The sequence below is a fragment of the Haliotis rufescens genome, unplaced genomic scaffold (genome assembly GCF_023055435.1).
Source record: "Haliotis rufescens isolate VD_foot unplaced genomic scaffold, xgHalRufe1.0.p SCAF_18, whole genome shotgun sequence".
NCBI classification, from domain to species: Eukaryota; Metazoa; Mollusca; class Gastropoda; order Lepetellida; family Haliotidae; genus Haliotis; species Haliotis rufescens.
The window spans coordinates 6486190-6558278 of NW_025963868.1; the positions used below are offsets into that span (position 1 = coordinate 6486190).

Sequence of the window (72089 nt, forward strand, 5' to 3'; positions counted from 1 at the left end):
ATATCCTTAGTTCCACACACTATCCCACCTCGTTGTTGCTGTTGCTGTTGTTTTTTTCTGCAAGGTTAAGTTTAAGCAGTTGTATAGCAGCCATTATTGTAATTAAAATTCACATCAGCAGTTTCGTCCTAAACTGCATATTAATATAGATAGCCTCATTGCTTATGGTATTAAAGTTATCACTTTCGTTTCTTGGAACATTTGCATATTCTCAAGGCCAATTTTAATTTGGTGAGAACTACATCTAACTTCAGCTTAAGGTGCATTTATCAATTGAAATGTTCTTAATTTAATACTCTTGAAACACTAGAGATTTATACACAGAGTAATTGAATGTTTTAGCACCAGGAGAAGGATGCATGTCAGTCTTGCTGATAAATACGTTTTGCTCTTACCATAACTCTGATGAAAATGATTGAAAACCACCAATAGACTGATTATACAAAACAAAGCCAAATCCCATTTTAAATAGTACATTTATTAACTTTGATTTGTTTGTTTACATGTTGTTTAAAGCCGCACTCGGCAATATTCCAGCTATATGACGGCGGTCTGTAAATAATCGAGTCTGGACCAGACAATCCAGTGATTGACATTATGAACATCGATCTACGCAATTGGGATACGATGACATGCATCAACCAAATCACCACCCGATCCCGTCAGTCGCCTCTTACGATAAGCATGTGCTGCTAAAAACCTAGTCTACCACGGATCTTCACGGGTGTCTTAAATTTGAAGCCATATTGCTTTTACCATGACTCATATCTAACAATATCATGTTATGGTGTTTCGTTGGTAGTCGTGAGTCAATGTCGTATACAACGCTTATAGGCATAGATATATGAAGGCTATCTCCCAAACACACACCACGAATATAATGATTTGAAGTTGACCTTTTCACATCAAGAACATATGTACATGCCTGAACATGAACGCCTTCAATAACTCTGCTAAACTTACAACCTGAGTCAATATCTAGTCCCCGTATTTCAGCACCATACAATAAAAATGACATCACTTTACTCTCTAAAACTTTAAAGAAAGCATCGTTTGGCAAGGGTCTTAGTTTCGACACATATTTTAATTATGAGACACCAAATAATCATTTTCTAGATTGCAAAGAAGAATTCGTAAAGTGCTTATTCCAGGTTAGTGTGAGTGAGTTGGGTTTAACGCCGCTTCTAACAGTATTCCAGTTATATCAAGGCGTGTCAGCTTAATGTAAGAGGAAATCCCTAAGGGACGTCTCAGACGTTTACCACTTCGGTGAAACCCACGAGCACGGGTATGGTGTTGACAAGACTAGAAACATAATCATGGCGAACCGGGATTCGAACCCACAATTATAGGTTTCTGGCGTGCCCAAGGGACGCCACTGCACAGAGAATCGTGGCGCCTTAGACGACTGGGCCATCTGGGCCCCCTATTCCAGGTTAAGTTCCTGGAAAATATTATTCACAAATACTTGTTAGATGAAAGACATTCAATGATTGTGCCCTCAAAATACTTTTTCTCACGCCTAAAATGATACCACCGTTCGTAAAGACCACAACTTTAGCTTTATCTAGATTTACGATCATTTTGATGACTTTTCTTTAGTAAATCTCCAATTGTGTCTTATAATAGAACAACGTCATCCGCAAACAAAAGTGAAAATAAATGAATCAAGTCTAGATGCAACTGGATGCCAGGAATCATGACTTTTCGACTTCATAAACAGGATCATTAACAAACAATGAAAACAGCAAGGGGCATTCAAAACTGAAATATAAATTTTACTGAAAACACTCAAAATTGTTATACTTTTTTTGTTAGATGAAGAATAACGATCTTCCTTGTTATGTAATGGCACCATCACTACTATCGACCACGATTCTCGGGAAAACGCAACCCTCAAAAAGTCCATTTAATAAAACAGAAGGAAGCAGTGATAAGATATAACATTTAGCATTTAGCTAAAAGGAGATCGGCAATAATAGTATCATACCCGGGATATTTTGGGATTGTCCAAAGCATCTGTCACCTCATCTTGAGTAATTGGTGAAACAAAAATGTCGGCAGTAAATGCATCAAAATGTCTTGTAATATCCTCAAGATCAATATTGACATTGACGATAATTATTATCAAAACCAATATACATATTTCGAAAATAGGAATACCATTGCTGCTTTAAATACACGGAAGAACAGAACGGGAAGCGCCTGATAAAGTCTTAAGTGTAAATCCGAAAGTGTGACAGCTATTGAGATCATACGTCAATCTATTTCCAGTTCTATTCGAATACGAGATTTATGTGCAAAACCTTTCCCATTGAGTTTCATAAGTCTGAAGCCTTGGTATTGCATCTGTAAACTTTCCTGTGGTAGCATTCATACGTTTAGACATAGATTGTAAACATTCCTCAAACAAGGACATGGCACCATCTGCAAGCAGGTTGTCCCTAAACAGTTCAGCTTTGTTTGCGTCTCTCGATTAACGGTAGGTATCCCCTGACTGGTTCACATGCCGCATCATCCTGCACGTTTGAGAGTCCAGCGTCCAAGGTTTGAAATGGTCAAATTACTGGTAAATGATCGGATTTCGACCTATATATGATATTAATATCAACACAAACCGTAAACAGTATGGGTGAACATGCCACGGAATCAGCAATTACCAAATTTATAAATGAAAGCAAAATAAGTGGTGCACACATCAGCTCCACAGCAACCTTTCATTATAAACAGGTTGTGCGCAGAACACCACTCAAGTAAAACCTTTCCTGAATGATTAACAACCTTATCCCATGAGTGTCTATCCGTGTCCACCTTGTCGAATGATACATCGATGCCATCATGTCCTGACATATGAACAATGCTATCTTCAACAATGTTATGGTCCTCACCGATTCTGGCGTATAGATCTCCTCCAATCATAATGTACACGTCATTACAATCTTGCGAAAATGTCATCAAAATATTCAAACAATATAGAAATTGCGCACTTTTCGGTTTTCCACCATACCAAGTTGAACCACTTGATGCACATACACAGATGCTATTACTAAATCTTTATCCAAATTTAAAAGCTTATCAAACAATGTGAAAATAACATTGTCACAAAGTTTCCTTCTTTTACGAATTTATCAAAGGAGTGTTTCCTTAACAAAACAACAAGACCACCTTTCAAGGACGTGTTTGCAGCATAAATAGTTATGCAATTATAGTCCTGGAAATTTTGGGTAAAATCAAAATCATCACATATGATTTCATTCTCTGTTTCACCAAAACTATAGTGTTTTGCCAAATTCTTATGTTCTGTCACATATTCATCTACACTTTCATTTTGTTGTGTTTTGTTTCGTTGCTCAAATTTGGCAAACAACACATCAACTGTGTCGCATTCATCTTCAGTCAAAGCCCACGTATTGAATATATCCCTTCTCATCTGTCCAATGTGAACAGAAATTAAAATACTTTTGCGTGACAGTATGGCCTTATTGTGGACCTGGCAACAACAAATGCATCGTCTCATTCCGTCTCATGCGATTTTTCATCGGAGTTCTGAAACATCTCATGACATTATTTCATAACCGTAAGTCTTCGCCTTCTGACACCATGTTTTGTACTGACCTAGAAGAGGGCATCAAAGACAACAGGATAACTCAGAACCATCGAGGGAGATTTTGCCCTTCACATCAAATGGAATTTGTTTTGACAGATAATCGAAACAGGTTAATCCAAGGCGTTGACGTGTTCTATTGTTTTCTTGGTCTTTCCACAGCGCATGGCATGAAGTACCCCACATCACATGCATGACATATACTAAGCTTATACAGACCTGTTACAACAAACCGTTATACATAACTTGGATCGTCCCACGTAAGGAATATCTTACAAGAACAAGAATCGATACTTATGGTTGGTTGGTTTGTTGTTTAACGCTGCACTCAGCAATATTCCAGTTATATGACGGCGGTCTGTAAATAATCGAGTCTGGACCAGACAATCCACTGCAAAAAAAATCAATATATACAAGCTTGTATATCCTTTGGAAAGATGATATTTCCAAAGGATATACAAGATTGGAATGATGATATATACAAAAATATACAAATTTGTATATATGGTGTATCCAAATTTGTTTTGTTTGTATATATTGGTAAAGGGAGATAAACATTATGTATTTGTGTATAATTATTATATATGTGCAAATTGAAGTGTTGAGCACTGTGTTTCTTTGTATATGTTGGTAAAGGAGGATAATTGCTATGTATTGCTCTATAATTGTTTTGTATGTGCAAAATAGTATCAGAAGTTACAAAAAAATGATATAGTGGCGGGAAACATTACTGGAATGTTTAATTAGTACTCCACACTGTTAGCGGGAGTACATACTGTCCTTGCAATGATATTGACGGGTGGGCGGTTGAGGCGTCTGGTACTTTTCCTGGCGCGGTGCTTGGTATGTGAGTAGACTTTATGGTCAAATGCACAGAGAGGATTAGCTGTCGGGGGCGATTGCATTGGCGGTAAGTTCTGTAATGAAAGTGTTTGAGCTTGGATTCGTTTTACGGGGAGGCCGCGATGTGTTTTGTAACATGCTCTCGTGCACATATGCCAACAGAGTGGATTGCATAGAGGATGAAAACTATTTTATCACTACTTAAAAGTGTTGAATTTTGTTTGTTCTGAGCTGTCGGTTTCATTGTAGATATACATTGTTATAATGTTAAATCTCGGCGGAAACGCGGAAAATCGCGTTTTGTAAAACGGTAGTTCTTGGGGAAAATTGTATTATGAGCAACCGGATGCGTAAATAACGTGTGTAATATATTCCCGTATTATATTTTATAATACTTGTTCTTTTAATATTGTTATCAATGCGAGAACGAAGATTACCTTGAAAAAACACAACAACATGCATATGTTCTAGCCAAAGGAAACTTGATATATATTCATTTGGCTTAATTTCTACTTTGGAAAACTTAGTTGGCGCTCTAAAAGCTTGACGCTGTATAATTTGGCACGCGCATGGTTGGGTGCAAACCATATGTACATCAATAATAATAATAAAAATAAAAATAATAATAATACATCATGATGGCAGTTTCAATGTAAAGATTAAGTATTTCTAAAGATATGGAAAATAAATCTTGATAACTGCTTTAATCTTTGATCTTTGGGAAAATAATAATGGAATTGGTTGAGTGACTAACGTATTCTACTTTAAAAGTGACAGGAACGTGATTTACATAATCAAAATATAGAATAATATACAAATTATAAGAGAGGGTTCGTGATTTATTTTGGGATGAAGTCAGTATTTAACTTGCGCTTTCCGACATTATGCGTATTTCGCACACGGTTAAGAAAAAAAATGCAATTCATTTATTTAGAAAAAGTACGAATGCATCAATCCTACATCACAGGACCATGTACATAATTTGTTGAATGTTATTTCGTGAATACACAAATTGCATAACACATTCCCTGAGGACAAAGCCAAATTGCCCGACCCTTTGTGTTAATTAGAGAATGTATTGCCACCATATTATGTCCCGGCACTTTTATGACATGTAATGAACCTAGTCAATCCCTGGGTCTGTAACAACAACATGGGTCTAATAAAATCAAAGTAACATAAATGTTACGTAATTCGAATTAAAAAAGAGACTGAAAAAATGTAACATGAATATAATTGCCCTTTTGAGGGTAATATAATTTTGGGAAAATATACGTTTTCTTGTATTTATGGACGACTTCACACAAGCTGAAAAATTAAACATATGTTTATATAGCTATATTTACATACATGGCATTAACATGTAATAATAATATTGATCATGTTTGTTAATTTGTACATTTCGTTGTTATTGGTATCCTGAGTATGTTGTAATAATGCATGTGTTCTGATCTTATTTGACGTAGATTATATGAACTAGTAGAGTGACTTTCTTTCATCAGCGTGGAAGGATTACCCACACCTATACCCTTAATCCTTTGTCAAACAGAAAGAAGTCATATAGATATCATATCTAACTGGTACTAAAAGTTCACTATCAATCTCCTCTGATAACAAACTTACATTTAATATCCCCAAGCTACAATACCAAGCATGCTCATGGAGTAATTATGAGAAACCCGAATGATATCCTGTCTACGTGGTCACACCCGGTGATTGTTAAGACATTCAGACAATATGGCAGTCTGTATTCATTTCTTATATCCAAAAAGTCCCCACCAAGCTTCCTTTTATTAACATTGGGATGAGGGGAGATATACATATTGTATTAAATAATACATCAATACATCAAAACAGAACAAAAAAGATAGGTCAACAGTGCGGTTGATGGAAAGGGGTTTCCTAAGAAAAGCTATTTAACTGTTTAATACTTAATTCGTGTCTCAAAGTAAGTATTAAGTCTTACTACTAGTTATTATATATGTGCAAATCCACCCGAACGTCGGATGTACATGGCCGATTTCAAAATAGCTAAATTAGGCACTGTTCAAATTGTTTCCAATAAACCACTGATTAGAAACTCACTTAACCTTAAGAATAGAATCGTTTCTAAATATATTGTAGTTGGGGAATGTGTAAAAATTAATGCAGTGTACCATTGTGACAGCCACAAGAGCATGCATGATGTGTTATCTGAGATGTGTTTTTTAAGCCGATGGAAGTTAAAAGTGACAAAGTCTGGTATCATGGCTTAACTGAATATAACATTGTCCAAGTTTAATAATCCTCTTTTTCCGGTGACTATTCCAATTAGTAATGGTATCAGGTAGGAATGACTTGGCATAGCATTCAGTTCTACAACGTATAGCCTGTGAATTGGTTAGATTTCTTTATATGTAATCACTAACAGCAAAGATGTTTTCCATCTTGTAAAAAGGTGTAATGGCTACGTTGGTCTCACTCTACATTTTCACGTGGCTTGTACCTCTTATCGCCCCACAAATAGTCCGTAATCAGTGAGTGGGCGAGGTAAAAATTAACGTCTCATCGGCATTATTTCAGCGTCCGTAATGAATTTATGTGTAGACATTCTAGGATTAATTCTTGTTCTTTGGTACAATTATCCAAAACATGGGAGCAAAATATTGGCAATATATATATGCTTGTTCATGACTTATGTAAAAGGGGTTATTTATCTGAGTGAGTGAGTATGGTTCACGGCGGTGGACACCAGAAAGGTATTTAAGACAATTAATCATATGGCTTACCTCGTTAACTCGCCAATATCAGAATCTGACTGAAATATTAATACCAAAGTCCTTTCATTTTAAGATTAGGTTTTGCACTTGGGCACACTTTGACGTGATATTGAACAGTTTTCTTTTTCCCTGGATTACGTTTTACTTGCATTCATTCATTTGGTAATTTTCTCCAAATCGGCATTAATATTTTACGCAGTAGTATTTGGAACTGTCCATTTTGGGAATAGGGTGGACCCCACCGCAAGCACAGTAAACAGAAATTCCAAGGTGAATAATATGTACTATAGTTTGTTTGCTCGACATGCAAGACTCCATAATTTTAGCTATAAATTCATAGTAATATTAAATTAATTTTGTTTATAAATAATTCATTGATGTATTTGACATGAGACGTAGCGACACTCATGTATTTTATAATAATGTACAATTTCAATGCCTTAAATCTGTTGCATTAAACAAATTCTTTGATTTGATGTTGTCATATTGTGACTCAATTTGTGTCTAGTCTTCCAAATGTTCTATTGCGAATACATATAGTGTCAGCGCTCATGATCGCCATATCTATGAATGAATGAAAATATCATCATTAATAAACTTACCTGAGCTCAATATGTGTTCTGAAGACAAATCGCTGTAAAGCATCTTGCACGGCTTCGTTGACGTTCACCCTCAAACGTACGAAAGGAAAATCTGCGACTGTGCGTGTTCAATGTTCGTTTGCATTTTTGCGACAGGCGGTCGTTTATTTATCAAGATTCCACAAATTCATAAATCACAACTGATGTAGCTGCCTTGGTTAACTGGAGTCAGGATATAACTAATTACAAACTCTGTTCTAATTATGCTAATCGAGGAAGTGCATTATACTGGATGACAAACTTAGAAATCCTTTCACACTAATCTTTGTTTACAATGAACGCATGTCAAATGACTAAATAAACATCCTTTTTTATTTTCTTAAGTAGAAGTATCACAATGGGCGGTGAACACAACTGTTTGTAGAATGATAGTTTCAGAAAGGAATACAAATACAAATATACAGAAAGGGGTTTAAAATGGTTTCTTTCTTTGCATCCACGCATTGTTGTTGTGGATGCGGTTATTTGCTGTCGGAATTGTTTTTGCAATTCAATTAGTTAATTACATGTCACATGACAACTGCATGTCACGGGGGCCTGGACATTAATCACGTGGTGCACTATTAGGCCTATAATAACCCCCAACCTTGATTCTGCATCAATTCAAAAACTCCTGAATCCTCATCGACTCCTCAATACTACGATCTTGACGTTGTCATCTTGATCATCAGAGCCATCAAAGGCGGCAAAATACAGTAAGCAACTTTTCTCCCACTTTTCAATTAAGATGTAGACAACAACAACACGTTTAGTAATGATTTAAAAAATTGTACGAGTTTTTTAGTGTTCATAATTAGTAAAACAGACATACGAATGGACACGTTATCGACAACAATCCTATATATTTTAGTAACAATGATTAGTTGGAGTGACTAGTATATATTTGCAAAAAATAGATTTATAAAAGTCCAGCTTATTAAGTACAATACACCCATCAAATAGAGCTGCATGTGTCAGGGACCCAATCTAGATAGCGCCAACATCTAGAACCGCTGCGCCGGAAGTAGGTAACGTTTCTAGCTCTTACGTCGAGTAAAATCAGAAATGATTCGCGTGATACATATATGATGTACATATATGTGAACAGCCTCTCGTTATTAATGCCCTTTAATTGTAGTCATCTTACTATTTGATCGTTTATGCCACACAAAGCTATAAGTTCCGTAATAAAAATACGGAAAAATGAACAGATGAATCTCATGGACATATATTCAAAAATGGTAGCATAACGAATGAAGTAATGTTTTAATTTCCGTTCCCATAATACTGTTTAGATGAAACACCGTTTGCAACTTGAATGGGAATAAACAGTGGTAGCTGTCACTAGCCAAAGGATACTAGACTATACAAGAACAGTTTTAGCATCTCACACCGTCCCGACAGGCGCCAACCTCTCAAATATTGCACAACATATATTGATGGCGTAATATGATATTAATATTACATTGTTTCTTGAATACTGTGCGAAGAATATTTTGTACGATGGCAAGATTCAAAACAAGTATCATTATCTTCTTTGCGAGGAATTTAGAAGTTGGAGTATTGAGAGAGGATAAGATCTGTGGATGAACAACATCACTTGCTTGATAATGGTGTTACAACATACACCTAAGCGTCGCTCCTAACTGTAATAAAGACGTTGTTCATCAATATATCTTATCTCTACTGAGTTTTCATTATCGCTAAAATTAGACAAAACTGTAAAAATGGTTTAACATTCAATGTTATCAATATTAATTAACACAAGTTTTGTGGTAGCACAGCTAGTCCCTGTAAAATTTTCATTTAAAAAAAATAAATAACAAATCACAGCGCACAGGGAAATTGAGCGAGGCTCAATTCGAACGGTATTCCCATGTTATGTTCTGTTTTCTGAAAATGTACATGAAGCGGATTGGTCAAGAAGTTTATATGAAGACCACTCCGGAATACAATGATTCAAAAATGCATACATGATATTGTAAATATATCTAGATTTTTAGACAGGATAATGCATAGATAATATTCCAACAGTCATTACAAGATATCAATAAAATCGACCTGATGTCAAGCACATGTTATTTGACAAGATTGCAGTAGTCGTGAATTATAGGTGGATATGTTTGAATTTCCCCTTAGGACTGTGGTGAATGAATTATGGCTCAATTCGGAGTAGCTAGTTCAAGAAATGGATGGGATAAATGATAAACATGTAAGGTTCACTCCCAGACATCCCATTAGTCTTTAGTCTTTAGACTTAAGAATGGAAAGGCTCCAGGTGTGGATGATATTCCTGCAGAAGTGTTAAAAAAATGTAAGTTCAGTTGATTTGTCGCACAGAATTATTAACTATTGCTTTGTAAATGGAACTGTACCAGCTATGTGGAACAGCGATATATCCATCCTATTCCTAAGAGCGGTTTGAAGGATTTTAGAAACCCTTTGGTATCATTGTAACATCTATTCCTAATGTATGCTTATGTACTCAGTTAAAGACTAAGTGGCTTGAAAAGGACAATATCATAGCTGATAAGCAAAATGATTTTAGATCCAAATGAGACTGTATTGATCATTTATAGGTTTAAACGTCTTTAGTTCAGTATAGAAAAAAACAAAACAATCAACCTTTGTTACATTTGTTGATGTAATAAAAACCTTCGACACCGTTTATAGCGAAGCTGAGGAATATTGGAGTTCGAGGAAAGATATTGAATGCTATCCAGTCGATTGTATGTCGATGTCAATTCTACTGCACATGTAGGAGAATTTCTTACAGTACGTTTTACTGTTTAACATGGTGTAAAGCAAGGCTGTAAATTATCCCCAGCTATATTTTCTGTGTATGTTAACGACCTGGCTATTAACAATCTCAATTGTGGCGTACTTGTTGAAGAGACTATGCTCTCCATTTTAATGTATGCTGCCGATATTGCATTAACTGCCCCCAATGAATGTTGATTACATTCCATGCTTAATGTACTGCATGAATGGTCAACACGTTGGCAACTGTCAGTGAATATGAATAAGACAAACGTAATTCATTTTAGAAATCACAACCGAGATCATCGGTTTCATTCCTCTACGCTGGGCAAACACTGGTCTATGTAGAATCATATCGTTTTCTGGGACTACGGGTTGACGAGCATCGAGATATGTGAAACTGTGAAAGAGTTGTACAATCCTGTCAGCCATGCTTTGTCTTTGTTTTATTCTGTTGGGTGTATGTCTTATGATGTTTTTATGAAACTGTATGAAAGTCTTGTTGAGCCGGTAATGTTCTATGGCTCTGGTATATGAGGATAAAACGTTAATCTAATCCAAAATAGAGCCTGTAAATTATTTCTTGGTGTTAGTAACGTTACATCCAGTACAGCCACTAATGGAGACATGGGTCTCTCCTCCCCGTTTGTTACATGACATGCTAATGTTTTTAGACTACCCCAAGATTTAATAACAGTACTTGTAACGCTTTGATGAAGAAAACGGTTACTATGTAAAAGTTCATGGAGTACTAAAGTTGTTAAAATTGCCTGTAATCTTAATATTTATGATGTTATGAATATTATGACTGCTCCAATGTCCCTAAAGAAGAAAATTGCCCATATTAAAAACGTTCTCGTAAACAAAGATGAACTGAGCTGGAGAACGGCTTTGGAACGATAAACATAACGTTGAGGGCAATACATTAAGAACTTTCCTGATCGTAACGTTGTTGCTCCTTATGTTTTAAATACAGGGACCGCCGTCGCATTTTAGCTAGTTTTAGATCTGGATCGAAACAGGACGATTTACAACCCCCCAAACCTTTTAGAAAATAGAATCTGCCCGCACTGTTTTAAATTTGTTCATAAAAGTTTGTCGAAAATGAATTTCACTTTATTAAATGTTATGTCCTCTATGATCTTAGAAGTATTTTACTTAGATAATGGTCATCTCTTTTGAAACACGTGACGCATTCATAAAATAACTTCCTCTGTAAGGTTCACACCCAATTGTCAGACATCCCATTTGGCAGGTGACCGAATCATCAGACAGACCAGTCAAGTGTGACCAGTGTATTCGCCTGGTCTAAACTACTAATTACTGTGCTGCTCTCGACTGTGGGCAGAGTAAGCTATTCAAACTCGTTAAGTGATACAGATTAACCAGATTCCTCTACGCTGGGCAAACACTGGTCTATGTAGAATCATATCGTTATCTGGGACTACGGGTTGACGAGCATCTAGATATGTGAAACTGTGAAAGAGTTGTACAATTCTGTCAGCCATGCTTTGTCTTATTCTGTCTGGTGTATGTCTTATGATGTTTTTATGAAACTGTATGAAAGTCTTGTTGAGCCGGTAATGTTCTATGGCTCTGGTATATGAGGATAAAGCGTTAATCTAATCCAAAATAGAGCCTGTAAATTATTTCTTGGTGTTAGTAACGGTACCTCCAGTATAGCCACTAATGGAGACATGGGTCTCTCCTCCCCGTTTGTTACATTACATGCTAATGTTTTTAGACTACCCCAAGATTTAATAACAGTACTTGTAACGCTTTGATGAAGAAAATGGTTACTATGTAAAAGTTCATGGAGTACTAAAGTTGTTAAAATTGCCTGTAATCTTAATATTTATGATGTTATGAATATTATGAAGGCTCCAATGTCCCGAAAGAAGAAAATTGCCCATATTAAAAACGTTCTCGTAAACAAAGATGAACTGAGCTGGAGAACAGAGCTTTGGAACGATAAACATCAATGTTTAAAACTACTTTCAACTACTTGTTGCTTGCATACGCATTTTATATTGATCAAACTGTTATTAAGATCTGTAAAATGTTCTATTTCTTATGTAAAACATAACGAAATACAAATTATTTCATAACATCATATAGTTGTCACTAGAAAATAGTATTAAATCATTATTGTCACATGCAATAATAATACTGTTCGGTATCATTAGTAAACTTTGCAACCACATATTATGTGAAACCTTCTATAAGGGGTAATGAAATTGAATGAAGCAATGGTAAAATCTAACCATATATACAAAATTGTATAGTTTTGGAAATACCAACTATACAAAATTGTATATTTTGGAAATACCAACTATACAAAATTGTAGATTTTGTATATATGGGTATTTTTTCTTGTGATCCAGTGATTGACATCATGATCATCGATCCCCGCAATTGGGATCGATGAGATGTATCAACCCAAGTCAGCGAGCCTGACCACCCGATCCCGATAGTCGCCTTTTACGGCAAGCATGGGTTGCTGAAGACCTATTCTACCCCGGAATCTTCACGTGTCAGAATCGATACAGCTGAAAAATCACAGACAGTAGCGGAAAACATCAATGCAAAGTATATATCAGTGGGATAATTATTGATGAGAGGGACAGCAAGAAAGGGGCAGATATATATGGAAAGAGAGATGTATGTAATGTGACTAGAGTAAAAGAGCACGTGAGATGAATAGATAGAAAGCTAGTTATGATCGTGATGGGTAGAGCAATAGATTGTGAAAACGAAAAAGAGGAAGCAAAATGATAACCCTGTGTTTTCGAAATGTATTCATACTCACAGTCTCGTTCTTGTTTTGATGTTATCACTTTGCTAACATTGGTCAAAGGCTTGAAACTCACACCAAATCTATAAATATACATTAAGCAAATTCCTTACTTACTTTACGTAGGTACTGGTAGGAGATGGGTAATATATAAACGAAACAAACAGCCTTGTAGGTGTCTGAAGGCAGAAAATGACCAAGGCCAGTGAAGATAATACAAACTGTTTAATGATATATTTTGCTAACTGCTACCTTGACAGATATATGTGCCAAGTTCTGTGTAGCCATCATTCACTCACTTACCAGCATGAAGAATCTAACATTCATAATTATCTAATTAATGAATCACAGCAGTTACAGCTAGATTTGAGCAGTCCCTTTAGAATTATATCTAAAATTTTCAGAATACTTATATTTATTTTATCCATTGAACATAAGATGTGTATTGTCAAAACGTAATTGATGCTGCAGGACAATCGTTACGTTGTAGTTTCAGTTATGTTTCCTAATGTGATACTCACTGTTTACAATGTAGCACATATACAATAAATCTCACTGCCAGCCTTGGTCGACTACGCCATCAATGCGATGGTTATGACCAACGTGTATGATAAACTGTCATTCCTCACAACTAATGCCAATAATGTTTCAGTTGTTTACTTGGATAAGCAGTTAAATGTAATGGTGTATTCAAAAAAATAGTATAAGAAGTTGTCCTTGATGCCATTATATACACTTCCGACGTTATTGATTGACATAGTAGCAAAAAATATACCAGAAAATATGTCAAAGTTGCAATTCTACATGAGCACGTTCTAGATTTAGCTCTGTTCTGATAGTCAGGTACTGACAAGAAGTGAGCAGAGTTCAGCAATAAAACTAATCTAACATATATTTAGAATATCATATGAGGAGCCCAGAAAATGTGTCAATGTTTAAACTTGAATCTTAAAAAAACATTTTCTTTAATTGTCTTCTGAAATATAATAGAACTGGATCCCATAAATGTTATGTAATGTTCATTTACAGCAGAAACAGGAAAAGATTAAAGAAAAAAAGAAACCAAAGAACCAAAGAAAATATATTTTATAAAAGATAACCAAATAAGTATGCAGTGATGATGAGCCAAAACTACGCATTTATACAGCAAATAACAAGAACACATTTAGCATTAAGCATGCCATCAACCACGGACCAAAATTAGAATTGGGTCCAGGATGTAGTCACAGCAACAATAATATTATTTGCATGTCAGAAGTTTGAAATTTGCTGATGATAGAGCTGATATATCGAAATATAATTTAGGCGTTGATGGAGTGTGTATTGGTGTCGGTGCAGTGTGTTTTGGCGTTGGTGTAGTGTGTTTTGGTGTTTGTGCAGTGTGCATTGGCGTTGGTGCAGTGTGTTCTGGCGTTTGGGCAGTGTGTTTTGGTGTTGATTGTGTTCTGGCGTCAAGATGGCCTCATCTGTCCACTCTGGGCGCTAAGATGTTATCTGATGGCGACATAGCCACACAGGAGATACAGGAAGACACTCTTCATCTCCTGCAAGATTCATTCTGACAAAGACAGTACCAAACCCACAGTAGCTGGCTGGCTCAAATCTATTATTGCGGGAGGTTATCAACAAACCCAAGACTCCATGCCAATATTCTCATCGTGCTTGGCCCATGAAATCAGAGCTTTACCAACAAATAGTATCCAGTGGTCAGTAGGGTCCACACAACACCTTCACTAACTTTGATATGCCACCCTTGCACACAGGAGAGTTGCTGCGGTGGTGAAAACTAATTTATGTGTTGTTTGGCTGTGAAGTAGACTTCTGTCGAAATCTGAAGGTTTAGTTCAGTGTGATTACTGCCCAAAATACAGGCTTCCTGTAAGTTGAGCTGTCATGGCCTCTCCCGCCTCATGCAAGTTGTCTTGACGCCTGAGATACCTGTTCAAATAGAATTGACCCCTGTCTCCTACTGGAACAACAGGTCAGCAAGGGGATCCCTCAACGATTTCCATCTATCAGCTCTAGAGGTAGAACGTTTGAAGCACTGTCAGGATGATCAGACTAAGAAGCGTTCCCCAGCCAAGAGACCGCTTTGTGAACAGGCTCACGAGCCTAGATAGTCTTCTGCATCTTTCACCTGACTGCATGGTCACCAGACAGAGTACATGATGACTCAATGACAACTAGTCATCTGGGTAGAAGCTGTAAATCTTTACCCTGAGCATATCGAATCCGACCATTGGATTATCAACATCCTATCACGGGGATACAAGATACACTTCCAACCTCATCTAGAGGGGACCAAATTAGTCGCAGCAGAACTGGCCATTGGGGCATTATTAGAAGTATTAGAAGTCCATTCGGAGATTTCAAGACACCAACAACAGCAAAGGTTTTTTACTCTTCCGTTTTCTGTGTCCCAAAGAAGACATGAGGATGAGCATCGACCTCAAGATCCCCAACAAATCTTTTCTAGTTTCTCCTTCCAAGTTTCAGATGGAATCAACACGGAAACTCTGTTCAAGGTTCGGAACAGGAGATTGGCTCATTCGACCTCGCTCACGGATATGACATACAGAGGAAGGTAAAGACTACGTCTGTTCCAGAACTCATTGAGACCTCAGACCCTGGACTCACTCGTACAAATACCACACAACTTGATTCAGGATCTTGATTGGTGACTCACAGAGAGTTGTTATGGACGGCATTCTGCTAGTATTTCCGACACCTGAACATTATTTCTTCATGGACGCATACATATCTGGTTAGGGTGCCCATGTGAACGATCTCAAAAGGATCATTGACATGTATTAATATGTATATACACTTTTTTTTGACACGAAGGGATTAATTTCATAACATTTAGGTCAATAATTTGCGATAGTGTAGCGTGACATCGACTTTTATTGCGATTTGCTAACTCGTCATCGATGTAGTGACGATGGGCTGTTGTGATACATCAGTGGTTACACCCCTAGAAGATGGATCGGTAGTGCTGTGTACAATGACCCTGCATCTTCATGCTGAGGTGTCTACATGCTCTTCTTACTCAAGTTATGAATAGGTTCTTCTCAGATAGTTCTGTGTCACTACCACATTGAAAACTTAAATGTAGGAAGGATCCAGCTGTGTTCAGTTGCTGGCTGGTTCAAATCTATTATTGAGGGAGGTTATCGACAAGGCCAAGATTCCATGCCAATTCCCTCTCCCTATCGGCATTCACCAAATAATCAGAAGCTTTTAAGAAGGAAAAATGTAAAGCGCCTACCAAGAAAGCAGTAAACACCTTAATGGCTCTTCCAGTCATCCCTGACCATACTCCCATTGAGTTGTCTCGCAAAGGCAAGACGACGGAGATGCCTGCTCGACCAGAATTGACCCCTGTCTTCTCCATAAGTTTGCTGGAACAACAAGTCAGCAAGGGGATCCCTCAACAATTCCCATCTATGAGCTCTAGAGGTAGAACGTTTGAAGCACTGTCAGGATGATCAGACTAAGGAGAGTTCCCCAGCCACGAGGCCACTTTGGGTACAGGCTCAGGAGCCTTCTGCATCTATCACCTGACCGCATGATCACCAGACAGAATACAAAAGGATCATAGACATGTACTGATATGTATATGACAATTTTCCCAAAACAAAAGGATGTTCTTGAAATAACGTAGGCACTGACGGACTACTTCCACGTTCCTGGGGAATCCCCTGGGAATTTATTGAGCACGAATACGTACAGAAGCGTTCTTTCTTATCATTTAGACCCTTTAGTCTGGAACTTAGCGTTTTAGTATACATTGAGAAACGTCAGAGGTTGACTTACGATCGTTAACGAATATCCTCGTTACGACCCATCCCAGTGAACAAAACCAAGAAATGCACATCCAAACTATGGTAGTATCGACTCGACCCCTGTCTAGGTTGGCAGTGACTGTCTACAGCAATCTGTGACTTTATAGACGTACATACAGTTTGGCCCTCACTCTATGAAGTTTCATACTCCACTGAACTCAAACAAAGCGAAAGCCAATTCTTTAAAAAAAAACGTGCAGCCTTTTCTCATTCTTTATTTATTCTGATTTAATCGTATATGTGTTTCCTAAGTGATTAGGCTATCAACGTGTATTGGTTGTAGATGGTGAGTGATTCTCAGCAAAAATACAAAAAATGCAAATTTAGGCCCCTATCCTTCAATTTGTTAACTTTAAGGTACTGTGATACCAGCATGCTTGGCAGTAGCCAACATTATCTAATTTTGCAGACAGGTGTCCGATCACTTTCTCAAATGTCTTGATATGCTTAGCAAAAATGTTTTGTCGACTACCAGTTCACGGCTTTCCAGACTGTTATACAGACCCTAAAGCACAACTATCTACAAGATCCAATTCAAGTCAATAATAATTCTGTAATACCAGATTTCTTTAGTCTGAAAATGAGGATTTTTTTCACCTGTAAGTGGGCATCAAAGTTTTTTTCTGGAACTTTCCATAGCACATGTCTTGACGCAACCCACAGCACATGCGTCGGTTACAAAATGTATATAGGTCCATTACAACAAACAGATATATACTGTACAGCAACAGGAACACATGTGTTTGACCAAAAGAAAAACCCAATGGTGTCAATTCACATATTTATATAGACATCTGTCAGTTTAAGAGCTGAAGGTGGTTGTTACACTGGCATTACAGAGGTTAACAAAGGATCACAGAATGTGAAAGACAGTAGGTCTCCTCAGTAGCGAGTATGGCTACCTTGGGCTACCACAGTACGTGTCTGAAAGAATGTCTGAGGCAAGTGGCCCCACTGAGGACAAGATCTTGGGCTTGCGGAGAACTCATCAGGGCTATAATTTCTCAAAGGCTTGGACACAAGGCTTGCTGTTAATAAGGGTAGATATGTTTTCGGACTGAATATGAGATTTATGTGAGTGTGGAATGTGCTTAATTGCCACAGTGATTAAAAGTGTCTCATTCTCATAAGGTAACCAGGCTTGTCACTGCTGGTAACATTGAACGTGGCCACTATTCATTGGCGTTTGACTGAGCCATCAGTGATAATCCATAGTTGATCACTGGGACAAGGAAGGGTGATCGTGTTGGTGGATGTAAGAGTGCATTGGACACATCTTAAGTCTTCCTTGAGGCGATACATCCACTCTTGTCAGGGGCATGGGTGGCCCAGTGGTGTTAGGTGCCACAATTCCCTGTGCATAGTTGCGTCCCTTGGGCATGCCAGAAACCAATGATTGTGTGTTCGAATCTCGGTTTGCTCCGATTATGTTTCTAGGTTTGTCAGCAGCATTCTCGTGGTTGAGGGTATCATCGAAGGGGTAAACGTCTGAGACCTGCATCACTTTGAGCATTCTTCCCACATTAAGCTGACACGCTGCGATATAACCTGAATACTGTTAAAAGCAGTGTCAGTCCCAACTCACTGCACTCTTGTCCTGTGACTGTTGGCCAGTCTAAATACTATCAAGAGAAGCAATGTTGGAAGCACAATTAAGCAAAGCATGAGCCACAACCTTGTACGCACTGATGGAGGACCTCAGTTCGCTCACTCACTCAGGAGAAGGGCATGTAGATAATGTAGCTATCCTATGCAGTGCACCTCTGATTCTGCCTTGTCGTCATATCCATCCAAGAACAGTAACTGAGAACAGATCGTTGCATGTCGTTGGCTGAGAGTCGATGGTTGTTGATGTATAGTGCATCTAGGACACGTCACCTGTTCACCATTAGCTCTGAAAGAGAAACGGGTCCACGATAGAGGTCATCTGCAAGTTTAGTAATGATCGTCTAATGCTGGAGAAAACCTAACACACGATACATGAGCTCCTCAGGTGCTGTTTCAGACCCTGACATGCCCGTGGCTCTTCTTGTATAAACACTGACTCCCTGGAAGGGGTTTACCATGTCACAATATTTCAAAGTGGAGGTTGAACTGGGCCCATAGTGACAACAGCATGAAAAGGCATAAAGATATATCTCTGGATAGACGGGTCAAAAACATTGTCTACAAGCAATGTAACTTGTCCCTTGCCCATGAATAACATTGTGTTTGCCTGTCCGAGCGAAGACATTGTGTTCCATAATTGAGATAACGGCAATTTTGTCAACTTGCAAGGCCTAGATTCCCGAGTTCTCAAACAAAAACTCTCTGCCATAACTGTGAACCTTGTCAACTCCAAGCATTTTAGCTGAAGCAAGATGAATCATGTTTTCTGTTGCGACACTGCCCAGGATAAAGTTAGCAATGATGTCCGTAGAAGGCAAGTGATTGTATCACTTGGAAGTGGACCCTGAATTCACATTAAGGGTGGCTAAGGTCTCTGTGGGCTTACGATGCCCTTGGTCAGATAGACAAGTATCAGTAAAGCCGCTAGTATCATTGCCTGTACGCAAATCGTCAAGAATGTTTACAATATCTGAAGCAGGTAAGTAGGTACACTGCCTTTGAATGTGATTAAGGTGATACATATGGACACACCTTTGTTGAAGCTGAGGTTCTATTCTGGTTAGACGACTGATGGGGAGTAACGTTACAATGAATTCCACATCTTGAAGTGGCAGCCGTCATGAGCTTAATTTCCTCAGATGTGCTTACTTTGTTTGGAAGTGATGTTCACGTGCCTGTGATATCTTCGGTTGAACAGAGGAGGGCGTTTTTTAACATACATCTATGTCATAATGCTGTTTCACCAATCGTGGTTTAACAATTATCGCCATGTGAGGACAATGAAATTCTCAAGCAACGGAGTCAGCTTCTCATATTCCTCAATATTATTGGCTTGGTGTGTAAATAAAGTGTTAGTCTTGATGTTTAAATTGTATATCTTAGAGGTTATGGTATGGCCGATTTCATATCATACCCAATATCAAACCTCGAACCCCATATCAGACTTCTGTGCTTTGGCACTCAGGCTGTTATGTGGTCTTGGGTTGATATGGGGTAAGATAGGAAACAAATTGCCAACATCACTTTTTCTTCTAATTAATAAGAAAAATAATATACATTCTAATTTTCAATATCGATAAAGTTGATGGTATCGACTAGTTGTAAACCGCAAATGATTTACATTTCACTGACTTACAGTGTATCCATCCAGTTTGCTCTGACAATGATCGATAAGTACAATAGATAAAGCTCATTTTAAATTCACAAGGCCTTAGCTTTTTATGTTTCAATGTTCTATAATGATGAGTTTACAAATATTATTAATATATATTTTTTATTATCATTATTATTATTATTATTATTATTATTATTATTATTATTCAATAGCTATCAAATAATATCAAATAAAATAATGTTCTTTGATGTCTTTTTATAAATGTGCATGTATATTGCATTACACATGCAAGTCTTTTGAGCAATCATTAACAGTTTTATCTGTAATATTGAAAATAATAGATATAGTAAATATAGCATTTAGACATATCCACAAGAAATATGTCCGGGGTTGCACTTGCATTCAAATGTAAAAATATTTTATCATAAACAACTTTCTGAATCAGATTTGCTATATTATGTGTGGTAAATAGACTTAATTCTTCAGTTGTAGGGGAACTAACCAGTCAACATGTGATACCCAAAAAAGACGTTGCACATATCATATACATATGGAGAAATCAGTATGGATTTATGTTTATTGGGACAAAGCTCTGTAATCTACTACCATTTCTAAGAGCATGAGGATCAGAATGATGTAAAAAAATAGATGACACTTAACAATAAATGATGGACACATTTTATGAGGAACACAAACTATGATGATGAACATGTTTTGCTGCTGAGTAATTGATTGGTTGATAAATACATAGTAGATTTGCATTTGGTATATTTCTAATAATTGTCAAAATAACAGGAAAACAAAACATAAAACCAGATTGTAGAGGAAATGTTGACATTATAGTTACTTTAATCAGTTGTTTTAATAGGCACATTATTTATTTTTCAATTAGTAGTAAAGGCACGGTTGAATACTAATTATTGAACTGAAGGCCGGTCATTATTTATTTTTCAATTAGTTGTAAAGGCACGGTTGAATACTAATTATTGATCTGAAGGCCGGTCAATGCACGTCCATGTGCTGCATTTGTATCTCCAACTTCATTTTATTGCTGCAACAGTTTTGGACTTGTCATATATAATAACACAAAAGTCTGATGAATGGAGTTTGCATTATTTCAATGACGCGATGTTACCCCAGACTGACTGAATGCCCCAACTCTCCCTGTTTCTTGCGTAGAAAAAAGCTCTAGACAATACTAGTATATAGATTTTCATGGCGTTTTGCCCATAACCCTCCATCATGTCAGTTCGTGTTTTAGTTGCAGATTGAAGAAATGTTTTAAGTCCTAACTAACAATCACTGCAGAACGTGCTAGTTGTGTTTTGGGTGGCTTGGGGCATAGGCAGACAAGACAATCCAGTGATCAATGTTGCGAGCAGCCATCCACGCCGTCAGGTTACGACGACAGGCAATCAACCAAGACTGACCACCAAACCATTTTGTGACCTCTTACTACCAACTAAGGCTGATTGGGAGCAACTCCAACCCTATATCCCCATAGTGGTGTCCATGGTTCTTTTTTCTGGTGGGGAAGGTTTGGTGCTTTTAGAAAAAAAGATGGTGATGGAGTTGCTTCTTCAAATGACCTTTTTGGGCATTCCATGAAAGGTCAAAGTTTAAGGTCACATCTTAGAAAAAAAAGAATTTGGGGGTTACACTTTCTCAAAAGTATAGCTTAAGTGCATTTATACCTTCTGTAAGATGGGAATCTGTTTTGGGAAGATGTTGGCCAAGATTAGTCAAAGATCAAGGTCAGCATTCAGGTTTTTTTGGTAAACGTGGATATAGCATCAAAAATAATTGATCAAGTGCTTTTATCTTTAGTGCGTTTTAACTTTTTGGCTATACCTTCTCTACGCGTGGACCCCGCTTTGAAAAAATTGGTGAAGTCCAGGTCATTATTCATAGTTTCGTTGTCAAACAGGGTCATAATATCAATGTCAGTTTATAAGGCTTGGTTGCCTCCTCAGGCACGGTACACTACACCGCAAAAGCCTTTAACTTTATTTAGCAAAAATTGCCACGGAGCCTCCGAAGAAAGTCCACAGGAATTATGCAAAATGTTTGTGTACCAACACAGGGTCTACGCAGAACTACTGTTGGATCCAGGAACATATGATATATGACTAACTGTTCAATGTGTTTTGTTTTTCATAGTTGAATTGTATTCGTAATACCACACCGTTGTCCTTGACTCTTTTTACTGATACTTTAAGTACAGTAGATTGAACTGGGATGAATTATGAATTACCTATAGATTATACATTGGGACATGACTGTAAGTGTTATCAACCATTTTTGTATTTTTGCATTGTCCAAAGAATTATTTTGTCAGTCATCTTGCAAGTTTAGACTTGACACCAAATACGTTCTCGTCCAATTTAGGAATGACAATTATATTGATGATGATGCATGCATTTTGTGCCGATAAAAGTTATACATGTACACTGTTATGTGTTTCCCTTCACATATGCAGATAGAGTAGATACATGTCTTCACGTTAAAGTCACACGTACGAGGGTGATGACCGTTTATCCGATATAAGGATAGTGGTTTTTTCCAGTTAGCTATTTACTGTCGGTAAAATCCATTTTTTATCAGTTAAGAGGACTTATAATAAAAAATATACGATATACATCAATCTGTTGATATATTTTTTACAGTCAATTTTTGGCACAAAAGAGAGTTAGACAGCAGTTGCGACATTGATGAGAGTAGCAGTAGCACGCAGGTCGACGGCCGTTGTGGACAAGTTACGTGCGTCACCATATTTTTTCAAGTGCACTACTCTCTTGAGACGGACATAATTCAAACTCCTTCAGCACTGACAGCACATCAAACCCTGCGGTAGAAGGGACACAGTTATTTGTGTACCGATTAGATAACTTTCACTGACAGGGCGGGGAAGTGAGGTGATGGTTCACGCAAAACGGACAACACTGTTGTCTAATTAATGATTGGCGTGCTTTGAACCATACATGTTATAGAATTAACCGTAAAACGGTGATATACATCAGGATTGCGAGGAAATGAACACGTTATGATTTTGTCATCAGGGATTATAGACATTCCTGTATAATAGGCTGACTTTGTAATTAGACACAACTTGCTCTGAGACGAGTGACAGTGTATATTCAGCTGACCAAATAAGAAGCGACTTTACTGAATATATTAGTCACTCTAGATATAGCTAGATGCAGTTACAATTATTAACATCATGTAAGTGTATTCTTTACAAAAATATAAATTCGTTATAATAGAATTAAAAAAAATACATAGAATATTGACTTAAAAATATCTTACCGAACAGATTTCTATATTTCATAATAGCAACAGGGCATATACTTGGATTATACATTATACAACATAGATAAAATATGGGACGTAATAAAATCTGTCTATGCTTCTCGATTTTAATCTAAAAGGGGAATGCATTAAAATATTACTTTCGTGTCATAATATTTACTCAAGTTTTGATATATGGATGGAGTGTCATATCACACATTAGCTATGGAATTTGGAGCATCCCCGCACCCAAATATGTCCAGTGCACATGGGATAATACCTTGAATGTAGTACATCAGAACACACCTACAGACTCCAGTGTAGTTTGAGTTTGTTATCGCCCTCGTCTTCGACACTGATTGCTTTAAATTGCTCTTGTGTAGGTTTGAGCACGTGGACCTGGTGTCTAATCGTTGAAATGGTCGTCTAACCAGGCGACAGAGTCCAAGTGCTCTAACCTTGTTAAACCATGGCCAACAATCAAAGGACCTTAGCACTTAAAATGTTGAAACAACATAATTTGATAATCTTATTTAAAAAAAAAGATGTTCAAGAACTCGATGCTTAAAGGTTAGAACATTAGGTGAGTCTCCCCTGCACGATGCTCGTGTTATATTTTCTCCGTGCATTTGGCACGTGTATCTCGCTCTTTGCCGACTCGGGTTATGAAATGCACGTCACGGGGCAGGTATACAAGTCAGATTTGATCAACTTGAGCACATTTATCAATAAAATTAACAGTTGTTGTCATATTGATGGGACTATTATGAGCAAACATGGCTCTGATTATGAAAAAAGAATAAATCCACAAATATACCTGTTCATAAATGGATAAGTTATTAGCCTTGATATTAGTAAGTATGTCATTGTTAATTCCATATGATTTCTTCCATTACGATTGTAAGCCTTCAGTACAGACTTTTTTTCCGTAAAATTAGTCTGTCATCAAGGTAAGGTAAAGGGAAAAGAAAGTTTCGTCATTACCAAATGGTGTTTAACTCAAAAATCTGTTATTTAATACAAGGTCATTGAAACAGAAGCCATGGTCTAAATATCATTAGTGAACAACTTGCTGCAACACGATGAAACATGGATGGAATTCAAATTTCAGTATGAGGGAGGTGATGAAAAGTGAAACTAACACGTCTATAGACTGGATTATTGAAAATTTGAAAGGCATTATTATGTTGAGTTATGTTTTTTATAATGACTTAACCAATGCTGCCATTTGGTCCGCCTTAGCATCATCTTGCAAAAGGTTATTCATTCCGTTTATGATACGTGTAGACCTCAAATCTATTTATCGCATGCGTACACTAGTCGCTAATCGTTCGATGAGAAGCATTAATTTTTATCATCACATTGCGCATTAACCTGAAAATGTATCTTCATATAAAGGATAAATGAAAGGTTGTAAAAACAGAGCTAAAACAGAGAATGGAGACCTACACATCGAAATTTACATATTCCGTCAGTACCGATATAGTAAAGCTCAAGTTCGATAACTGGGAATTAAGTGATAATGAACCTCAATTAGTGTCAGTCGCATCAATGGCTCAGACGCATCGTCTGCAATTTTACAGCTTAATTCACTGAGAAATAGATACACACATCAATGGTATTAAAAGTGTTTTTTTAATGTGATCAAACTTTACCCCTGACGAACAGATAAACGATGATTCATGTACTATTTAATGTATTGTAACTGCTAAAAGTTGTTTAGAAAAATCAGTCACTTCATCATATCACTGTGAATGGTCCTCTTAATAAAGACCCTGTTGTCTCATGGATTTCAACATCTATATTCATCCCATGAGACGTTGCTGTACAGAGGATAGAACCTTTATCGAGCAAGTGATACATTTCACATTATACGTTCGCATGTACATATTAGGCTATGACTAAACACAATTCAACTTATGCAACAAGTATTCAGTAACAGCAATTACTCTTTGTTCAACTATTATATCTCAGTTTCCTCTTACGTGTGACTTATCCCCTTTAACACTGAAATACACATTGTCATCATCACTTGGTTTACAATCAATTCGTCCATCACATTTGCTTATTTCTTTCTTTAATGTTGCGGTATAATTGTCCAATGATTACAAACGTCCACCCCATATGAATTAACTGCATGAGCAGTCAGGACATACCAGTTGCAGTCAAAGTAGGATTAAAAAGCATAGTCTATCTGATCACGGTAAAAGAATCAAGGTAATGATGCGTTCAGGGACCTGTCGCCAATATTGAAAGAACGTTAAATTAAAGCCCAACTTACTGGGAATTCAAATATCCTAAAACCAAGAATTTTGCTACGAAATTGATTTGAGCGAACCTACCGTCAATCACGCGAGCAAACATTTGAACTCCCTTTCTTTCAATTGGACTTTTGTGACAGGCGTTCGAGTTCCCTTCAATCCCTGACATTGTTTTGTTATCAATGTATACGCAATATGCAATACTCATTTATTCGGAATTTCAAGATCTGAATAGTCATTCTCCCTACCACACCTTGTCATGGAAATCAGTTTCGTAATTATTGTTTACATTTGCAATGTTGTAATGCACATGATTTTTTGTTAATAATGAAATTCATTTCAGGTGAGGCATTGGTATAGGCTATTTGCATTCCGCTTCCAAATACTGTTTTATTCCGCATAGCACCGTCTGCATTAATGTAATTCATACTTTAGGTAAACATATTTTTTATACATGTAGTCTAGAACGGAAGTGACTGTTCATATGGTGTTATGGCCGTTACATAGCTGATGAGAATGGCATGGCTCATATTGATGCCAATATCAAATGTATTATTCAGCAGGCATATACGTCTCCTTAGTCACCTGTTCAGTTTCCTCTGAAGTGTACTTAACCATAGACAGGGACCACATATCAGAAACAGCAGAAATAGCCTCAGCAAAAATGAGTGCACCCAAACCCTTCTCCCTCTTCTTTTTCCATTTCCTTACGGAATATATTTACTTTCCCTTCTCGGGGAATTAGAGCTTTAGTACCTGTTACAAGGATGATGTTCAAGTATCCAGATGTAAACGTTTATACATATTTGGAAAAAAAATTGCTAAATGGTGTGAAAATATGGTGTACATATAAAAGAGTGAGTTAAATGTAACGTCGCATATAGCGACGAGACCAAGCTAATACATACACAGTTTAGTTATTTATGCAATGTCATGTTAAAAACAATTTACGAAACATATTTGAGCATACTATATTTAAAAGCAGTTCATGAAACATATTTGAGCATAACAATATAGTTTAAAACATGGGCTATAGGTCACCAGTAACCAAAGCTAGGCCACCTCGCTGGGGATCAAGGGAACTTACAGTACATCTGCTTCCTGCATGATACCCCAGCAGGATTTACGTCATCACTTTAGCCACTTGTGGTTGTGCGCAATGCTAGCCAATATTAAAAAAATACTCAGCAATGAGTTGGCTTAAAATCACTGGTTGATGATAGTTACATGGATTATGATAGGATTACGTGTCACACAGGGGGACAATTACTTTACAGTACTTTAACCCCCTGGACAGAGCCTTCAATAAAGTCAGTTGATCATAACATCACACCAAATTTAAAAACAAGCTTTTATTTATTTACATACATATTTAAAATTTACTATACAGACCAATTTCTTTCAAATAGCTGATGATAAGATGCCCGCTGACACGGGAAAAGAGATCTTTCAGATTTACGCTTTGATAATGTGAATCCCTTGCGATTGCAAAGTCCACATAGTCAAGCAATATATGCTTGACGGTGAACCTTTATTCACAAGTGATAAACTTAGGAGGTTCGTCCTCATCTGTCTTAAGCAGATATTCGTGTGTAAACCGACTGTGGCCAATACGACATCGTCGTAAAACGACCTCGTTATGTCTTGACAGACAACCCAAGGAGGTATAGCCGATTGTTGGTTTTAATTCGTCAAGTTTATTGCTTCCTACTTGCACCTCTTTTGCATGAGATCCCGAGTATAACATTTAATGGTTGGTTTGAAATCACTGTACGGGATAAGTAATGGAGATGACGGTTTGTCATGAGCTGCTTTAGCTCCAGCATCAGCTTTGGAGTTACCTATTATGCCTACATGACTTGGTAACCAGCAAAAGACGATGTCACATTGGCCAGAAGAAAGATCATTGAAAAGTTCTTAAATGTCTAGAATAATAGGGTGATATGATGAGGCATTTTGAAGTGCCAATGAATCAGAGAAGATGATGAAAATTTTAGATTGGTTTTGTTGTTGAATATAGGTCAAAGCTGTTAGGATAGCTTTGGCCTCAGCAGTAAAGATAGAAATAGAATCTGGGATTCTTGAGGAGACTGTTCTGGATCCAATGACGATGGCACTAGCAACTTTGCCACCATCCTTGAACCCGTCTGTAAAAATCGACCTGTTAGAATTATATTGAGTTCACAATTGGTTGTAAGCTTGTTGATAAACCAAAGGATATGTTTCGGATTTGTTTAGTTGGGCTTGAGTGAGGTTTACCTCTGGCTTCACCATCTGCCAGGGAGGAGAAGACGGTAAGGTGATATTATATTTAGATCTATTTTAGCTGCAGTGATGTGAGATTGAAATCAGATTCTAAAGGGAGGAATCAAGTTGGACAAATTTTAAAACAAGTTTTCATATTGAGGGTAGGAAACGCACTTGTATGTTGGATTTGATTTATTGGAATGCAATTAAGCAATGTATTGCAGTGAAAGTTTAATGCAGCGCTGTTCCATTGAAGGTTCATCAGCCTCCATAGCCTCGTAATTGCTTTTGCAGGCTCCACCATAGACAATGGAACCATAGTCTAGTTTAGAGCGTATTAATGTATTAACGATCTGTACAAGTGGAAGAGGGTGGTCTGATCCCTTCCCCACTCGGAACTTGAAACGACTTTTAACAAATCTAGAGCTTTCAGGCACTTTGCCTTTAGATATTTGATGTGTGGTAAGAATGTGAGATGATGGTCAAATATGAGGCCCAGGAATTTGACCTCCTCTACTACCTTGATAGGATTACCATATACAACTGAATCTGGATGCTTGTGAGGTTTGTATTTACGACAAAAGTGAATACAGTTTGTTTTGGATTTAGTAAATGTGAAACCTTTCTCGTTCGCCCATTTCAGAATTTTAGAGCTGTAGCTGTCTATTGTATTCATATTTTTACCACAAGAAGAAATGTTGAAATCGTCCACAAAAAGTGAACCATCAATGCTATTGTTTAATACTTTAGTGAGACTATTAACTTTGATGCTGAAAAGCGTGATTGATAGTATGCTGCCTTGAGGGACACCCTGATCTTGATCGAAATTATCAGACAGGGTAGATCCCACTCGTACTTGAAATTGACTGTTGTATGAAAATTGAGATATGAACTGAAGTAATCTGCCCCTCAATCCAAATTCATGCAAATCTTTTAAATTACCATGTTTCCACGTTGAATCATATGCCTTCTCTAGATCGAAAAAGATTGATACAGTATGTTGTTTGTTGACAATGGAATTTTTAATGAACGATTCTAAACGCACCAAATGGTCAATGGTACATTTCTTTTTTCGGAAACCTCACTGGATGTCACTCAGGAAGTTATTGGTCTCCAGGTACCAGACTAATCGATCGCCCCATGGTTTTACAAACACAGCTAGTTAATTATATTGGACGGTAATTGGATGGATCCGTATGATCCCGTCCAGGCTTTGGAATAGGAATAATAATAGCATTGTGCCACAAAGGAGGAAAATTTCCGGTTGTCCATATTTCATCAAATAGTCCTCACCATTATCAGAGTTAAAATTGACTTTTTTCTTTTCCTGCAGTTTTGAAACCTCTCAAATTGAGGATTATAGTTAGATTATGAGGAATGTTTTGCTAAAGTGTCACCAAGTTTGATGGCAATTTCGGATTTAGTAGTTAAAAAAGTATTACCATCTTTGAGATGGTGAACTCCAGATTTGGATCCTTTGCCCTTAATCTTCAACTATATTCCACACCTTGGACATTGGTGTGCGGGAATTGATTTTGGATACAAAGTTCCTCCAGGATTGACGTTTATTCTGCTTAAAGGTACGTCTCGCTTTGGCGCCCGTGATTTTAACGTTATTCAAGTTGTGGACAGTTGGATGTGGGCGGAAATATTTCTCATCTTTCTTCCTATTTTTTCAAGCTTGTTTACAATAATGTTCAAACCATGGTTTAGGGCTAAGGATTATGCCCTGCTTCACCAGGATAGAAGAACCTCCTGTGGCTTTATCACCAGGATGGGAAAAAGAGTTGTAAGAACTGTACTGACGGATATCAAATAGATCTGTGTGTTTTAGATATGTTTCATGGAGACAAAAAGCTGATGGTTTAAAATCTTTAAAAGTTGTATTTCATTAAAATTCTTCTTAAGACCTCTACAATTCCGTTGTATTATGTTTTGTGGATTAATGGTTGTGCTTTCACAGGTGAAATGTTAGGGGAACGTGAGGAAGACTTCGTGGTATCAGTTTAGTGTGGATATGGAGTTACCTCCGTGTCCAGAGGACCAAAGGAGTTATGGACCTCTACTGGGACCTCTAAAGGAGAGGTGGCCTTTTGTGTTTGCAGCTTTTCTCTCAGCTGCTTCTTTTTCAATAATTTCTGTTCCCCGTTTAACAGTTTAACTGGTTCTTGTTCTTGTTCTGATTCTGATTTTGGTTTAGGACATTTTTTTACAGTTTTCTTCTGTTTTGGAGGAGTCACAGACGAAGATGTCACAGCTGGTTTAACGAGTGAAACAGTAGGAAGTGGCTGGACAGATTTTACCCATGTCAGATCAGTACAGTAGTGACAGGAGTATGAGATACAGTAGCAGTGTAAGAGAGAGAGGAAGTGGTTGTGGGAAGACCAACAACCCTCTTCTTAGCTTCGAAACATTTTGTTCTTTTGACTTTAATAATTATGGGACTTGCGTTTCCCCACAGGACAGGATTTTGCGGAAGCCATATGGTTCCCACCACAGTTTGCACACTTCACATCCTTCCTGAAGTCAGTAGCCTCGTGTTTGTCACCACAGCGGTAACAAACAGCAGAGGCATGGCAGGACTTGGATCCATGTCCAAACGCTTGGCAGGTGTAGCACCGGAGTGGATCGGGGATATACACCTCCACTCCGATGTTACAAGAACCAGCTTTGATCGATGGAGGGATAGTTGTTCGGGCGAAAGTGAAGAGGTAGGTGTTGGTCAGTCGGACCACACCATCCCTCTTTACAGTGAATCGTTTGACAGCTGTCAGGTACCGATATTACAGTTACAACAAACTGAAAGACCACCTTTGTTTTGTTTAGAACATTGTGTCTCAGTTCGTCACTCGCTTGGGGCAAATCTATGAAGTGGCAGTAAAATGTTCCCTTTTTCTCACATGAGTATTTATGAATGACAGCTTGAAATGTCAGCATTTCATCTGTTGATGAATAGTTTGCTAAAAAGCCATCTTAGGTCTCACTTATTATATTGTAAATTTTGCACCATTTTTGAAGCCATTCACAGAAGTGAATATTTTGCACAATGTATCCCTAAGTGATGTACCCATGTTATTGTTTCTATCATGTTTATAGCCAGCTGAAGGAATGAAGGAAAACTGATATTTTTACCCCAGCTGCAAATGATTCACAAAATCGGAGTATGTAAAAGTTTGCAAGAAAACGCTTTATACTTCAATGGGGATTATTATGTCTATTCAAACCTTCAATGTTCCACGACAGTATTGATAGTTTCTTGGGATCACCATTTTCCGAGCCACTGCCTTCCCATCAGTCGCCAGTGTTCGGGAACTTTGGATCGCCCTCCACTGCTGTCTTGTTGCCTCATGTGTCACTAACGTTGCATCTGTGTTTGTTGACACTGGCTTCTTGGCAGAGTCTGACCTGTGGGCCCTGACCTTTGGGTTCCGATCTAGGGAATTTTGAGTGTTTACGATATATCATTCCTGTCCTGATCGTTTTCACAGGCAGCGCCTTCAACGATAAGTCTGTTTTGACGCATCTTGACCAGAGCTAGCTGAAACCATTTTGAACGCCTGTCCTCGCGTACCCTGTGTGTGTAAACCTTCAGTGACACACTGACACAGTGATAACTGAAGTAATTGATAAACTTTCCCTTTTGGCAGGATACGCTTACTTTTTCATCACTATTTGATACTAATTCATAAACAATTCATAATTCATAATAATGATGAAGTCAGAATCGTACAATCGACTTCGCTTTTAGCAGATATTTCTTGGGAATATGGAAAGGGTTTTGTCGCTTTTATTGACACAAAAACAGTACTTTATGCACTTGATGGCATGACGTTAACAATGATAAGTGATTCATATTGCTGATGATTTAGTAGTGTACATATCGATAATAGCTTTAGAAATAGGGTTGGTACTTACTTTTCTGTGCGTATAGTCGCTGTGACTGAACAGGCATTGAAAATGCATCTTACCCCATGTTTCCCCAGTACCCTTGGCGTGAGGCTGTCGTACACACGAATATATCTGCAGTTGAATGTCTGCAAAACGTGAACTGGCGTATTCGGGTGTCTGTTTGGGTGAACATTCTCAGCCAGCTGTGACGTCATAATTATATGAACACGTACTTTGGAATTGTCTTCAAGCTTTTCGGAAATTATATTGCTAGCTGTCAACTCGGTAGTCATTCTTTTAAAGTGTTTGTTGTCTCCTTTCTATCACAGAAAATTTGGACGTAAATATAAGTTGCATGCCCATATTTTCGGTGATGCACGAAGAATGGAGAGCAATCGCAATTATTTTAGGTGGGCGATTTCACCTGGAACTGTCAAAACAAATGTTTCGAGACTGTATTCGCGCATCAGTTGTTAAAAGACTGTATTTTTGCGTTGGTGGTAAAATGTACGTTCTGAGTCTCTTCTGTTTGAGAGATCCGATAAAAATTAATTGCGAAAATATGTTTGTTTCCTTGGACATGAAGTAGCAAAACAAATACCGGAATATATGCCAATCTCAGTTGCAATCTCACTGCCTTTTACCATATTACAATTTCATGGAGCATTTAAACAGAAAGAGAAAAAGTCAAACAGTTCAAGTCAAGGTCAGTGTTTCATGTAATGCTAGATAGTGGTATGTCACTGGAAATGCATTGTTGTATGTAATGATTTCTAGGGAGGATCCAGGTGCTTCTGTTTTAGCAAGTGCTTAAAAGCACAATTTCTGGTTGTTGGCAGAATATGTTAACTGTTAACTTAAAGAATGTTTGTAAAATTCGTTCTTATCGATTTTATAGAGGGCACATACATACTTGCTCCCAACAATTTTTCGGAAAGTGGACGTGCTACATTTACATGCTACACCTACTGCAAGGGATCCGAGAGCATCACCCCAGCCTTGTCTGTAAGCTGGAGGAGGAACCAGACAAAGGTAAAGACTGGAGGAATGTATGCAGTGTCAGCCCCAGAACAGAGACACTGGGACGGGTTCTGGTCCAGTACTCTTGACATCACAGGAGTTGAGAAGACAGATACCGGAGATAGATACTCTTGTCAAATCGTAGAGAAACAGGGCTTCAAAACGGACTGGAGTCAAGAATATATAGTTGGTGTGAATAGTGAGTGTAGTGAAACTAGTAACTGTTGATCATAGAGCATGCTTATCATTCATGTTAATGGAGATTTACTTACAGCTACTATACTTACATTAGAACGGTTATCCATCATGTTTACTGCTTTACAATGAGTGAGCTGCATGTAGGCACCTGGCTTTAGTCTACCTGGAACGGTTAAATGGATTGAACGGTTGTGTTTAAGTAAAGCAAATATATTGACGAATGGCACTGAAACAACAAGCTTGAACATGTGTGATGTGACACTATAAGTATGCTAATTAAGACATATCACTTCATGATGATATAACATTCTAAAATAGCCAGTGGGCTTAACCCGGAAAACAAAAAGAAACAATATCTACAAACGATAAGATATTTCTTTTACGAAAGTATTTGTGTTTCAATGAATTAATTGCCTATTCTAAATGAGCAGGTCGTACTGTTTAATTTATCGGGAAACACCATATTCATAGTATTTGTACATATGCACATTTTGCAGCCCTGGCGGAAGATGACACAAACTACACAGTCACCAACGACGGCATCAAGGTCACGGTTGTCTGGAAGATACCCAACCTTAGTCATAAATTCAAGGTTAGGTCCCCCATCGGTCTGATTTCAATGGAGTCTACTAAAGTCAGCCTTGACCTTAACTACATCTCCAGGATGACAATCGTTGTCATCACCTCAACTGATGATGTTGTCTTGTGGCTTCAGTTCGATAATGTTACAACAGCTGATGCTGGCTCGTACTCCTGCACGAAAATCAGCGATGATGACATAATACCAGGCTGTACACACTTCCTAGTTGTCTCACGTAAGTACCGTACTTCTTGCTATCATTTCTGACTTGTCATCCACAAAGCAGAGTGAAAAGATATTGCTTTTGTAACAGGATGATATTTTGGTGGAATGTTTCATTTTTTTGCGGCAGAATACGTCAAACTTTCTTCAGAATTTTAACATGCAAATCGAAAGTTGGCTTTAAACGTGTAAATTTGCATAGATTCACTGAAATGAACTATCATTAAGTTAATTATGCGTTGCTTTAGATATATCCTTCCAAATATTCATTTAAGGCGCTTGAGATATATGAACAAAAAAGAACTTACAGACGATCTTTTAAACATTTTATGTTCTGAGAAATGGTTAAATGAAGTCAATATCCTGATTTCGTTTTGAAATGAAGTTGATGTGAGCATTATTGCTTACCGGATGTGCATAATCATTTTGTTTACACTAGCGATCACCAGATTCACTTCAATAAGTTCTTCCAGACATCGATAGGTTATAAGTTTGAAGAATTGTGTGCAGAAGTATCAAAATTTGGTTGCAAAATTTACAAAAAAAAAAGAATGTTGATGTTTTGGCTGCGGAATACAACGAAGACTGATCTGATACATCATGTCAAATGTCCCTATCTCTTCTTAAGGAGAGGGCAAGGGTGGCTCAGTCGTCTAAGGCGCCGCGATTCGCTGTGCAGAGTTGCGTCCCTAGGGCACGCCAGAAACCTATGATTGTGGGTTCGAATCCGGTTCGCCCCTATTATGTTTCTAGGTTTGTCAGCACCATACCCGTGCTCGTGGGTTTCACCGAAGTGGTAAACGTCTGAGACTTGCATCACTTCGGGCTTTCCTCCCATATTAAGCTGACACGCCGTGATATAACTTGATTACTGTTAAAAGCAGCGTAAAACCACACTCACTCACTCACTCTTCTTAAGGTCTTATGGTACTCTTTTGTTATAGTTTATGTTCATTACTATATGAACAAACATACTTCTAATGGCAGGGGAAAACGCGGTTTTCTCGTTTGAACATTCTGATAATAAATCTTCTTCTCGTCCGGTTTCACTGCCTGCATTTAAATCTTCGCTATATACACGTCAGCCAATCACTTCCATCTTTATCATTAATTTAAATACAAATTAATTCCCGACAGAAAAAAGGTTATCACCATGTTAGCTAAAAGGGAAAGGGCTAAAGAAAAAAATGGCAGTCCACAGGTGGTGACCTCGTGACGATTTCTTGATATTTTTTACCATAAAAGCAGACATAAGATAGAAGAGTATACAACTGCAGAGCATTATAAGGTGTTGGAAAGAACAACGTGAAATCAGACACAGTGCCTGCCAAAACTTGACAAAATAGGCTGATCATACTGATACATCAACGATGGAACTTCAAGCCACTATTCAGTGGGTGATGTCATCAATTGATGTTTTGGGCAAATGGACATAACTTTCGCTAGCTACTATCTCAGAGATATATCTGTGGAGGAAGTAGATGACTTTTCCATGTCATGTATCAAGAGCTGCAGAGTCACTTAGTCTTAGGCTATGTGTCTTTGGACAAGTGATGGTGTCTCAACAATCCTGATACAAATTGAGCTTGCGAGCACAAGATTCGCCAATGCTTTCGCATTGAGCATTCAGATTGTCATAAGAAGCCCCTGGTAAGTGTTTGCCATAAATATCCCTTGCGTAACATACTGTCACGATAACTATTCTGATTGTTGGACTCATGTTGGTATTTGCTACAACTTGAATACAATCCTCTGTGCGTCAGTACATGGATACTGAGAGGGTTTCGCATATATTTCATTTGTGTCACATACTTTAAATCTGGACAGTTTTGCGCCATTAATTTATTGAAAGTGGCTAATAGTAGCCTTACATGCGTCTGGAACGTTTTGCGACACTCTGTTGATGATGAGTTAAAAAACTTCTTTTGCATGTTTGTTAATTTTAGGAAGTTGGAAGTGTTGTGATGAAATGTGCTGTTGTAGTTGAAAAGGAAGGTTGGAGTAGTGTGTTTATCTGACAACATAGGCCGGCTGACGTGTGTCTTGACTCTGTGTTACGAAAACAACATGACGAGATGTGGCAGGTTAAAGTGAACTTCCCTGAATAGACTAATGACACTAAGTGACAATGTGTAATTAAGGAAACATGATGTGAGGGATTATCAATTTAATCGTGCACTTGCTGGTTTGACAATGTGTGGAACTTATAAAAGAAATATTCCTGTTTCTTGTTGGTCTGAGAAATTAACTGCGTCATGTAACTATTGCGAGTATGTATCACTCACGGCTTTCACAGTACTTTCCTGCTTACAATTTACAGTTATGTTACAATACATATACTAAGGGATTCTTGGACACTCGTTGCTATTCGCTACAACTTGAACTTCAATCATTCGGGCGTCACAAATTGGAAGCAGCACAGGTACTCGGCCACAGAGTAAAACTGTGCATTTTAGTGTGACGATGGGACAGGTGATCAGGATTAGCGAAGAAGGCTCTCACATCTAATCTAGAAGTAATTCGGCGATGTTTTTCAAAAGTCACTAGCTGCACACTCACAGATGTGGGATAAGGGATACAGTTTGTTGTGCCGAGATAATAAATAATTAATATGAATTTGGATTTTCACGATATTAGTATACTTATGTTCAAATATGGGCCCTGCTACTGCTGATGAGGAGGCATTGAGGAATTAAGGACAGATTACTTTGATACTGATGACTATATAGCATATTGCGATTACTTGTTTCTGTCTTTACTGTTTATAATGAGGAAATCGTGTGCGAAACTAAAGTTTGAATTACAATTTTATTAGGATTTGGGTGGAAATAGAACGTTTAGTGGTTCAGGCCCGCCTTTTACTACTACTACTACTACTACTACTACTACTACTACTACTACTACTACTACTACTACAACTACTAGACAGTGGGCGCCCCGGACGTAGAAGAGGCACGTTTTGTGCTATAATCAAAGTGAAGAAGGAAATTACAATAGGTTGTATCAGGATTAGTATATTAATAACATGAATATCCAAATTCATGCAATTTTAAAAGTAAGTGTAACCATGTAACCGTTGACGTTCTGCATACTACATGTACCTCTTGGGAACCTGTGTCAAAATGGATCCCCGCCACTGTATTGCTTGACTAAACTGCATAAGTCAGTTTCTCAGGCTCTGTTGATTATGTGGCCTTGACACCTTAACCTGGCATTGCTCATAATATCAGTCACTGGAATAGGTGAAATATTGCTGACTGTGGCAATAAACAAAATATATACAAACAAGTTAATTATCAATAACTCAAGGCCTATTATTATTACAGACCGACCAATCATTACGGGCATAACGGTGAACGGAACAAGAAATGTGATTGTGAATGAACATGAAACTGTGAGTTTCCAGTGTGACGTACACAGTATACCGCCACCATCATCCATACATGTTCAGCAGAAAGAAACCAACAGCATACATGACGTGGTCATCAAGGACATCAACTGTACTCACACTGGGACGTATGTGTGTGTAGCTCGCAATGCAGTCGGTGAGACCATAGGGAAGGAAACTGTCGCCATCAAAGATGTTATATGTAAGGAAAAGCATATAGTTTCTGCATTAAATATAGATGTTAGAGTAGAATGGGAGATAATCATAATGCCCTTGATGATACGTTATTGATTGTGAACGATTTGATGAATATCTCAAGATAGCTGCTATATTGTTAAATTTGTGAAGGTTTGATTAGAACTTCTATTATAGTTCAACAATTTATTTTGCCTTTTGAGCTTTATTTGTTTACATTTGACAGATTATTAACCTTGTTTGGCATATTTTGCTGAGATAAAATACAAGATCACTTACAAAATAAAATTGTTTGCCCCGTTACTGTCAATATGAAAATATTGAAACATATCTATTCAAAACTATCAAAACCACGATGTAGTTAGAGAGTTAAGCTATTATGGTAATATTAATTCACTGATTGTTTCTGGTTTACCTGTATGTATGAGAACCTTGCACAGTAAACTGATACTTGCTACCTTGATAATATACATGTACTTTGTGAATTTCAGCACAACCAAGAAGGTGTGATTCCTCCGACAAATATGTTGCAATGAGCTACGAGAGTAAAAGTGTTTCGGGGACATTTCTTGTCTGCAGTTACCAGGAACCAAATCATATAATGGAATACTTGGACAAAGGCGTCAATGTCATAGATATGTCGGACAGCGGCCGACACAAACTATCCAGGGACGAGGGTGAACCTTTCTATACGTTCACGTTTTCCATCTCAAGAATGCAAACGAGGGACCTTGGAACCTATAAACTCTCTGTCGTCAATGAGAAAGGAACACTGGAGCTTTTTGTTCAACTTTTTGACCAAGGTCAGTGCACAAATTGAAATCCTAATATGAGAACTTCCCCAATATGACTTCAGTACGTTATGCTTGTTTAACGATGCAACTCAATTACGTACATGTTTGCAACACTGGCATCTATCAATGACTAATACTAAGATTTGAGACTACCATGGACTTACTGTGGAATGACTTTTGACCCTGATGCCTGTTCAACAGCATACCAATAGTGAGGGCCGGTATTAACCCTGTCTACTGCAAGTATGCAATATGTATGTTTAAGGATTTAAGGAATTATCAAATATAACCTAGTTTAATAATTTCAAATTGTAACACACTTTATTCATATATAGTATTTCACCTTTGTCATTATTATACACAGATATACATTTCCTCACTCATGGATTCACCTTTGTCTGTCTATACTCGTGTCCTGGGAACTCCACATAATACATTTTGGGTCTCCAAAGCCTGAACATGGGGGTCCTGTTCTGGCGTCAAGTGGCATTTGATGTCCAATAAGTTTAATGATGTCACACCTATCGTTACACATGCTCGAAAGGCTTTGTGTGTATCGCTCATTAGAACAGAAATGTCAGTTATACACATATGTGACATGCAATCTACAACTTTGATACATTTTATTATTCAAACAGTCATTATATCTGTACCACACGACTAACATTGTAAATTATTTGCATCAATTCTCAATGTGTATTGATTGCTTGTCGCAGCCATGACCAACTTACGACAATTTGTCACAACACTCAACTGCAATCCCAATGTTAACTGTGATTATGAACGACCACCTGTATGACCGCTGAGTTTCAAATATGTTTATGAAAGACATCCTGCTAATGACAATGTTATCCACTTCCGTTTTCTGTACATGCAGGTACAACTATGACCAACACAATCATCGTCATCACGAGCTCCGTTACAATTTTTATTGCTGCAGTCTTCATCACTGTGGCTATTGTGGCATTCGGACGACTGAAAAGTGAGTGTTAACATTTCCGGACATCATGCATGGAAATAATCCAACACTCTGATGGTTCCTATGTCGGAACACTCTTGTAGACCAAATACTTGATATTCATTCCTTGTATGATATATTTATGAAATGAAAGTGATAGTTTACGATGCTCATTTTGCATGCAGGGCAAACCTATCTAACATGTTAAGATAAGCAAGTGATGTGACTTGTAGTGAGTGTTTTTTTTTACTGGCACTGCTAATGACAACCTATCTTTCATTATTTTACAGAATCCCATGAAAGAAGGTGAGCACTTTCAGACATATACATATATATTTATCATTGACAAACATAGTGTCATCCTTGCTGCACACGAACCACCATGGTTGTAGACCTGCTGTGTTTACGAATACCTATCACTGCGCAAAATGTGATTCAAGGAACAAAATCAACTTCATATTTCGATGCATGTGTTCAAATAGGTGTGTCACATGTGTCAATAATTAATGCGCGAGTGAGTGAGTATGGTTTTACGCCGCTTTTAGCAATATTCCAGCAATATCACGGCTACCCGACCGCCCCCAATAATTAATGCGCTTACAACATTGCATATCTGAGATACATTTGGTGTTCGAATGTTGTAATCGTTGTTGTTCACCTTTTTGTGATGAAAAGAAATTACTGAATGTTATCAAGATGTAACTTTGTCAAATAACACAGTGAGTCTCCTTACTACTGCAACTGAGCTATACACGTTGAAGATGGCTAACATGCAACATCAAAAGTTGTAGCATTTGACTTTTTTGTTTCATATCCAATGCATCAACATTCCTCAGGTCACATTTATGCAAACGATAACTACTTATATTTTGTTATTAACATACGTGTAGCATGAACATCAAAATGCCTCTTTGTCATCAGGACTGTCTCCTCCTACCTCTCCCCTATACGAGATGCATTAGCGTCAGCAGGAAAAGTATGGTATGACGGTTACCATGTCTACGCGGATATAGATGACTCTGAGGTACAAGGCAACCTTCCAGGTCCAAGACGAGCTTCCAATTCCAGTAGTTCTGATGATGATTATGAAGTGGTGGGCCAAGCCATCATTGCCCTTCATCCCCAACCAGGGAACCAACAACCAGCAAGTGTGACATCGGCAACACCATCCTACCTGACTGCTACAGAGGACAAAACCAGTCCTCAACCCTCATCTAGCAAGAAGCCAGATACTCCGGGTGCAACATCAACAACACCATACTACCTGACTGCTACAGAAGCCAAAACCAGTCCTCAACCCTCATCTAGCAAGAAGCCAGATACTCCGGGTGCAACATCAGCGACACCATACTACCTGACTGCTACAGAAGACAAAACAAGTTCTCAACTCTCATCTAGCATGACGCCAGATACTCCGGGTGCAACATCAGCAACACCATACTACCTGACCGCTACAGAAGACAAAACAAGTCCTCAAAACTCATCTAGCCAGACCCCAGATAGTGCGAGTGCAACATCAGCAACACCATACTACCTGACTGCTACAGAAGCCAAAACCAGTCCTCAACCCTCATCTAGCAAGAAGCCAGATACTCCGGGTGCAACATCAGCAACACCATACTACCTGACTGCTACAGAAGACAAAACCAGTCCTCAACTCTCATCTAGCATGACGCCAGATACTGCGAGTGCAACATCAGCAACACCATACTACCTGACCGCTACAGAAGACAAAACAAGTCCTCAAAACTCATCTAGCAAGACCCCAGATAGTGCGAGTGCAGCGTCAGCAACACCATACTATTTGACTGCTACATCATCTAGTGAGAAGCCATATACTGCGAGTGCAACTTCAACAACACCACATCACCTTACTGATACAGGAGATGAATGCAGTCCCCAACCATCACTTGCTGAGGAGCGGACGGCATCGTCAACGCCACACTACCTGGCTGATGCAGGAGACGAATCCAGTCCCCATCCATCCTCTTATGAGAAGCCAGATACTCCGACGGGAACGTCAGCAGGACCATACTACCTGACTGATACAGAAGACGAATAGAGTCATCGACCCTCATCTACTGAAAAGTCAGATACTGCGAGTGGAACGTCAGCAACACCATACTACTTGACTGCTACAGAAGACAAATCCAGTCGTCAAACATCGTTTACTCAGAAGCCAGATACTTCGAATGAAATGTCAGAAAGACCACACCACCTTAATGAGGCAAAAGACGAATCCAGTCCCAAACCATCGTCTACTGAGAAGCCAGAAACTGCAAGTGCAACGTCCACAACAGCACACCATTGGGCTGATGCAGTAGAAGAATCCTGTCCTCAACCCGCATCTTCTGACAAGCCTGACGCAATTGAATGATAAGTTCCATTCAATTGATTGAAATAACATGAAATCTTTAAGAAGACAAATCCAGAAATATCAGTTATTTTAAAACAATTTGTATAATTTTAATATGTTTGTTTTAAGTTTATTGTATTATATGTTAAGACAATTTAGAAAAAAATGGTCAGAACTATATTGGTCAGAAACCACAGATGCCTATATTTGAGTACATTTAAGTTTAGACTCCATCAAAAGAAATATATTTTGACTACACGTAGTTGGTTCTATTTTAAATGTAAATATGGACTTTCACCCTTAAGGTTAGTGGGGCAGGCTAGGTTATAACAGATTGTCACGCCAGGGACCAGGTACAATTCCCCACATGGGTACAATATGTGAAACAAATTTCTGGTGTCCCCTGTCGTGATAGTACTGTAATATTGCTGAAATGGTGCCAAACCATACTCACTCATTCTTGTAGTTGAAGCTAGTATTTTTTATGTACATTTCATGTCATGCTTTCTTTCTTATGTACATTTTAATATATCTTATGGGGGGTTTGATTCTTATGTTGGGTTCAATACAACTGGGATCAAGCAATGTCAGCACCTGGTTTCATGTTATGTTCATCTCATTGCTGTATATGTTTCCACTGTGTTGTACACTGCATGCTTTCTTTCTTATGTACATTTTAATATATCTTATGGGGGGTTTGATTCTTATATTGGGTTCAATACAACTGGGATCAATCAATGTCGGCACCTGGTTTCATGTTATGTTCATCTCATTGCTGTATATGTTTCCACTGTGTTGTACACTGCAGGCTTTCTGAATACAGACTTTGATACCAAACAAGAAAATATAAGACACCTCTAGAGTGAGTCAGTTTGGTGCTTGAAACAATATTTTGGTGGTAAATATACTGTGCTTTCAATGCAGAGCTATATATTCATATAGGCATTTCAAAACAGAATGTTAGATATATTCTAGCATGACAACATTATGTAACATCTTTGGTGTTAGTGAAGACAAGAGGTGTAGCAAAATGGGCTGTTTGGTGTCCCTAAACTTTGTAATACAAGCATGTGTTTCATTTTGTCCAACATGAACTGACATACATATTTTGAACATTCTAGAGAGCATTATGTAAGCTTCCGCTGTGGTAAATCGTTTAAATGGTAAATTTCAGACTGAGGTTATTGTTATCGTTTACTGATTTTTGTTTTATTTGTATTTCAGAGAAAAATGTGTTTATCGAGAAACGTATTCATATACTGTGAAAAGTCCCTAAATATATTGCGATAGTGTTTTAAACAACCGATGTCTTGCCATTACCCTACATATAACATGATACAGACTGTCAAGGATATAACTAGTACTGTACAAGCTCACTACAGCATCCTAAATCATACAGATTGCCCCTTGCAGGTGCATTGAAGCCAATGTATAATTGATTGTATATTTGTTTGCATTTTTTTAAATTTTAATTTGCTGAGATGTATATATTTCATTGGATGAATATGACATACTTTTTCTCAAACTAATCAGTTTGTTAGCTCACCTAACTGAAAGTCAAGTGAGTTAGCTCATGGTCAAGTTGTCCGGCATCGGTGGCATCTGTAAATATATTTTTTCCAAAACCACTGGACCAAAGAAGGTTTATTTGTTTAACCCAAACTATTTGTTTTGGAGGGGCGGTGAGGAAGTGAGGGTTCAGCAGAAAATTATTAAACATGATTTGCATTTTTGTTTACATGTGTATGCTGTTACAACTGAGTCAATCCTGTTACTTTTCCAATGTACAATCACATATTAACATCAAAGAGTTGTCCTTGTTACTGGGAAAGTCCCTCAGGTTACCAGGGAAGACCCTCGTGTTAATAAGGAAGACCCTCGTGGTTATAGGAAAGTCCCTCATGTCACTATGGAAGACCCACAGGCTACTTGGTAAGTCCCTCATGTTGCCTTGGAAGTCCCTCATTTTACTCGGGAAGTCCCTGATATGACTAGGGAAGTCCCTGATGTTACTTTGGAAGTCACTCATGCTACTAGGGAAGTCCCTCATGTTACTTCGGAAGTCCCCTCATAGTACAAGGGAAATCCCTTGTGTTACTAGGGAAGACCCACAGCATCCCCTCATAGTACCAGGGAAGTCCCTGATGTTACTTGGGAAGTCACTCATGTTACTAGGGAAGTCCCTGATGTTACTAGGGTAGTCCCTCATTATCTAGGGAAGACACATGCTACTTGGTAAGTCCCTCATAGTACATAGGGAAGTCCGTCACGTTACTTGGGAAGTCCCTCATGTTGCTTGGGAAGTCCCTCGTGTTACTTGGGAAGTCCCTCATGTTGCTTGGGAAGTTCCTCGTGTTACTTGGGAAGTCCCTCATGCTGCTTGGGAAGTCCCTCATGGTACTTCAAAAGACCCCTAGGTGAGCTACAGTGCCGTGGCGCTGTTTATGTTTTTTTCTTGTGTTTTTTACATTTTTGTTTTTCTGCATTGGATGATGTTTTAGCTTCGAATCTTTCGAAAAAGTCAGTCTTCTTCTGTATACCATACCATACCATACCATACCATACCATACCATACCATACCATACCATACTACTTGTTTGTTTCCTTGACTGTATATTCTATTGCCCGTACTGTGACAACCATTTCAACATTCTTCTTTCTGACATATGGTACACTGAAGGACATAAAGGAAATGGTCTCTGTAAAGGCCCATGGTGGTCATGGACAGTACATAGCGGTGGAAATTATCCTGATATGTAAGTACATACAATGTCCAACTTCTACATTTTCGAATTGAATCAATTCGTTTTTAGGATTCCCTGTCTAAACAAACAAAATATTTACCGGGGATATAGAAACAGGTTTCGTCTGTCCATCACGTTTCATTTCTGGAGCATTACACATAAACGGTTTACTATTTCTTCACAAAATGCGCAATATATAAACTGTTGCCTTTTGCAATTGATGAATTTATGAAATTTATATTTTTTGGCATTTTCAAGACAAGTTGTTCTAACAAAAAGAATACGTTGCTAAAAAGGTCATCCAACAATATGCAGGCCGCCTCCATGGTCTAGTGGTTAGAGCATCTGCCTGGAGAGTGTAAGGTTGGTGGTTGTTGCATCGCCCGGCCATGCCATACCAAGAAAGATGCAAAAATGTGAAAGTCAGGACTAGTACAGGTCCCCACACAGAAGCACATGTATAAGCACACACACGCACACACATGCGTGCATGTATCTATGTAAGTACAATACTCAAACCCCGTTTCACCTCACCACACCTCACCTCACCTCACCTCACCTCACCTCACCTCACCTCACCTCACCTCACAAGAAGACCTCACCTCACCTCACAAGAACACCATGTCGTTATGGTTGAGAGCAACAATCCTGCAGGCCTACAGGCATGCCTGATTGAATTCACTTGAGATCCCAAAACTGGTTTCCACCAGGGCACAACATTGCAAGCAACTGTTCCGCGAGTGCCGTGGTCAAGTGGCGTGGTCAAGGAATTCACCAATTCGGATCACTGGTCCTCGCACAGGAGCTGACTATTCCGTCATTGCGACATGAACATGTGTTTTGAAACATATTTCACTTGCAACACTTGGTGTCATAATAATATGTTCTGGGGGATTATTAACAGTATCTTATTTTGTTCCAGTCCTCCAAGTGTCATACATTGTATACAATCATGTGCTTGAGCATGAAGAATAGCTTCTGCCATGGTTCATATGATGTCAGCTGTACTCACAAGCTTCACGACCCATACAGATCTAGGTTAGAGTTGTTCTTCAGCAACCTTTAAATGAGGCGATTAACGGGATCGTGTCGTCAAGCCAGCTGACTTGGTTGATGCATGTTCTGGGTATCCCAATTGCGTGGATCGATTCTCATGATGTCAATCACTGTATTGTCTGGTCTTGCTTATTTTCAGACTGCCATCATATAGTTGGAATATTGTTGAATGTGGCTTTTAACAACAAACCCAAGCTTCAGGACTAACCACACATAGATTGGATTGATTTAAATTTAGTATTTAAAAGGGTGGGATGATATCGGCAACTTTGGTGTCCTTGTACTTAATATTTACTTGACATGCGGGATGATGTTATTTTCAATTGTGTCATTCAGTGAATCTATATGCAGATAAAGAATTGTATTCATGTTTAATCTAGACATAAGCTAAGGCAAATATAAGACGGTATTCATGAGCAAGAAAATGTAAAATTGCCTTTACATGTGTACTTCCTAAAATATGTTACTTGCATTTGCTTTTATAATTGAATAAAATGTGTATGGTATAAAATGTTGTTGGTTTTTCGTCAAATCGAGTTTCAAACTCAGTGGTCGATAATTGGAAATAGTGTATATCAAGACGTAGTGTGCAAACTGAATTTGTCTCGTTTAATGCAACACGAAACTCAAAGCAATGTATACGATGGTATCATTACACGAAACGTGTCTGCCTAATTCATCAGGAAAGCAGGTATAGAGACGAGGATATTTATTGAGCCCTGAAAGCAAAGTGGGAAAATTTAGGGACATGTTTCAAATGCAAGTATCAAATAACAATCAAAATGAAATATGGCAAAATCCACAAATGTAAACCCTTACTACAGGAAATTCATTTCAGCTTCATTACGCAGCTGCGTGTAAATGAGAAGTCTTCAAACTTTTGCCTGAATTTCAGCACCAGAGCTGCACTTTGATTTTGAACGTTTCACGGATATGATGTTATGTATACCGCCGTAATTGCCAACATGGAGACGGCAGTACAGGTTATTTGTCTTTGGGACAATACACGGGTGCCAACGTGAAAGTTACAGTGTCCAGGTAGACGCGGGAGTACAGATTATGGGTGTATATGGTGTACATGGGGATCTGTTTGAAGTTTATGAAGTGGATACATATGGCGGACATGAAGGTTGCAAAGACAAGAGTCAACAGGCGTAAGGGATATACAATGTACACAGACCGAGATTGGTCCGATATTATCGTCGGGCCCCTTTACCATTCGTCCTCTACTATCATTAATTCCCTGTTACCAGTTGTCAGTAGTTCATATCATATTATAGATGTATAATAACTAGACAGTTTACAGACACATGTGCTTTAAACACACATATTTGGTCGGCCTGGTTGGTGTTGAAAATCCATATAATACAAGACTCAATCGAAACGCACTGAAAATCGTTGTATTTATCGTTCTAAGACACGGAATCTATAACGTGGACCAGTGTGGATTACGTTCTCTTAATGTCAAGACCAGGATTCCTACGAGAAAAGACTTGTTTTGTAGTTGATCTGCGTCAGTATGTACGGTTTCAACACAGTGGTTACGTCTGGGATATCAGTCTTTATACATGATTCCCATATAAAGCTGAAACACAACTGACATATACTAAAGGTGTTTAGTCTTCACTCACTCGCACAGGCACCCACTTAGATCCTAGGCCCACCAACGCAACCTGCCAAGCCACTATCTCACTCAGTCACTCACTCGACATCATATATGTTAGTTACAGACCCAGAAGAACCTCAAATTAGGTAACTAAATATGTTTTGTGTGCTCTCATTTGGTGAAAGAAGTGTAGTAAAAGGGCTGATTCTTGCCACGTGCTGATTTGCGGATATTGCTCCACACACTGGAGCTCAGTTCCAGTCACAACCAAAACCCTGCAGTTGTCTCAATGTAAATATTAAACGTCAACGCCAGAGAATCACTAATCCCTTTGGTTGTAAACGGCAAAATAGTGATGACATGTATCTTAAAGGATCGCTGAACATCAAAGCCGACACAAAGTATTTACGAAAAGGATTCCTGCTCTACCGGAAGCGCCCGCCACTCACACAGTCTGCATGAAAAAGAAAGTGGGCCAGACGCAGTACAGCAATAATCGTCCCAACAACGTCGGCCTGTAAACAATGGAGTCTTGACCAGGCAACTCAGTGATAGAGTCTGACGGGCGTTCATTCACAGAAAGATTGATATACTTTATACTTATTAATTCAAGTACTGACTCAGACCTAGCCTACCTTATATAATCAATATTCTCAAAGGAAAATGTAACTGTGATTGTTTTAACTATGAATTTATAACAGTGTGGAGTTTTAAAAGATCTTCTTGTGTCTGTGTTGGTTGGTTGCAGTGAGCAATATTCCACTTAAATAATGCAGCATCGTTGCAGTAATCGTAATTGTCATAAACATGCACAACACATAAACGTTGTTTTTTCTTTTTAGGTTAGCGACTGAAGCGTAAACTCATGTAACCAACTGCATTTTTGTCAGGGCGCTTCGATCAGTTCGTCAAATCTTTTCACAGGTATTTACAGGAAACAGATGACAAGTTACATGATAGAGGTCCTGTCATAGCATGCTCATTTAATGTGGTCGAGTAGAATCATCCTACCATCTCTGTATAGCCTGTGAAAGTCCTACACAGTGGCTCTGTAGAACTGTTCCAGGTTGAACAAGATCGATGTATAACCTGTGACAGTCCCACACAGTGGCTCTGTTGAACTGTTCCAGGTTGAACTAAATTGATGTATAACCTGTGAAAGTCCTACACAGTGGTTCTGTAGAACTGTTCCAGGTTGAACTAGATCGATGTATAACCTGTGAAAGTCCCACACAGTGGCTCTGTTGAACTGTTCCAGGTTAAACTATATCTATGTTAACCTGTGAAAGTCTACACAGTGGCTCTGTAGAACGCTTCGATGTTGAACTATTTCAATGTATAACCTATGAATATCCTACACAGTGGCTCTGTAGAACTGTTGGACGTTGAACTAAATCAATGTATAACCTGTGAACGCCCTAACCAGTGGCTCTATAGAACAGTTCAGGGTTGAACTAAATCGATGTAGAACCTGTGAATGTCCTACACAGTGGCTCTGTAGAACTGTTCCAGGTTGAACTATTTCAATGTATAACCTGTGAAAGCCCTACCCAGTGGATCTGTAGAACTGTTCCAGGTAGAACTTAATCGATGTATAACCTGTGAATGTACTATACAGTGGCTCTGTAGAGCTGTTCCCGGTTGAACTATATCTATGTTTAACCTGTGAAATTCCTTCAAAGTGGCTCTGTAGAACTGTTCCAGGTTAAACTAAATCAATGTATAACCTGTGAACGCCCTAACCAGTGGATATGTAGAACTGTTCCAGGTTGAACTAAATCGATTTATAACCTGTGAATGTCCTACACAGTGGCTCTGTAGAACTGTTCAACGTTGAACTAAATCAATGTATAACCTGTGAACGCCCTAACCAGTGGCTCTATAGAACAGTTCAGGGTTGAACTAAATCGATGTAGAACCTGTGAATGTCCTACACAGTGGCTCTGTAGAACTGTTCCACGTTGAACTAAATCAATGTATAACCTGTGAAAGCCCTACCCAGTGGATCTGTAGAACTGTTCCAGGTTGAACTAAATCGATGTATAACCTGTGAAAGTCCTACACAATGGATCTGTAGAACTGTTCCAGGTTGAACTATTTCAATGTATAACCTGTGACAGTCCTACACAGTGGATCTGTAGAACTGTTCCAGGTTGAACTATTTCAATGTATAACCTGTGAATGTCCTACACAGTGGCTCTGTAGAACTGTTCCAGGTTGAACTAAATCGATGTATAACCTTTGAAAGTCCCACACAGTGGCTCTGTTGAACTGTTCCAGGTTGAACTAAATCGATGTATAACCTGTGAAAGTTCTACACAGTGGATCTGTAGAACTGTTCCAGGGTGAACTATATATCTGTATAACCTGTGAAAGTCCTACACAGTGGCTCTGTAGAACTGTTCCAGGTTGAACTATATCGATGTATAGCCTGTGAAAGTCTACACATTGGATCTGTAGAACTGTTCCAGGGTGAACTATATATCTGTATAACCTGTGAAAGTCCTACACAGTGGCTCTGTAGAACTGTTCCAGGTTGAACTATATCGATGTATAACCTGTGAAAGTCATACACAGTGGCTGTGTAGAACTGTTCCAGGTTGAACTAAATCGATCTATAACCTGTGAAAGTCCTTCACGGTGTCTCTGTAGAACTGTTCCAGGTTGAACTATTTCTATGTATAACCTGTGAAAGTCCTACACAGTGGATCGGTAGAACTGTTCCAGGTCGAACTATATCGATGTGTAGCCTGTGAAAGTCCTACAAAGTGGCTATGTAGAACTGTTCCAGGTTGGACTATTTCAATGTATAACCTGTGAATATCCTACACAGTGTCTCTATAGAACTGTTCCAGGTTGAAGTAGATCGATGTATAACCTGTCAAAGTCTACACAGTGGCTCTGTACAACTGTTCCTGGTTGAACTAAATCAATGTATAACCTTTGAAAGTCTGACACAGTGTCTCTATAGAACTGTTCCAGGTTGAAGTAGATCGATGTATAACCTGTGAAAGTCCCACACAGTGGACCTGTAGAACTGTTCCAGGTGGAACTAAATCGATGTACAGACTGTGAAAGTCCTACAAAGTGGCTCTGTAGAACTGTTCCAGGTTGAACTAAATCAATGTATAACCTGTTAAAGTCCTACACAGTGGATCTGTAGAACTGTTCCAGGTTGAACTAAATCGATGTATAAGCTGTGAAAGTCCTACACGGTGTCTCTGTAGAACTGTTCCAGGTTAAACTATTTCTATGTATAACCTGTGAAAGTCCTACACAGTGGATCTGTAGAACTGTTCCAGGTTGAACTATATCAATTTATAGCCTGTGAAAGTCCTACACAGTGGCTCTGTAGAACTGTTCCAGGTTGAACTAGATCGATGTATAACCTGTGAAAGTCCCACACAGTGGCTCTGTAGAACTGTTCGAAGTTGAACGATATAAATGTATAACCTGTTAAAGTCCTACACAGTGGATCTGTAGAACTGTTCGAAGTTGAACTATATATATGTATAACCTGTGAAAGTCGTACACTGTGGCTCTATTGAACTGTTCCAGGTTGAACAAAATCGACGTATAACCTGTGAAAGTTCTACACAGTGGATCTGTAGAACTGTTCGAAGTTGAACTATATATATGTATAACCTGTGAAAGTCCTACACAGTGGCTCTGTAGAACTGTTCCAGGTTGAACCATATAAATGTATAACCTGTTAAAGTCCTACACAGTGGATCTGTAGAACTGTTCCAGGTTGAACTATATCGATGTATATCCTGTGAAAGTCCTACACAATGGCTCTGTAGAACTGTTTCAGGTTGAACTAGATCGATGTATAACCTGTGACAGTCCCACACAGTGGCTCTGTAGAACTGTTCCAGGTTGAACTTAATCGATGTATAACCTGTGAAAGTCCTACACGGTTTCTCTGTAGAACTGTTCCATGTTAAACTATTTCTATGTATAACCTGTAAAAATTCTACACAGTGGATCTGTAGAACTGTTCCAGGTTGAACTATATCGATTTATAGTCTATGAAAGTCCTACACAGTGGCTCTGTAGAACTGTTCCAGGTTGAACTAGATCGATGTATAACCTGTGAAAGTGCCACACAGTGGCTCTGTTGAACTGTTCCAGGTTGAACTTAATCGATGTTTAACCTGTGAAAGTCCTACACAGTGGATCTATAGAACTGTTCCAGGTTGAACTATTTCAATGTATAACCTGTGAATGTCCTACACAGTGGCTCTGTAGAACTGTTCCAGGTTGAACTAAATCGAGGTATAACCTTTGAAAGTCCCACACAGTGGCTCTGTTGAACTGTTCCAGGTTGAACTAAATCGATGTAAAACCTGTGAAAGTTCTACACAGTGGATCTGTAGAACTGTTCCAGGTTGAACTAAATCGATGTATAACCTGTTAAAGTCCTACACAGTGGCTCTGTAAAACTGTTCCAGGTTGAACCATATAAATGTATAACCTGTTAAAGTCCTACACAGTGGATCTGTAGAACTGTTTCAGGTTGAACTAGATCGATGTATAACCTTTGAAAGTCCCACACAGTGGCTCTGTAGAACTGTTCCAGGTTGAACTAAATCGATGTATAACCTGTGAAAGTCCTACACGGTGTCTCTGTAGAACTGTTCCAGGTTAAACTATTTCTATGTTTAACCTGTGAAAGTCCTACACAGTGGATCTGTAGAACTGTTCCAGGTTGAACTATATCGATTTATAGCCTGTGAAAGTCCTACACAGTGGCTCTGTAGAACTGTTCCAGGTTGAACTAGATCGATGTATAACCTGTGAAAGTCCCACACAGTGGCTCTGTAGAACTGTTCCAGGTTGAACGATATAAATGTATAACCTGTTGAAGTCCTACACAGTTGATCTGTAGAACTGTTCGAAGTTGAACTATATATATGTATAACCTGTGAAAGTCGTACACAGTGGCTCTGTAGAACTGTTCCAGGTTGAACTATATCGATGGATAGCCTTTGAAAGTCTACACAGTGGCTCTGTAGAACTGTTCCAGGTTGAACTATATCGATGTATAGCCTGTGAAAGTCCTACACAGTGGCTCTGTAGAACTGTTTCAGGTTGAACTAGATCGATGTATAACCTGTGAAAGTCCCACACAGTGGCTCTGATGAACTGTTCCAGGTTGAACGATATAAATGTACAACCTGTGAAAGTCCCACACAGTGGCTCTGTAGAACTGTTCGAAGTTGAACGATATAAATGTATAACCTGTTAAAGTCCTACACAGTGGATCTGTAGAACTGTTCCAGGTTGAACTATATCGATGTATAGCCTGTCAAAGTCTACACAGTGGACCAGTAGAGCTCTTCCAGGTTAAACTAAATCGATGTATAACCTGTGACAGTCCTACACAATGGATCTGTAGAACTGTTCCAGGTTGAACTATTTCAATGTTTAACCTGTGAATGTCCTACACAGTGGCTCTGTAGAACTGTTCCAGGTTGAACTAAATCAATGTATAACCTGTGAAAACCCTACCTAGTGGATCTGTAGAACTGTTCCAGGTTGAACTAAATCAATGTATAACCTGTGAATGTCCTACACAGTGGCTCTGTAGAACTGTTCAAGGTTGAAATAAATCAATGTATAACCTTTGAAAGTCCCACACAGTGGCTCTGTTGAACTGTTCCCGGTTGAACAAAATCGACGTTTAACCTGTGAAAGTTCTACACAGTGGATCTGTAGAACTGTTCGAAGTTGAACTATATATATGTATAACCTGTGAAAGTCCTACACAGTGGCTCTGTAGAACTATCCAGGTTGAACCATATAAATGTATAACCTGTTAAAGTCCTACACAGTGGATCTGTAGAACTGTTCCAGGTTGAACTATATCGATGTATAGCCTGTGAAAGTCCTACACAATGGCTCTGTAGAACTGTTTCAGGTTGAACTAGATCGATGTATAACCTTTGAAAGTCCCACACAGTGGCTCTGTTGAACTGTTCCAGGTTGAACTAAATCGATGTATAACCTGTGAAAGTCCTACACGGTGTCTCTGTAGAACTGTTCCAGGTTAAACTATTTCTATGTATAACCTGTGAGAGTCCTACACAGTGGATCTGTAGAACTGTTCCAGGTTGAACTATATCGATTTATAGTCTGTGAAAGTCCTACACAGTGGCTCTGTACAACTGTTCCAGGTTGAACTAGATCGATGTATAACCTGTGAAAGTCCCACACAGTGGCTCTGTTGAACTGTTCCAGGTTGAACTTAATCGATGTTTAACCTGTGACAGTCCTACACAGTGGATCTGTAGAACTGTTCCAGGTTGAACTATTTCAATGTATAACCTGTGAATGTCCTACACAGTGGATCTGTAGAACTGTTCCAGGTTGAACTAAATCAATGTATAACCTGTGAATGTCCTACACAGTGGCTCTGTAGAACTGTTCCAGGTTGAACTATATCGATGTATAGCCTGTGAAAGTCCTACACAATGGCTCTGTAGAACTGTTTCAGGTTGAACTAGATCGATGTATAACCTTTGAAAGTCCCACACAGTGGCTCTGTTGAACTGTTCCAGGTTGAACTAAATCGATGTATAACCTGTGAAAGTCCTACACGGTGTCTCTGTAGAACTGTTCCAGGTTAAACTATTTCTATGTATAACCTGTGAAAGTCCTACACAGTGGATCTGTAGAACTGTTCCAGGTTGAAGTATATCGATTTATAGTCTGTGAAAGTCCTACACAGTGGCTCTGTAGAACTGTTCCAGGTTGAACTAGATCGATGTATAACCTGTGAAAGTCCCACACAGTGGCTCTGTTGAACTGTTCCAGGTTGAACTTAATCGATGTTTAACCTGTGAAAGTCCTACACAGTGGATCTGTAGAACTGTTCCAGGTTGAACTATTTCAATGTATAACCTGTGAATGTCCTACACAGTGGATCTGTAGAACTGTTCCAGGTTGAACTAAATCAATGTATAACCTGTGAATGTCCTACACAGTGGCTCTGTAGAACTGTTCCAGGTTGAACTAAATCGAGGTTTAACCTTTGAAAGTCCAACACAGTGGCTCTGTTGAACTGTTCCAGGTTGAACTAAATCGATGTAAAACCTGTGAAAGTTCTACACAGTGGATCTGTAGAACTGTTCCAGGTTGAACTTTATATCTGTATAACCTGTGAAAATACTACACAGTGGCTCTTTAGAACTGTTCCAGGTTGAACTAAATCGATGTATAACCTGTTAAAGTCCTACACAGTGGCTCTGTAAAACTGTTCCAGGTTGAACTAAATCGATGTATAACCTGTGAAAGTCCTACACGGTGTCTCTGTAGAACTGTTCCAGGTTAAACTATTTCTATGTATAACCTGTGAAAGTCCTACACAGTGGATCTGTAGAACTGTTCCAGGTTGAACTATATCGATTTATAGCCTGTGAAAGTCCTACACAATGGCACTGTAGAACTGTTCCAGGTTGAACTAGATCGATGTATAACCTGTGAAAGTCCCCCACAGTGGCTCTGTTAAACTGTTCCAGGTTGAACGATATAAATGTATAACCTGTTGAAGTCCTACACAGTGGATCTGTAGAACTGTTCGAAGTTGAACTATATATATGTATAACCTGTGAAAGTCGTACACAGTGGCTCTGTAGAACTGTTCCAGGTTGAACTATATCGATGGATAGCCTGTGAAAGTCTACACAGTGGCTCTGTAGAACTCTTCGAGGTTGAACTATTTCAATGTATAAACTGTGAATATCCTACACAGTGGCTCTGTAGAACTGTTCCAGGTTGAACTATATCGATGTATAACCTGTCAAAGTCTACACAGTGGACCTGTAGAGCTCTTCCAGGTTAAACTAAATCGATGTATAACCTGTGACAGTCCTACACAATGGATCTGTAGAACAGTTCCAGGTTGAACTATATCGATGGATAGCCTGTGAAAGTCTACACAGTGGCTCTGTAGAACTCTTCGAGGTTGAACTATTTCAATGTATAAACTGTGAATATCCTACACAGTGGCTCTGTAGAACTGTTCCAGGTTGAACTATATCGATGTATAACCTGTCAAAGTCTACACAGTGGACCTGTAGAGCTCTTCCAGGTTAAACTAAATCGATGTATAACCTGTGACAGTCCTACACAATGGATCTGTAGAACAGTTCCAGGTTGAACTATTTCAATGTATAACCTGTGAATGTCCTACACAGTTGATCTGTAGAACTGTTCCAGGTTGAACTATATCGATGTATAGCCTGTGAAAGTCCTACACAGTGCCTCTGTAGAACTGTTCCAGGTTGAACTAGATCGATGTATAACCTGTGAAAGTCCCACACAGTGCCTCTGTAGAACTGTTCCAGGTTGAACTAAATCGATGTATAACCTGTGAAAGTCCTACACAATGGATCTGTAGAACTGTTCCAGGTTGAACTATTTCAATGTATAAGCTGTGAATGTCCTACACAGTGGATCTGTAGAAATGTTCCAGGTTGAACTAAATCAATGTATAACCTGTGAATGTCCTACACAGTGGCTCTGTAGAACTGTTCCAGGTTGAACTAAATCGATGTATAACCTTTGAAAGTTCCACACAGTGGCTCTGTTGAACTGTTCCAGGTTGAACTAAATCGATGTATAACCTGTGAATGGTCTACACAGTGGATCTGTAGAACTGTTGCAGGTTGAACTATATATCTGTATAACCTCTGTAAGTCCTACACAGTGGCTCTGTAGAACTGTTCCAGGTTGAACTATATCGATGTATAGCCTGTGAAAGTCTACACATTGGATATGTAGAACTTTTCCAGGGTGAGCTATATCGATGTATAACCTGTGAAAGTCCCACACAGTGGCTCTGTTGAACTGTTGCAGGTTGAACTAAATCGATGTATAACCTGTTAAAGTCCTACAGAATGGCTCAGTAGAACTGTTCAAGGTTGAACTATTTCAATGTATAACATGTGAATTTCCTACACCGTGGATCTGTAGAACTGTTCCAGGTTGAACTAAATCAATGTATAAACTGTGAATGTACTACACAGTGGCTCTGTAGAACTGTTCCAGGTTGAAATAAATCGATGTATACCTGTGAAAGTTCTACACAGTGGATCTGTAGAACTGTTCCAGGTTGAACTATATATGTGTATAACCTGTGAAAGTAATACACAGTGGCTCTGTAGAACTGTTCCAGGTTGAACTAAATCAATGTATAACCTGTGAAAGCGCTACCCAGTGGATCTGTAGAACTGTTCCAGGTTGAACTAAATCTATGTATAACCTGTGAAAGTCCTACACAGTGGCTCTGTAGAACTGTTCCAGGTTAAACACTATCAATGTATTACCTGTGAAAGTCCTACACAGTGGCTCTGTTGTACTGTTCCAGGTTAAACTATGTCAATGTATTACCTGTTAAAGTCCTACACAGTGGCTCTGTTGAACTGTTCCAAGTTGAACGAAATCGATATTTAACCTGTGAAAGTCCGACAGAGTAGCTCTGTAGAACTGTTCCAGGTTGAACTACATGAATGTATTACCTGTTAAAGTCCTACACAATGGATCTGTAGAACTGTTCCAGGTTGAACTACTTCTATGTATAACCTGTGAAAGTCCTACACAGTGGCTCTGTAGAACTGTTCCAGGTTGAACTATATCGATGTATAACCTGTAAAAGCCCTACACAGTGGCTCTGTAGAACTGTTCCAGGTTGAACTAAATCGATGTATAACCTTTGAAAGTCCCACACAGTGGCTCTGTTGAACTGTTCCAGGTTAAACTAAATCAATGTATAACCTGTGAATGTCCTACACAGTGGCTCTGTAGAACTGTTCCAGGTTGAACTAAATCGATGTATAACCTTTGAAAGTCCCACACAGTGGCTCTGTAGAACTGTTCCAGGTTGAACTATATCAATGTATAACCTGTGAATGTCCTACACAGTGGCTCTGTAGAACTGTTCCAGGTTGAACTAAATCGATGTATAACCTTTGAAAGTCCCACACAGTGGCTCTGTTGAACTGTTCCAGGTTAAACTAAATCAATGTATAACCTGTGAAAGTTCTACACAGTGGATCTGTAGAACTGTTCCAGGGTGAACTATATATCTGTATAACCTGTGAAAGTCCTACACAGTGGCTCTGTAGAACTGTTCCAGGTTGAACTATATCGATGTATAGCCTGTGAAAGTCTACACATTGGATCTGTAGAACTGTTCCAGGTTGAACTATATCGATGTATAACCTGTGAAAGTCCTACACAGTGGCTGTGTAGAACTGTTCCAGGTTGAACTATATCGATGTATAGCCTGTGAAAGTCTACACATTGGATATGGAGACCTGTTCCAGGTTGAACTAAATCAATGTATAACCTGTGAAAGTCCTACACAGTGGCCTTGTGGAACTGTTCCAGGTTGAACTAAATCGATGTATAACCTGTGAAAGTCAGACGCAGTGGCTCTGTAGAACTGTTCCAGGTTTCTATATATCGATGCATCACCTGTGAAAGTCCTACACAGTGGATCTGTTGAACTGTTCAAGGTATAACTAAATCGATGCCTAACCTGTAAAAGTCCTAAACAGTGGATTTGCAGAACTTTTCCAGGTTGAACTAAATCGATGTTAAACCTGTGAAAGCCCTGCACATTGGCCCTGTAGAACAGTTCCAGGTTGAACTAAATCAATGTATAACCTGTGAAAGTCTTACACAGTGGCTCTGTAGAACTGTTCCAGGTTGAACTAAATCGATGTATAACCTGTTAAAGTCCTACACAGTGGCTCTGTAGAACTGTTCCAGGTTGATCTAAATCAATATATAACCTGTGAAAGTCTTACACAGTGGCCCTGTAGAACTGTTCCAGGTTGAACTAAATCGATGTATAACCTGTGAAAGTCATACGCAATGGCTCTGTAGAACTGTTCCAGGTTTCAATATATCGATGCATCACCTTTGAAAGTCCTACACAGTGGATATGTAGAACTGTTCAAGGTATATCTAAATCAATGTTGACCTGTGAAAGTCTTACACAGTGTCTCTATAGAACTGTTCCAGGTTGAACTATATCGATGTATAACCTGTGAAATCCTTACACAGTGGCTCTGTAGAACTGTTCCAGGTTGAACTAAATCAATGTATAACCTGTGAAAGCCCTACACAGTGGATCTGTAGAACTGTTCCAGGTTGAACTAAATCGATGTATAACCTGTGAAAGTCCTACACAATGGCTCTATAGGACTCTTCCAGGCTGAACTAAGTCGATGTATAAACTGTGAATGTCCTACACAGTGGATCTGTAGAACTGTTCCAGGTTGAACTAAATCAATGTTTAACCTGTGAATATCCTACACAGTGGCCCTGTAGAACTGTTCCAGGTTAAACTATATCAATGTATTACCTGTGAAAGCCCTACACAGTGGCTCTGTTGAACTGTTCGAGATTGAACTAAATCGATGTATAAACTGTGAAAGCCCTATATAGTGGCTCTGTAGAACTGTTCTAGGTTGAACTATTTCAATGTTTAACCTGTGAAAGTCCTACGCAGTGGATCTGTAGAACTGTTCCAGGTTGAACTATATAAATGTATAACCTGTTAAAGCCCTACACGGTGGCTCTGTAGGACTGTTCCCGTTTGAATTAAATCGATGTATAACCTGTGAAAGTCCCACGCAGTGTCTCTGTAAAACTGTTCCAGGTTCAACTATATAATTGAATAATCTTTGAAAGTCCTACACAGTGGCCCCGTAGAACTGTTCCAGGTTGAACTATATCGATGCATAACCTGTGAAAGCCCTACACAGTGGCTATGTAGAACTGTTCCAGGTTGAACTATTTCAATGTATAACCTGTTAAAGTCCTACACAGTGGCTCTGTAGAACTGTTCCAGGTTGAACTAAATCGATGTATAACCTGTGAAATCAATACACAGTGGCTATGTAGAACTGTTCCAGGTTGAACTATTTCAATGTATAACCTGTTGGAAATGTTGTATTAAAGGTTTGTCATTATGATGTACAGTTCTGTAGAATGTGGAGATCATGTATATATAAGTCACTTTTACACCATGCTGATTGCCAAAATGGTAAAAAATGGATAACGTTATATATTCCTGCATCTGCCAAAACAAATAAGGTTTGACACAAGGTTTGCTGTGTCAAATGAAAACAAAATACAGGAATTTAAATTCATGAATTTAATTCATTGAGTACTGAATGTCTGTGGAGTCTTCATTTGTTCCTGTAGTTGATCTCTGCAATATGAAACAACGTATATACACTCTACTTGTATTACAGGTATAACATTACACATAAAATACTGTATTCATTAGCATAGAAAGTTCCAAAAGTTCTACAGTACGTGAAACTGATCATGATCAATATGATTGGGATGCAATGACATGCATCAAGGAAGTCAGCGAGCCTGACCACCCACAATAAGAAACACCTAACGATTTCGAAGTGAGAATTGTGACCAGACTCGTTCAGTTTTCGATCACCTTTTTCCCCACTCATTGTCACAGGTTTCAGAGTACCAAGTATCATATGAAATGTATTTGTAACATTTATTCAACATGATATAGTTCAGTATCTTTAAATATAGTTCGAACAAATATGGTTGCAATCAATTTCAACGTATGTTTCACTGGTACACACTAGCTACATCCATCTCACCTTAATAATTAAAAAACGATGACCAACTCACTGACAATATAGATTATAATAACTTTTGTCTATCGACTAGCTTATCACCACACCAATTACCGCAAACACCTTTTGCTCGTTTCATTAGTTTATTAAAGATATTAAAAATACACATCGTAAGCGCCTTGCTTCAATATAACTTTAGACAACACCAGCAATCAGATGATGCACATTTGGGCTAGTTCAGTCTATTCTTCTGAGTAAAACGGTACTCTAACCATTAGACTATCTGCATGTAGGTCTACAGAAACATAACAACTAGCGGAGAAGGCTTTGGAAAAAAATAACATACCGCATCTGAACAACTATCCAGTTCTTGCTGAAGCTATTCTAGATTCGCCTCTTTCACTTGATGATGTGAGTGAGGCAACACACAAACTAAAATGATATAGCTTTTGTAAAACACTCAAAGGATATTCTATTGCCTTATATTTCCATTTCTAATGACATTTTTTTAAATGTCATTTATAAATACATGGTCCATAGGAATTATCGTTTCGGTTCATGAAAAGGGTGATTTACATTCAGCCTCAAATTATAGAGGAAATATAGTGCTAAGTGTTTTTAGTAAACTATCCACAGCAAGTTCATATAATAGACTAAACTTCTAGTATATTGTATATACTCCATTTACTGAATCACTGTTTTCGGCAATGCAATTCATGTCCTGATATTTGTTTTCATTTGACATTCGATCAATAGGTATTGCTTTTCTAAGGCTTTTGATCTGATTAACAAAGCCAAGCCCTGGTCAGACCCTCCTCCTGTTTCTTGGAAAAAAAGTATTGTTTAAATCAGACCCTCCTCCCACACCCGCACCCCCCTATCAAAACGAAAGGGCGTTTCTCCTTAGAGGTTGGGATCTAATAAATCCATTTATCATATAATGGGCAGGTTTCTCGGCAGGATAAAGCCAACGGATAAAAACGATATCCGTTGGGGTCATATGCGGATAGAGATGCAAATATCAAAGGTCAAGTAGGACTACTTTCACTGTTTATAAACAGTCCTCGTCATTCGGCGATCGAGTCAAAATTAACCATCGGGAATCTGGATAAACAACAGGGATAATTGCTACCATTATCAAAAGAACAGTCTAATAAACTGAAAATCACTGTCTAACTGTGACGTAGCTAAGGCATTTTATAAGTTTTGGCTACTTTGGAGGTATATATTTCGAAACAATTTTGCGAGGGCGCGAGGCCTAGCCAAGCGGGATCAGTAGCAATATCTGTGCTTGTAGACCTCTGCGACTTGAAACCTTCTCCACAAATTAAAACAGTTGGATTTGGCCGAAATATGTTTGAATTGTTACCTTGTTTGGTTTTGTCGCTGTGTGTACATCTGACTACACTTCTTAACCTTATGACAGGACAGACCGACTGTCAACAACGTCTGACCGTGCCCATGACGTCTCATAGACTAGGGTTAGAGTAGCTTCCCTTTGACAAAGGGCAGTTACTCTAGCGGACAGACCGATGGATTGCCGCGAAAGGCAATTAAAAACAACTGTTGTTTTGCGTATATGTTGCTTCGCCACTGTATAAGAAAGAGATTTCAGTTGGAACTATATTGGCTACTGTCACTGTCCGACTGACACATCACTTACCCTGTGACGTAATAAATATTAAAGCGCGCATTCCAGGAAAACTCGCAATGTTTCGGTAATGTTTGTGAGAGAGGGATAGCGATTTTTAAAGCACAGAATTAAAGCATGACATTATATGATAAAGAGGTTATCACGCTTGTGTGTTTGGGGATGGTAAATATCCTGTATTAGGAATAAACACTATGTATTTAGCTCGCCAAGGCTCGCTAAATACAATGCTTATTCCTAATGCAGGATATTTACCATACCCAAACACACTCGCGTGATAACCTCTATTTATGATAGTGTAAAATGTTGTGTCAAAGGTATTTATTCATTTACTTTCGGAAACTATCCAATGTACTGTTGGTGTACGCAAAGTATGTGTCTTAAGTCCGTCACTGTTTTCCATGTTAATTACAATGTAGCCAATACATGTACAGTATACAATTGCATCCGGAATTGACACAGTTGTTTTACTACTTTTTTATCGGATGGTCCTGAAAAAATTACATTGAAGTGCTGCTATCCGAGCAAAAAAGGTATTATTTTGAATGACACAATACTTGTTTACTTTGAAGCCACTAACACAAAATGTATTTTTTCAAAATCTTTGATTCATAACTATCAGCTATATTATCATTTGGTCGTGGACTTTGGGGAATAGGTAGTGATAGTACTTCTGAAATCGAGAAATACATTTGTTGGTATGTTAATATGTGTAGGTGTAAACAGTGCTTCTCCGAACCACGTTGTTCGTGAAGAGTGTGGTCGATATGTTCTGCATATATTTGACTATAAACATAGTGTAACATATTGGCACAAGACTTTTATATAATATTATGTCCGTCACCCGTGATCCACGGACATGTCATATGCTTTTACTATTGGATGCCAGTTATGGCAGGGTAAGTGAGATTACAAAACTAAAGTGTTTGTTTGGTAGCAACAATAACTTCATATGATTATAGCTATTTGAAAGAACTCATGTTGAGATTAACATCTACGAATGAACAGGACTGGCATAATACACTGTACCGTGGCTCAAACACATGTTCATATTCTTATTTGAGACATCATTTTGTACTGAAAATTTAGATTTGCCTCGGTACTATTTAGATTCAGTTCACATCACTTAAATATAGAAACTGCGAAATTTGTTAACATACCAAGAGAAAATAGATTGTGTGAGGTGTGTTCTTTTGGCTACCGAAAGTGAATATCATTTTAAACTCATTTGTACTGCCTTGGTTGTTGAAGTTGCACTCGGAGAATCTGGCTTAATGCTAGATGAGGCTTGATGGCTGGTTTTGTCGTCTGTGGCAGTCAGGTAGTATGGTGTTGTTGACTTTGCACTGGCAGTATCTGACTTCTCCCTAGAAGATATGTGGAGACTGGATTCTACAATAGGTCGAGTATCAGGTTTATCTGATGCCTGTCTGGATGAATGCTGTGCTTGAGAAGGCAAACGCACATCAATGTTTGGAATCTGATTATCTGCTATTTGGACTTGGTCTTGATCCTCTGGTTGGGGATGGATTGCAATGACGGCTTGTGGCCGCCTGTGGCCTGGTATTTTATCTTGTATCCATACTACTTGACTGCTACATCATCTTGTGAGAAACCATATACTGCGAGTGCAACTTCAACAACACCACATCACGTTACTGATGCAAGAGATGAATGCAACCAGTCCCCAACCATCATCTGCTGAGGAGCCAGATACTCCGACGGCAACGTCAACACAACATCACCTTACTGCAACAGAAGACGAATCCAGTGCTCGACCCTCGTCTACTGAAAACTCAGATACTGCGAGTGCAACATCAGCAACACCATACTACCTGACTGATACAGAGGACAAATCCAGTCGTCAAACATCGTTTACTGAGAAGCCAGATGCAGATACTTCGACAACACCACACCAGCTTAGTGAGGCAGAAGGCGAATCCAGACCCCAACCATCCTCTTATGAGAAGCCAGATACTCCGACGGGAACGTCAGCAACACCATACTACCTGACTGATACAGAGGACAAATCCAGTCTCCAAACATCGTTTACTGAGAAGCCAGATACAGATACTTGGACAACACCACATCACCTTAGTGAGGCAGAAGACGAATCCAGTCCCCAACCATCCTCTTATGAGAAGCCAGATACTCCGAGGGAAACGTCAACACAACGCTACCTGACTGATACAGAAGACGAATCCAGTCGTCAAACATCATCTACTGAGAAGCCAGATACTTCGACAACAACACACCACCTTAACGAGGCAGAAAACGCCGTCTTCCTAAAAGTGAGCTGTATGGTCGTATAGGCATTTTAAAACAGAATATTAGATATATTCTAGCATGACAACATTATGGAACATCTTTGGTGTTAGTGAAGACAAGAGGTGTAGCACAATGGGCTGTTTGGTGTCCCTAAACTTTGTAATACAAGCATGTGTTTCATTTTGTCCAAAATGAACTGCCATACATACTTTGAATATTCTTGCACAACATTATGTAAGCTTCCACTGTGGTGAAGCGTTTGGATGGTTGGTTTCAATATTAGGTTGTTTTTATCGTTTGACTGGTTTTTGTTTTATTTCAAATTCAGAGAAAAGTATGCGTATTGAGAAATGTATCAATATGTTGTGAAAATTCGACAATAATGTCCAGGATGGTTTTCACAAAATACTGTCTGAAGTACCAGTTGACAATCAGTAAACACACAACACAATACAGGCATTGATGGGACCACTCTGATGTATATTTTTGCGATAGTGTTTTAAACAACCGATGTCTTGCCATTACCCTACATATAACATGATACAGACTGTCAAGGATATAACTAGTACTGTACAAGCTCACTACAGCATCCTAAATCATACAGATTGCCCCTTGCAGATGCATTGAAGCCAATGTATAATTGATTGTATATTTGTTTGTTGTTTTTTTTATTTTTAATTTGCTGAGATGTATATGGTTGTTTTGATGAATATGACATATTGACATATTGACTAATCAGTTTGTTAGCTCACCTCACTGAAAGTCAAGTGAGTTAGTTCATGGTCAAGTTGTCCGGCATCGGTGGCGTCTGTAAATATATTTTTTCTCTCAAACCACTGAACCAATGAAGCTTAAACAGCACATGCTTGTTTGTAACCAATGATGACATCTTGATTTGTTCAACCCAAACTATGTGTTCTGGAGGGGCGGTGAGGAAGTGAGGGTTCAGCAGAAAATTATTATAAAAGTTGCATTTTTTGTTCATTTGTGTATGCTGTTACAACTAAGTCACTCCTGATACTTTTACAAAGTACAATCACATATTAACACCGAAGTCCCTCATGTTACTTGGGAATGGTACTTGGGAAGTCCCTCATATTACTAGGGAAGTCCCTCATGTTGCTTTGGAAGTCCCTCATGTTGCTTGGGAAGTCCCTCATGTTACTAGGGAAGTCCCTCGTGTAGCTGGGGACGTCCCTCATGTTACTAGAAAATACTCTCATGTTACCAGGGAAGTCCCTCATGTTAGTAGGGAAGACCAACAGGCTACTTGGGAGGTCCCTCGTGCTGCTTGGGAAGTCCCTCCTGTTGCTCGGGAAGTCCATCATATTGCTTGGGAAGTCCATTGTGTTGCTTGGGAAGTCCCTCGTGTTGCTTGGGAAGTCCTTCGTGTTGCTTTGGAAGTCCCTCGTGGTAGTTTGGAAGGCCCCAAGATGAACTAAAGCGCCGTGGCTCTGTTCTATGTTTTTTTCTCCACAAACCGCTGCATTTTACAAAACCGCTCCAGATATCAGAAACATGCCCATTAAACCGTAGGCTGCGTTGAGTGTTGGGAACATTGCGGGGAAGGCCATCGTTCAAACGCCACCTCCCGAGGTACATATTCCATTAGCCAGAGCTCTACGTTTCTTGATGTACTGGTTTACTATCACCTCGGACGGTAGGAGCATCAGACCCAGGCCAATTCCTGAACGAGATGTAAATTCATGCAACCAGAAAAAACCGAATCATCAATATATACTAATGGAAAAAGGTAACTGTGCTTCATATAAAGTGGTGTGAATATCATGTTCTTTATTTTAATACCAAACACACTACTTGGGCATTCGTTTGATCAACAAATTCATTGACAAAACCCATACCTGGTTACACGAGACAGAGAAACACGCCCTAAAAGAAAGGTGGCGTATCAACTCAGTGAACGATGTCAAGATCGGGTGTGACCACCATTGATACAGGCAGGCAGCGGTGGCGCATTGATTGACTGAGTGCATGAGTATAGCTATGCTTCAGAGAGGTCTTGAGTCTTCGTAGGCGTCGTTCCATCTCTTTCCCTTAACATAGGGGTCTGGGGTCCTCGTAGGCGTCGATCCATCTCTTTCCCTTAACATAGGGGTCTGGGGTCCTCGTAGGCGTCGATCCATCTCTTTCCCTTAACATAGGGGTCTGGGGTCCTCGTAGGCATCGTTCCATCTCTTTCCCTTAACATAGGGGTCTGGGGTCCTCGTAGACGTCGTTCTATCTCTTTCCCTTAACATAGGGGTCTGGGGTCCTCGTAGGCATCGTTCCATCTCTTTCCCTTAACATAGGGGTCTGGGGTCCTCGTAGGCGTCGATCCATCTCTTTCCCTTAACATAGGGGTCTGGGGTCCCCGTAGGCGTCGATCCATCTCTTTCCCTTAACATAGGGGTCTGGGGTCCTTGTAGACGTCGTTCTATCTCTTTCCCTTAACATAGGGGTCTGGGGTCCTCGTAGGCATCGTTCCATCTCTTTCCCTTAACATAGGGGTCTGGGGTCCTCGTAGGCATCGTTCCATCTCTTTCCCTTAACATAGGGGTCTGGGGTCCTCGTAGACGTCGTTCTATCTCTTTTCCTTATAATAGGGGTCTGGGGTCCTCGTAGGCATCGTTCCATCTCTTTCCCTTAACATAGGGGTCTGGGGTCCTCGTAGGCGTCGATCCATCTCTTTCCCTTAACATAGGGGTCTGGGGTCCTCGTAGGCGTCGATCCATCTCTTTCCCTTAACATAGGGGTCTGGGGTCCTCGTAGGCGTCGTTCTATCTCTTTCCCTTAACATAGGGGTCTGGGGTCCTCGTAGACGTCGTTCTATCTCTTTCCCTTAACATAGGGGTCTGGGGTCCTCGTAGGCGTCGATCTATCTCTTTCCCTTAACATAGGGGTCTGGGGTCCTCGTAGACGTCGTTCTATCTCTTTCCCTTAACATAGGGGTCTGGGGTCCTCGTAGGCGTCGATCCATCTCTTTCCCCTAACATAGGGGTCTGGGGTCCTCGTAGACGTCGTTCTATCTCTTTCCCTTAACATAGGGGTCTGGGGTCCTCGTAGACGTCGTTCTATCTCTTTCCCTTAACATAGGGGTCAGGGGTCCTCGTAGACGTCGTTCTATCTCTTTCCCTTAACATAGGGGTCTGGGGTCCTCGTAGGCATCGTTCCATATCTTTCCCTTAACATAGGGGTCTGGGGTCCTCGTAGGCGTCGATCCATCTCTTTCCCTTAACATAGGGGTCTGGGGTCCTCGTAGGCATCGTTCCATATCTTTCCCTTAACATAGGGGTCTGGGGTCCTCGTAGGCGTCGATCCATCTCTTTCCCTTAACATAGGGGTCTGGGGTCCTCGTAGGCGTCGTTCCATCTCTTTCCCTTAACATAGGGGTCTGGGGTCCTCGTAGGCATCGTTCCATCTCTTTCCCTTAACATAGGGGTCTGGGGTCCTCGTAGGCGTCGATCCATCTCTTTCCCTTAACATAGGGGTCTGGGGTCCTCGTAGGCATCGTTTCATCTCTTTCCCTTAACAGAGGGGTCTGCAGTCCTCGTAGGCATCGTTCTATCTCTTTCCCTTAACAGAGGGGTCTGGTGTCCTCGTAGGCATTGTTCCATCTCTTTCCCTTAACAGAGGGGTCTGCAGTCATCGTAGGCATCGTTCCATCTCTTCCCCTTAACAGAGGGGTCTGGAGAAAGAACTGGCCAAAGCAACACAGCAATGTTATTTTGCCTCAAGATGTCTGTTACAACACGTGCAGTATGTTAGGACAGGCATTTTCCTTCTGCAACGAGACTTTGCGTCCCCGCATTTACACAAAGGGTACAACAAAGTCATGATCTCGAACGCTGTCGTCCCGGTAGTTGAGGCCATTCAAACTGCCATTAAAAATAATGATTTATGTTCTTCCATGAGTTGTGATGCCACCTAATACCATTACACATTCACTCCCAAACTAAAGCGTCGCTAAAACGATTTCCTCTAAGCCTGTTGACACTTGCACGACCATCAGATGTGTCCAGATGAAACCTGTTCTCCTCCGTGAACAGTATACTGTCCCAGTCGTATCTTCTGAGCATCAGATACTGTCTACACTAAGCTCGCCGTGTCTATCGGTGACGTGAAAGCAACACTGGACGGATGTTGTGCTCCTTCTGCCATTAATTTGTCTCAACCCAGGAATTGTCCGAGCTGTTAATGTGGTAGTTTGGTATCGATTCCGTAGATGTCCCAATCGAATAGGATTGCCTTGTTGAAGTGTCTGTATCAGAAAACGTTTCCAAAAAGATAAGATTGTGTTTCGATGAACATTAAAATGTCTGTCAACTTCGTCTGCGCCATTCCTGCTTGCAGCATACCCACAGCGCGTAGACGTGGCATTCCCTTAACCTTTTCTATGGTTAAACGAGTTTTTTTTATGAGCAGTTGATAGCTGTGTGATTATCAGGCTAAAAACACCACGTAAATATCCAAATTGTGTGTCACGACTTCAAACTCGACGAGATGGATAATTTAATTTCAGAATACATTTGGTTTGATTGAACTTTATATGGAGCCAGGTTACGTTTTTCAGTTAATAGTACATGTGTACTCTACGATCTTCGTCATTGCAATATTTGTGTGACATGTTTTAATACTACTTGAGCGTTATAATTGCTTATTCGTTCCAGCTCACCTACTAAAAATCCGTAACTGATCTAGAGGAAGTCAATATTGGTTGCAAAGGAGCTGATTACAAAGACGGATGAAGCGATGACAGCTCCGCTCATCGCCACAGTACGGCAGCCATATTTGTCCGTTAAGATCCTGCAACTGGGCCTGAGTGAAAGAAAGTAATTAGAACAATATACACTCTTCAAAAAAGGAAACGCACAAACAAACAAACAAACAAACAAAACAATAGGTTAACAGGGAAGGTATGTTATAATGGTGTTACGTAGCAATCAAAGACTTATTCGGATTCATTCACACGACACTTGCTTGTCATTGGAAATACATAACTGAAAGGAGTACTGGCATTACTTCGGTAATAGAACTTTGCAACAGGTCGGTCTACATTTCCCCGAATCGAATATTCTACCATGAACTTGGGAAATATGCGATCCTGATCTGCCTATCAGGGGTTTCAAATCACGAGAATCACCCCTGATTGAAACAGCTGATTTGGCGACCTGTTAGGTAATATTTGTACAAAATTATGTTTGTTTCAATGATTTTCGGCACTAGGCATTTTGATGACACCATGATATGTGTACAAACATAGGTTGCAAAATGCAAAGCTACGGTCGCTACAATCTTCAGAGTATGTATGGCAAAATATTTTGGGCGGGAAACATGCTAGAAACGGACTGGGGGAGTGAACTGAAGATGTAAGTTTGTTTTATTTCGACTGTGACGTATATATATAATACATATGTCAAATGTACCATAAGAATACCAAATAGCACACAGGTAATGAAGCATACGGGTAATGAAGCTAGACGTGCAGCAAGGATAAGGATGTAAAGGATTAAACAACTGTCACAAGCTGATTGGATCCTAATTAAAATAGTCTATTGCTTGGTTAGATATTCAAAGGCAGGAGAGATGTATTACCCTTGATTTCTGTTGATCAAAGGTGTGCGACGGGGGATTTCTATAGCTTCTGCGAGTTTTCTTTTGGTGAAGTCCTGATGTTTGGATTTAGTCAAACTGATTTTGGTAGCTACGGAATTTTTACTAGTGGCCTGAGAGGGCTGAATTGCTGTATGCTTTGTTTAAACAGTGTTCAGCGCTTTCATCAATGTATTCGGCGGAAGGTGCAGCATCTAACGTTAGTGTCTGATCGAAATAAATCATTGTGTGAAACTCTTCGTTCGACGTGTTGCAGTCCACCCTCTGCTGAGTGTGATGTCAAGATGCAAATACAGACATTTCCAAAGATCAACAAAGGTCAAATTACTACTTTCTAGTATGTAGTCACAGAGGTAATACCCTGAGGGTCTCAAAAATGTAGTTGGAACTTGGGGAAAACACTTCCGCCAGGTTGAATGTATGCGTGTAGACTTCTTTTCTTTTTATTTACTTTTTGAAATATATTTCTCCCCTGACATTATTTTTTTTGTCTGTATTGAGATTACTGCCCAGGGTCTGCCACAGATACCTTACTGTAGGGAGGTTTGTACATTGGTCTTGAAGTACATGTATAAGGGGTTACTGATAGTTAATAATCCTCGAACATTTTATTTTTCATAACTTTAAATGGCTTAGCAGTCATTATTTTGTTAGTTTTGATTTATTTAAGTGATACTGTTGAATACACATTTCCATGAGCGTTACATATATATATATATAACATGGTTTCAAAAGAGGCCACGTGACAAGCCCCTAAAGCGTTATGATTGGAAATTACGTTTAAACCTGGTTTGGACCTGCAGAGGAAATACTATTTCAGAAATGAGATTTTTTTCGTGAGTGATATTATGTAAACTGTGCATCTTGATTGGTGAATTTTGAACATATGAAACTGTAAATAATGAATGAAAATATTTTATTCTCATTTGAAGAATGACTTCAGGACCATCGCAAATATATCTGTTAAAGTGCAAACCACTTCATTTATTCAAAATAACTAATTGTTTTAGTATGTTTCCAAAGTGACAGAGCGGGCCTCTGCACGTGAGAATCCGAGGTGCGCTCTCTTTTCGACAGTTGTTGACACATCTTTGATATACATAGTGCTGTGTTCACCTCTGAGTTTTGTCTTCCGTCGTCCCACTGAGCTACCTCGGAAGGCCAAACACGTGTTCTTGGAAATATCCTTGACATTACCCCATTGCTTGTTACAGCAGCGACATGGCAACGCTACCGTCAAGTACGGGTACAGCCGGAGTAACACATTAAACAGTGTTCAACAGTTTCGACATAATGATTGATATTAATATATTTATTTCCATAAAGTGGAGGGATTGGCAAACAAGCAAATTTTGCTTATCTGAATGCCTCTCCCAAACATGATATATATACAAATAGCAATACATGGAAAGTGACATGAGAAATGGTATACATTGTATAATTGGCATTATAGATAAGTACTGTTCTGTAAGTGTATAATTACTGGATTATCTTCCATAACTACAGTTACATTATTATTTACATTCAGCACAACAACATCGCAGTATCTTATAGCAAAGCCAACATCTCAGACACAATCTCTAAATCGGCAAGAAGATATAATAAAACTGTGCACCAATTTCAAACTTTCAAGATTTGTTACTGTCGTTAAATTTGAATTACCATTTAGAATTGAATTTAAATCGTAACCTATTACGAAAAAATACATGTTTTGCCTTACTGTACTGTTTAAGGGACACGTAAGAAAGAAATGAAGTGCATCTTCCGTATGATAGCCACAACATCTCGGGCTGTCGGATATAAATCTGACAAATTTGTCGGCGTTAAGATCACTGCAGCCAAGCTTGAGACGGGAGTGTATAACCTGACAGAATCTTGATCCATAATTTGTATCAAAGTATATACCATTCCTATCATTGCTTTTTATAAAACTTTTAAAACTTCCTAAGCTACTGGCATTGGTGTATTAAATAGGTAGTGAGTTCCAAATATTAGCTGTATCTGGAATAAATGATTTGGCATAATTATTTGATTTACACTTTGTGGTTTGCAGCTGTGAGCAGTTTCTCAAATTATAATCACTTGCATAGGACACTCTATTTGGAACTAAGCATGAGAGATAGTCCGGTACTAGATTGTTAACCATTTTATAAAAAAAAAAAATAACTTTTGAAAATGCCTTCTTTCTTCCAATGACTTCTAAGATTTGTTTCTTTATAAAGTTTACTGTGACTTGTGCAACGAACAGCCTCACAAATAGTTCTGAGTGCATCTAAATCTAGATTTAGTTTTTCAAGTAATAACGCCTGTTCTTTTGTGCAGTTGTCCCATATGTGGCAACACTAATCAAATATCGGTAATATGAAAGATTTCTACATAGTTTCCAGTGTTTTTTTCTATTTAAACGATACTTGAAACTTCTGAGACAGTTAATCATTTGACTGACTTTCTTGACTAGGCTATCAATGTGATCGTTCCACATACAATCTTCTTGGAGAGTAAGTCCTAGATGTTTATGAGAATGAACTTCCTGAACAGTAGTGTTTCTCATTTTTTCAAAACTGGTTTTACATTTGGAAGAATCTTCCGGGAAAATTGGTTAGATACTGTTTTATTAGGGTTGAAATCGACCTGCCAGTTTTCTGCCCAAGAGGATATTCTACTTAGATTGTTATTCAGATAATG

General features: G+C 38.9%; 3 protein-coding genes across 3 annotated transcripts; all 3 read left to right on the top strand.

The window, feature by feature from the left end:
* Positions 1-16670: 16670 nt before the first annotated feature.
* LOC124120418 lies at positions 16671-39528 on the top strand. Its single transcript, XM_048398651.1, has 6 exons — positions 16671-16839; positions 33031-33351; positions 33848-34165; positions 37479-37742; positions 38227-38538; positions 39407-39528. The coding sequence occupies exons 1-6, from the start codon at positions 16671-16673 to the stop codon at positions 39520-39522; spliced, it is 1500 nt and encodes a 499-aa protein (XP_048254608.1). The 3' UTR covers positions 39523-39528.
* A 12-nt stretch (positions 39529-39540) lies between these two features.
* Positions 39541-41549, top strand: LOC125381588 (putative protein TPRXL). The gene is made up of 2 exons (XM_048398652.1): positions 39541-39587; positions 40409-41549. Exons 1-2 carry the CDS (start codon positions 39541-39543, stop codon positions 41547-41549), a joined length of 1188 nt encoding a protein of 395 aa, XP_048254609.1.
* Positions 41550-63196: 21647 nt separating this feature from the next.
* Positions 63197-63838, top strand: LOC125381589 (mucin-7-like). The gene has a single exon (XM_048398653.1). It carries the CDS (start codon positions 63197-63199, stop codon positions 63836-63838), a length of 642 nt encoding a protein of 213 aa, XP_048254610.1.
* Positions 63839-72089: the final 8251 nt, after the last annotated feature.

What these genes read in the sequence shown, in the direction of transcription:
- LOC124120418 (XM_048398651.1), top strand. Translation starts at nt 16,671, where the DNA reads ATGGCTCTTCCAGTCATCCCTGACCATACTCCCATTGAGTTGTCTCGC. An exon ending in ATATATAGTTGGTGTGAATA is followed by an intron (nt 33,352 to 33,847) that starts GTGAGTGTAGTG and finishes CACATTTTGCAG; the next exon opens with CCCTGGCGGAAGATGACACA. An exon ending in CGCCATCAAAGATGTTATAT is followed by an intron (nt 37,743 to 38,226) that starts GTAAGGAAAAGC and finishes TGTGAATTTCAG; the next exon opens with CACAACCAAGAAGGTGTGAT.
- LOC125381588 (XM_048398652.1), top strand. Translation starts at nt 39,541, where the DNA reads ATGGAAATAATCCAACACTCTGATGGTTCCTATGTCGGAACACTCTT. An exon ending in TCCTATGTCGGAACACTCTT is followed by an intron (nt 39,588 to 40,408) that starts GTAGACCAAATA and finishes CTTTGTCATCAG; the next exon opens with GACTGTCTCCTCCTACCTCT.
- LOC125381589 (XM_048398653.1), top strand. Translation starts at nt 63,197, where the DNA reads ATGAATGCAACCAGTCCCCAACCATCATCTGCTGAGGAGCCAGATACT.